This window comes from Leiobunum rupestre, chromosome 1 (genome assembly GCF_980474605.1).
Source record: "Leiobunum rupestre chromosome 1, qqLeiRupe1.1.hap1, whole genome shotgun sequence".
NCBI classification, from domain to species: domain Eukaryota; kingdom Metazoa; phylum Arthropoda; class Arachnida; order Opiliones; family Sclerosomatidae; genus Leiobunum; species Leiobunum rupestre.
In genome coordinates, this window is record NC_143384.1 from 27,464,868 (window position 1) to 27,536,956 (window position 72,089).

Genomic DNA, 72,089 nt, shown 5'->3' on the forward strand with positions numbered 1-72,089 from the left:
TTTCCTTGCAGACAATATGTGAATGCATCTATAGTCTTTAAAATAAATCGCTTGTTGATTTGCAAGCCCTTATAACGTTTCACCATTTGGTTGATTTGCACCCTCCTCGAGCACGTAGAACGTTTCCACATTTGGTTGATTTGCAACCCCCTCTTGGCCATAGAACGTTTCCCCATTTTGTTGATTTGCAACCCCCTCTTGGCCGTAGAATGTTTCCCCATTTTGTTGATTTGCAACCCCCTCTTGGCCGTAGAATGTTTCCCCTTTTTGTTGATTTGCAACCCCCTCTTGGCCGTAGAACGTTTCCCCATTTTGTTGATTTGCAACCCCCTCTTGGCCGTAGAACGTCTCCCCATTTTGTTGATTTGCAACCCCCTCTTGGCCGTAGAACGTCTTCCCATTTTGTTGATTTACAACAGCCTCTTGGCCGTAGAACGTCTCGCCATTTTGTTGATTTGCTCCCCCTTCCCTCGAACCCTTACAACGGTTTACAATTTTGTTGATTTGCTCCCCCTTCCCTCGAACCCTTACAACGGTTTACAATTTTGTTAATTTTTACCCTTTCTCGAGCCCTTAGCTTTCCACCACCTCTTGGTCTAAACCACAAACCTTGGCGCCGGATTAATCTGAAGGTTGCCCAGGTACAATATCAACTTCAGCGCCCTTTCGATTTGCATCCACCCTTGAGGCCCTAAAACATATTGAAAATTTTCTTCTTTCACCCCCTCTCGAGACATAAGTTCTAAAATCTTTCTCCATTTGCACTCTTTCTTGAATATTTCGTCGCCGCCCCTATTTCGATGAAACCCGGAGACCAATGCCCCCTCTGCTCCCCTTAAATAACGTCAGCGATAAAATTGCAGATCCTCCGCACCAGCATCTTACTACCAAAACCCCCTTTCTAAAAGCACCTAAGTGCCAACTCTAAGAGCGGTAAGAATTAAAAATAAATGAGAGTTTGGAATTTTGTAGTTAAAAACCAGTCAAAGGCTATGGTGGAGCAAATAAGCGTTTAAAAATTAATAAAAAAAACAACTATCATGGTAGTACCATGCCATATAAAATACGCCACACCCACAAGCAAGATCCCTATTAATTATAGAAAACAACTTTAAACGAAAATCTTACTTGTAATTTTTAGCACGAAACAAGAACGGCAGAATTTTTATGGTACTTGTACCGTAGACGATCATCGATGGTGAAAGTACCATTATCGATGGTAGTACCAGCATCGGAACATGGGTCCTAAAGCGTTGGGTCAAAACACAAAAACAAGCTAAAAGTGAGCGCCTGAATTCTGTCTTGATCCCAATTGTTTTCAGTAATTACGAATTTGCTTTATTATATTTAATAAATTAGATTCAAATGTACATTATTTCAATAGAAATAGGCTACGTGTTCTAGTGAAATAGATATAAATGAGAAACCGGAATTTTGGAGTAAACAAGATATACGACGGTCAGAATACACACAATCCTTCTAATGTGTTAAGTTTGTTTGAGCTATTCACAGCAACCTGCAACGCCGGTATTACAACTAATATATATCCACGGCCACACATAATTGTATTTACACTTATTTGTTACTTCTAGTCATACTTTGAAAGCATCGAAGATTCTTTCGATCAGTGTCACTCTTATTTTTTATTTCTGATCACACTTATTTGTTACTTCTGGTCAGACGTTGAGTGTCACACTTATTTCTTCTGGTTATATGACAAAGACTAGTTCGATCAGTGTCATAATTAATTGTTACTTCTGATCACACCTAATTGATACTTCTGATCACACCTAATTGTTACTTCTGATCACACCTAATTGTTAGTTATGATCACAGCTAATTGTTACTTCTGATCATATCTAATTGTTACTTCTGATCACACTTATTTGTTACGTTGAGTGTCACACTTTTTCGTTCTGGTGATACGCCGAAGACTAGGTTGACCAGTGTCATACTTCTGGTCGTACGTTGAAAGCGCGGCGCACTCTGAACGGCCTTGAAAAACGCTAGAGGGAAACGGGTGCGTAGACCTCTATAAACACGGGGATTTACAATGTTGGAAATTGCGGGGGTACTTAAACGCTGTCCAAAAAACCTTACTTAGAATTCAAATTAAGCAAAGTAATTGCAATTCTAGGTTATATGGAAATCACAGCTATTCAAAAATGAATGAAAATCGGACTTAAATTAAGGAACGTTATGTCGATTTTCCGGCGGAAATATAAAACCACGAACATTGGCGTCCCTTAAATTATCCCGAAAACCATACCTAACATTAATATTTACTGATATAACCGAAGGGATAGTTCCACTGAATCGCAACCTATCCAATAATATTTTTTTAACGTTACCGGACTTAATTTATAACGAAATATCAACCACACAAAGCCAAACTACCGAAAACGGTAATTTCTTGGGCTTCGATTTCAAAAATTTATGAAAGGCTATCAATGGCGATATACATATGTACACTTGAACGAGATATCATTGACTCTTCTAGACCTAACCGTTGAAGATATATGCGCGACACGGCGGCATCGGCATCGGCAACGGAACATTGTACGTGAAACTTATACACACAAATCCTTAGGATTGTGAAAAAACCAGTCGAAGGCCAAGTTTGCAGACGAATTTCCAATAGTAAAGTTTTCACTTTAAACTCCCTGGGCCAAAATAGACGCAAGTCACGCAACCTAAATTCGTTCCCGCCGTACTTTCTAAGTAAATTTTCGCTAGCTTAGAAACGGGTGCCCTTCCAAGCAGCACTATATGGTAGCCCTCATGCATATATGACAATAAAATATTATATAGTTGCAGTAATATAATACACTAAAATTTTTATTTGAAACTGAACCATTTATTAAATCAAACATATTTTTCAATACATAATTTAAATATTAATTTACTCCTTTTTCTCAAATTTCGGCATGCATTCTTCCTGCAAACGTAAAAAGAAAATGAATTAATATAACACATAATATCCTATCTATATAATGTAGTGGGTTATTTTCTTTTGGTACGCTTTCAATATAATTTCATAGGGTTAATTTTGTAATTAAAAACTTTATTTTTACTCCAACTGCGGCCTTGAATTCTTGAAACATCTGTAATTTAAATTATATTTTTACATTTAAACAAAACTTTATTGACTGAAATTTATTTATGAAATTAAATTATTTCTTACGGCTTTCTTAGAGGTGCAAACCTGGTAAACGAATCGATCAGTAAGATTTCAGTAGTCAAGATAATCATATGTTAGTACTTACTTTGTTCCAGTCCTTGTCAGACTAAATTTAAAATATTATATTTATCAACGATTTAAAAAATTATTAATACGAAATTTGGACATTACACGTTACCTCGTAATCTTTGCAGATCTTTTCACATTTGCCCTTGAATGGTTCTGCTTTCTATTGAGAAGAAACAATTGGGCTCAATTTCTGGAAATAATGATAAAAGGTTTACTCTTTTTACCTTCTTGCAGTCTTCGCTCATTTTTTCTTCCATCTTTGCTTTAAATGCTTTACCTAAAGGAACATAAATGCTATGATTTTTCAATATTTACTCTTTGTTAGAAAGATCAATGAACCTTGATGACCCCTAGGAGCTACAAACGCAGCACCCCACACTAGGAGAAAGCCACCTTAAAAAGTATTGAGTTTCCTTTTGTAAATTTTTCATTGGTTAGACGCTTTAGCACCTGCAGCCGTCAGAAGGCGAAAATTCAGGGGAAATTCGGAAATTGTCTCCCCCCGACCGTAAAACGTTCAGCATAAAGGTTCACCCAATGAAATTTGTACACAACACTGTCTTAGGGTGTTTAAAGGTTAGCTGCGTTCTCGTTGTGGATGTTGCTTCTAGATCAACCAAATTTACCTAACCACCCCGCATTCAATTTGAAAATAATAACCTAACTATATCGTGTCTTTCGAAAGGGAAACACAAAATCAACCCAACCCCAACGCTCCTTTCGATAGAGAAAGACAAAATCAACCCAAACCTAACGCTCCTTTCGATAGATAAACACAAAATCAACCCCACCCCAACGCTCCTTTCGATAGAGAAACACAAAAACCAACCCCACCCCAACGCTCCTTTCTATAGAGAAACACAAAATCAACCCAAATCCAACGCTCCTTTCGATAGAGAAACAAAAAATCAACCCAACCCCAACGCTCCTTTCGATAGAGAAACACAAAATCAACCCAACCCCAACGCTCCTTTCGATAGAGAAACACAAAAACCAACCCCACCCAACGCTCCTTTCTATAGAGAAACACAAAATCAACCCAACTCCAACGCTCCTTTCGATAGAGAAACACAAAATCAACCCAACCCCAACGCTCCTTTCGATAGAGAAACACAAAATCAACCCAACCCCAACGCTCCTTTCGATAGAGAAACACAAAATTAGCCCAACTCCAACGCTCCTTTCGATAGAGAAACACAAAATCAACCCAACCCCAACGCTCCTTTCGATAGAGAAACACAAAATCAACCCCACCCCAACGCTCCTTTCGATAGAGAAACACAAAAACCAACCCCACCCCAACGCTCCTTTCTATAGAGAAACACAAAATCAACCCAAATCCAACGCTCCTTTCGATAGAGAAACACAAAATCAACCCAACCCCAACGCTCCTTTCGATAGAGAAACACAAAATCAACCCAACCCCAACGCTCCTTTCGATAGAGAAACACAAAATTAACCCAACTCCAACGCTCCTTTCGATAGAGAAACACAAAATCAACCCAACCCCAACGCTCCTTTCGATAGAGAAACACAAAATCAACCCCACCCCAACGCTCCTTTCGATAGAGAAACACAAAATTAACCCAACTCCAACGCTCCTTTCGATAGAGAAACACAAAATTAATCCAACTCCAACGCTCCTTTCGATAGAGAAACACAAAATCAACCCAAACCCAACGCTCCTTTCGATAGAGAAACACAAAATCAACCCCACCCAACGCTCCTTTCGATAGAGAAACACAAAATCAACCCCACCCCAACGCTCCTTTCGATAGAGAAACACAAAATTAGCCCAACTCCAACGCTCCTTTCGATAGAGAAACACAAAATCAACCCAACCCCAACGCTCCTTTCGATAGAGAAACACAAAATCAACCCCACCCCAACGCTCCTTTCGATAGAGAAACACAAAATTAGCCCAACTCCAACGCTCCTTTCGATAGAGAAACACAAAAACCAACCCCACCCCAACGCTCCTTTCGATAGAGAAACACAAAAACCAACCCCACCCCAACGCTCCTTTCTATAGAGAAACACAAAATCAACCCAAATCCAACGCTCCTTTCGATAGCTAAACACAAAAACCAACCCCACCCCAACGCTCCTTTCGATAGAGAAACACAAAATCAACCCAACCCCAACGCTCCTTTCGATAGAGAAACACAAAACCAACCCCACCCCGACGCGCCTTTCGATAGAGAAACACAAAATCAACCAACCCCAACGCTCGTTTTGATAGAGAAACACAAAATCCACCGAAACCTAACGCTCCTTTCGATAGAGAAACACAAAATCAACCCAAACCTGACGCTCCTTTCGATAGAGAAACACATAATCAACAAACCCCAACGCTAATTTCGATAGAGAAACACAAAATCAACCCAACCCAACCCCAACGCTCCTTTCGATAGAGAAATAACAAAACCAACCCCACCCCGACGCGCCTTTCGATAGAGAAACACAAAATCAAGCAACCCCAACGCTCCTTTTGATAGAGAAACACAAAATCAACCCAAACCTAACGCTCCTTTCGATAGAGAAACACAAAATCAACCCAAACCTGACGCTCCTTTCGATAGAAAAATTACAAAACCAACCCCACCCCGACGCGCCTTTCGATAGAGAAACACAAAATCAACCAACCCCAACGCTCCTTTTGATAGAGAAACACAAAATCAACCCAAACCTGACGCTCCTTTCGATAGAGAAACACAAAATCAACCCAAACCTGACGCTCCTTTCGATAGAGAAACACAAAATCAACCCAAACCTGACGCTCCTTTCGATAGAGAAACACATAATCAACCAACCCCAACGCTAATTTCGATAGAGAAACACAAAGTCAACCCAAACCTAACGCTCCTTTCGATAGAGAAACAAAAAATCAACCCAAACCTAACGGTCCTTTCGATAGATAAACACAAAATCAACCCAACCTCAACGCTCCTTTCGATTGAGAAACACAAAACCAGCCCCACCCCTTAGAGGTAAAATCAAGTTGCTTATCTCACCCTCTGGGCCACACATTTTCTTCACCTTATCTTCGGAGCATTCCCAGCCAGCGTAAGCTAGTCCCACTAAGGCGGCTAATAACATGCAAGCGACGAAAGCCTTCATTGTCCGTTTGCTAGAGTGTCTTGGCAGATGTGGACCAAATGTGATCATTGTAAGAACAGCATTCTGAATTTATAGAACGTAAAACAGCGGCTTAAGCTCAACTTAACCTAGTTTGTTTTGGGTTATTTCTATTGTTAGTCTATATTGAAAACTTGGGGTTTTCCGAGGTTTAACCAAAACCATTATTAATTATGGGCATCGTTCCTGATCAAATAGTTTTTTCTTTTAATATTTCACAAACTATGTCGCAAGGGCGGATGTACAAAGACGAACTTCGATTTCAGGTAGCTTAAGTTTAATTTACACACTTGAAGTTCGCTCTTTAACCAACGTTACTCAGACAGATGAGTTTGCTTAGCTTTATTTAAAACCTCGCTTATGCCAAACATTTTTGAATCAAGTTGTTATTCAATTTGGAATAGACTAACTGGTAAGTGGGTATTTTTACGGTTTGTTTAATCAAACGAAGCATTTTCGTTATTTTGCAATGATTTCAAAACAGGTTTGATTTACAGTAACATAGACAATGGAAGGAAAAACCTTTATGTTTGTTGTTATGAGTAAATTTGGTTAGCAAATATAATTCGGAAAAAATACTTTAATTAGAAAATATGTGTAAAAAACAATAAAATATTTTCATTTAAAAAACCAAAATTTTCTTGGTTGTGTCAATTTTTGGAGTCTTCATCGTAAACCGCGTCGTGAATATCTTTCAAACATTTCTGTTGCGAGATCAAAAGATAATTAAATAAATTAAATGAGTTCACCATTTAAATATACTTACTAATCCGTATTTGTGTTTGGCCATAACTGGGGACAGTTTCTCGCAGTACTAAATTGTGATAACAATGAATTTAGTTTTTGTAGTTTCATTTATAATAATAGTGTATATACCTCTTTCTTAGTGCCCAAATCTTGCTAGATATTTTAGTAATCAAGATTAATTTAGATATCTATTTAAAATTATGTAGTTTAAATACAGACGTACGTTATCATTAGCCACGTATTCGTCAGCAATGGTGTAAATTTCTTTCATGTTATTGACAGCCTAATTGGGATCAATTATAAATAATTATTTTAACCCAATTTAAAGTGTTTTTTTAATAATAGTGCCTTACATTTCTGCATTCTCGTGACATGAAAAACATAACGATAACTGAAGTTTAAAAATAATTATTTTAGTATTTCCCAATGTTTTTGGAATTACTATTTTTTAACTATAGTGGATTAAGTTATTTAACTTCTGAATTAAGTTATTTAACTTCTGAATTAATTTTTTTTATGAAATTCTGAATTTTTTAAAATACCTTAATGAAAATATTTATCAGGACTATTCTTAATAATTTGAACACTAAACTAGAATTAATTGATTCCTGTTTTTTTTCGTAGAACAGTGTTGCCTTCTGAGACAACGTTGCAGATATAATTTATGACGTAAGGAAAGCTAATCCATTAAATATCAACCCTCCTTTAAAGTCGTGCTTATTCTTTATGAGTTGTCAAATTTCGTTATCTAAGTCGATAATTATATTCCATAGGTATGTCTCTTTGGTAATTATTTTACCGATAACTATTGATAGTGACGTCATCATGGGAATGGAATCGCACATTAGCGAGGTACTGTCAAATGCCTAACCGACAATAGAGTCTCTGCCACGAAAGCACTCAGGAAACGTTTTTCGTGTGAAATATAGTTTTATATAGGTAGGCACCGATATGGGTGGTAATATCGAATGATAATATCGGACGATATATCGGCCGATATTAACTAAGTTATTTATCATAACAGTAGTGTATATGATAAAATCATTATAAAAGACGGTTCAGTAAGCTGTCATACCATTTTATTTTAAGTTTTCATGAAAAAAAGGTTGCAAGAGCATATCCGAATATGTTTCTTTTCATTTTAAGTGATACATATTTTCTATCTCAAATCAATTATCATTGTTTTTTTATTTGATTACACTCGTAACCCCCTGTCTAAAAAAGGTATGATCTAGCTTCTGAAGTCTGACGTACGTGGCGCGGCCAATCAAAAAAAAATATTATCATTAGTTAGTTAATCGATAATTTTCTAATTTTTAAATATTTTCTGAAAATATTTTTGTAAAACCGATATTGGTCGATACCGATATTAGAAAAAATGGCTGATATATCGGTGCATCCCTCGTTTTATACTTATAGATTAATATTATAGATTTGTGGTGTAATGAAGGTCTAAATTCAACTACAAATTTATAAAATCATACCCCTGGTCCTCTTGAAGGTTGGATACCTGTCGATGAACTTAAGACATCTCTCAGCCAAATATTCCTCCTCGTCGGGTTCCGCGCTTGCTTTCGACACTAGCAGAACCAAGCCAATACTTAAGAATACAAATTTTGAAGCTAGTCCCAACATGATTCTTAATTTGCGTCAGAAATTGAACGAGTTGAATGGTGGTTATGCAATACTCGATTGTTTTCCTTGGATATTTATAGTCGATGGATTTTATTGACCTCAAAAATTGAACTAGTTAATTTTCAATCATCCGATATGACTAGTCAAACTGCACTCTAAAAAAAGGCACGGGTTAAGCCTCAATAACGTGAACGGCAGAATTGGTATCGGTTAAGTTTGTTCAAAATAAAGCTAATCCTACTCTCCTATAAGTTCCCCGTTTACGTTTTAGCGAGGGGGCTAAACCTGTCTATTATCGGGCGTTTATTTTTGGTGTTAGCGATATCCGGCCCGTTTGTTTTAATTTGAAAGGCAAAAACCAAGTTATTTATTCATCCTTTTTACGGTCGTCATTTGAATGTTAATTATTGGTTTTTTTATCGGTAGGTGATCATGCGTATTTCAATAACGAGAATAATTAGACACCACAAACTTATAATTATATAATTTTTATTACAATAGCAGTTTTTTTCTGGGTTATTGAATTTAAGTGGCTCCATATTCTTTAGCTAAATCGTACAGGCAGCCCTGTTAAAAATAATATATAAAAATTGATTAAAAGTGTAATTTATTTACCCAATTTTATCAATTATTTTAAAATTATTACCCAAACTCTCTTGTGATCTTTGTAAATCTACAATTAATAAATAATAAAGTTAATAATAATTATCTAATTATAATTTATAATAATTCATAATTATCCATAGTTTATAATTAATAACGATTGACACGTTACCAATTTAATCAGCTAGTTATCGCTAACAACAAGTATAATTTCATTTTTATTTACATTATTACTTATTTCGTGAGTTAAGCGATACATTTTTTTCCGTCCAGTCAGGTAATTTGACAAATAGACCTCAGAGTTTTGGACTATTCGTAGCTATTCGTGACCTAAAACTATCACTACGTCATCTTTCCGAATTTCAGTATTAACATCTGTTGTTCTTAGCAATGTCAAATTTTATTCACACACAAGCATATTCCATAATTAGAACAATACCTTAGCAGACAGGGAAACCCGTGGTCCTAGTCTACCAATTCGTTTGGGAAAGAATGTATTTAGGTTACTGAGAATTTACGAGTGTACCTTTCTAGCTCGTTTCCGCGCCCAGGTATCATAATCAACTAGGCTAATACCCAAGGCCTCTCTACAAGTTATTATAGAAAGGGAACCTGAAGAACTTGGGGAAAACACCTTTGGTCAGCAGGTAGAGAACTTATAAACTCAACCCGGAAGCAGTGGTTCCGAGTTTTCACCCAGTGCCACAATTTGAGATCGAACCCGGTTCCTCTTGCTGCGAGGCGACAGAGCTAAGTAGTTCGCCACCACACATCTTATTTTCGTGAGAAATAACAAAACAGTTGTTAGATTCTTAATAATTGTGTGTAGACAAATATTTTAAAACCAAACGTTTCTGTTTTAATTTGTTTTTCAGCCAGACTTAGTTAGAACCTTTTACTACTATCATCGAATGTACTCATACGTTCTCATAATCTAAATACGTTCTTAGATTCGGTGGCGTATAATATTTTAACATACTTGATGGAAAGCGTCACTTTGGCATTCCTAAAATGAAAATACATTTTATTATAATAATCGTGTCATTTATGTGGATTTTTTTAATACCTTTTTCATAGCTTCGTCATCGGGCTAAAATTCAAAATTTTATATTAACTACAATTTTTAACTTTACGTACAAGAGAAGTATTTTAAAATATACTTTTGCTTCCATAAACTTGTCCAATATGGGGTATGTTGCATTCTTCATTTTTAAATAATCCTATAAAATAATTAACGCTGTTTTAAAATATATGAAAAGCTAGCATAGACGTATATATTTTAGTTACAACCATTGTGACGTCTGTTCTGAATTTTTAAAGGGAGCCAATGAAACAGACTACAGTGGAAGAATTAAAATATTTCAATGCAATATTATACTAGCAGCCCAATTTCGAAAGAAATAAGCGTAACAGGGACTCAGCATGCGACTATGTTTGAAAAACCGCTATCTAACCTAGATCGTCCCTTCTAAATAGTTATAACGATTTGCCTCTAAAGGGAGTTACAACGTTTGTTAATTTATCGTATTATTAATGTTCTTACTAATAACTAATTTTAGTTTCTTGAACCTAAATTTTATCAGTTACATTATTCTGTACTGAAAAAGCTCTAAACAAAAGTACTAAACTCAGCATCAACTTGGTTACCTCTGCATACTAGTGCTACGCTAGCAAGTGGCGCTATCTATCGGTACATAACCAATATTAGTTATTTTCCCCAATACATAACCCACCATCGTATAATTATAATTTGTATATAACACGATTGATACTTAAACTCAGCAGTTGGACAAGGAGTCACGTACGTGAAACCTCAAATTAAAAAAATAACGTTTTTAAATTAAAACATTAAAATAAAATACTTTTATGACCGTGAAGTATAAGTCGTGTTATATACAAATTAATTACCTACCACCAATTAGGCATTAGAGCTCAACACTTAGTCACTCTAGAGTATAATATAATAATTAGTTCTATAAAAGCATAGTTTCAGTGGTATAACAATTTGACTTAATCCGCTAGGGGCGCCACTTAACGGGAAACTTTAAAACTACGTTAATTTACTGATTAATAGGCGTAATTAAACAAAACGGCTTGAGAGTTCATGTTTAAAAAACCGGATGAGCGTATACTGTTTTTTGAACCTAGCTAGTCCTGGCGATAACTTTGCTCTTGCGCAGTCGCTGTAACGCCCTTTTCCCCCGATAGGAGGAAGATGAGTGTTTCACGCTTGTTTAATATCTGAGATCCAAGTCTGCGCGCTCTGGCGGCACTTGTAGAAGCGCGCGCGGTGTCAAACGTTATTATAAGGGTCTGAATTTGTCTCTGAAAATGTTTTTAAAAAATATTATTTAAAAAGTTGACGAAATTGCGGGACAAAAATGTCAAAAATAAAGAAACATTCAAAAGCGTGCGCCTGTTAAAAACTCTCTGTAATCGGAGGATCTTAAAATTCATTTGGCCAGTGAAAAGCTGCAGATACGTTAACATGCTATACCTCAAAATGTAAAGGTTGTGTGGCGCTCAAAAACGTTATATTTAAATTGATCAATTCTCCCGATATATCACCACCAGTCGCTTTTCTAACATTTATTTTCTTTTAGCATTTGATCCTGTAATTTCAACCACTTTTGAAATAAGCTAATTTAAAAAATTACAAGCCAAACCTTTGAGGGTTCCAACCTAGATTTGTTAAGGACATTTTCAACTATAAAAACAGCCACAAAATATTTCAAATAACTTTTATCACTAATATTTTAAGCGATGGAGTTATTCAAAGTCGAAGTTTAGTAAATCCCTACCTTGGAGCACTGCCCGGGAAAAAATTGGGCATTATGGGGCCAAATTTTTTTTTAGAATTGAAGATTGTTCCATATTCAATAATGATATTAACAACCAAAATAATTTACACAAACAATTTCAGAGAATTATTATAAACGTTTGACGTCGTTTCTAACAGTGCACTCCCACTACACTTACGAGGAGTGTACCCGAGGTGAAAATCACCAGTAACATGAATTTTCACCAAGGGAAAAGTTACGCTGGGCTTCCGTTTTGCTATGGCAACCGAAAATGTTTTTGACAACTTTAAAAAGCATGTGATTTTCTCGGTTTCACAGGGGGGCTACTTGATGAATTTCACCCAAAATTGTTAAAATTTAGCATTTTAGTTAAAATTTAAATTTTTTTTGGGTTTTCAAAAATGTTCACAGGGTAGCCCCCCCCTGTGAAACCGAGAAAATCCCATGCTTTTTTAAATGTAGATTTTTTCATTTTAAGTTGTCAAAAACATTTTCGGTTGCCATAGCAAAACGGAAGCCCAGCGTAACTTTTCAATTGGTGAAAATTCATGTTACCCCAAGGTCTACATACCCCCCGAGTTTCATCAAAATTGGTGATTTACACCTCGGGTACACTCCTCGTTAGTTGATCAATTTCCGAGTTATCTTTCTGTAGGGCGCCACCCTACTTGCTGATTAAAATAAAGTTTATTGTTTGTAATTTCAAAACGAAACTTACTTCTTTGCAATCATCAGCAATCAGGACCTTAATAATCGCTAAAAATAAAGAAGTCGAAATACATTAATCATAAATAGCAAAAATACTGAAGTTGATCCTAAGGCTTGGTAGACGCAATATCTTACTATGTTGTTTTTTCAAAGTGTCGTAGTTTTTCAGCAGCTTGATACAACCTTCCAACCATTTTTCGGCGTCGATATCCTTGTCCGCCGATGCGTAAAACAAAGTCAACCCTAAAATCGCCAGAATTACTTGTGGTTTCATTATCATCTAGAGAAAAAAAGTCTGAATTGTGATCGAAGGGGGTGTAGATACTGTTACCGCTTTCATTTATGAGGACGTCATCAAGGTTTAATTGATTCTCTTGTGTGCTGCATGTGGACTAAGTCAACAAAGGTGAACAAATTTGGTCCCTTGTCGTGTTGGAATTTCTAGGATGAGGTCTTAGGTTTCACCTGAAGCCACTACGTAGCTCCGCAAACTACGAGTGAGTGCGTTCGAAACTAAACGTTCTTTCTCATTTTGCGCTGTACAGTTTTAACAATATTTCGTGACACTCAAGATAAGTCAATACCAGGTATTTACCTTGGTTTCCTGTATGCGTTAGTTAATGGCTAATTTATTGTCAATTAATGGAGCTCTAAGCCAACCGTTACCAAGTCAATGAATTGTGTACCATACATGCTATAAGAGCATATTTAAATCTTAAGAATTATACTTTTAAAATGGATTAAAAATACTTAATGCGTGATGATTCAAGTTTTAAGTGCTTCCTTAGTCAACAAAGAAATTTTTCTTTTAAACATTATTTTCCTTATAGTTTGTTGAAACATCCTACAGTTTGATGTAAATAAATTCGAAATTACGAAGTGTCTATTCTTTAATCGAAAGTAAAATATTCTAGCCGAACTTGTTACCTCTTACGCAAGATAATACCAAAATTATATATTTTTTTGGTCCTCAGAGGGAATAACTATGTTGAAAGGAAACGCCGGCATCATGGTAAAATTTTCCATGGCACGAAAACGTTACCGGCGTGAGCTTCAATCGCGTTGGATGACTTATGTTTCCAGAAAGCAATGATATCCCGAGGGGGAAGCTTACTTGATTCGTTTGGAGCACCGGTATATACATTTCTGGCCCAATGTCATAAAACATGAGATAGATTGAGAGCAATGGTTAAAATCGAGGGGCTAATCACTTCAAAAAATTATGTACACTGTATTTCTAATTTCCATATATTTTATTTATATTTCCCAATATTTCTTTTGGTGCCTATTTTACACCCTAAGTATAAATAAAGTTGTGGGTCTAACCGGCCGAAGACCAACCGACCGAAAGGGTCCAACGCATCGAAATCTCTCGGCCCGAAATATATCGTCCAACAGGTCGAAAGTTAAAAACAGTTTTTTTGTAAAGGGAAAAAGGTTCAACGGACCGAAAAGAAATATACCGCTAAAACAATTATAAATGAGTAAAATGTTAATGGTGTCAACGGATCGAATAAGGCGGCATCAATTATTTATTTTTCTTATTAAAACAGGGGTATTTTTCCTAATTTAAAGATATATCCGGGTATTTTAGGGAAAAGGAATTTTTTGTTTTACGCATTTTTGACGTTTTAGCAACGCATTCTTCGGCAATTTGAATGCATTTTCGAGGTCTCCCAACATCCTAACGGGACCAGGGCAAAAAGGGGCTTTGGGTGAGGACCAAATGTATAGCGAATTATCCGTGTATTTTTGAGGAAAATACATTATTTAACGAGAGAATAGTGCGTTTATTGACGATTTCGCTAGGTACTGACCTCTAGGTCGCGATGCTAGACGGCCCATCGTTATCAGCAAGCAAGGGGTTGGGGTGGCGCCACGAGCCCCCAGCGCAAGAGCGTAGCGAACGTAAAAAAGCAATTTCCGGGTACTATTTCCATTTAACTGATAATTATAATTGAGTTATTTAATATATATATATTTTAAAACTTTTCTAAAGTGTAGTCCACGAAACTGCATTTAATAATAATAATAATAATAATAATAATAATAATAATATTTGTATGTAAAGAAAAAGAAATCAAAACTTTTGTGTTTAAAAAAAAGGGGTACTCCAACGTGTATCTCCTCCAATGTTATGAAACCAACCTTTTTGCATTACCTGCAATGTTTTAAAAGTAACATTTTTGTTTTGTATTTCCTTCGATGTTAAAAAAAATTTTATGTACTTCCTCTAATGTTAAAAAAATACTCAACTTGAAATAAAAGATGTCATAAACTGAAAATAATAATAATAATAATAATAATAAATATATAAGCACGTTTTCGAAATTCATTACTTATACAGGGTCTTTGTTTTGCTCGGAAAAGTGTTTTTTTTCAAAACCTATTTATAGTACCGATTTCAAATTTGGAAGGTCAATTCTCTATACCGGGGGACATCAGTTTGAGAAATTTGAGCGTTTTCGGTAATGTTTTTCACCAATTTTGAAAAATTATTTTTCGACCACTAGGTGTGAGATAAAAAATTTCTATTATAAAGTTGTAGGCCGTCATCGAAAACCCTTAAAAATTGTTCACTCGACGAAAAACAACTTATTTATCAGTGAAAATTTGAGCTTGAAAAATTTACAAGTTGGTGAAGCCAAATTACGATTGTTTGAAACGATAATTGAAAAGGGAACAAGTCTAATACAAACGTAGTAGAGTTTTCACACTTGAAAAAATGTACATGTTTGGTTTTTAAATGCAGATATTTTATTCACATAAATTTTTACAAAACATTTTCAACAATATCACCATTGGCTGCAACACAGGTTTGTGCGCGGACAATTAAGTTCTCAAACGCTTTCTCTACCATTTCTGGTGTGACGTCTCGGCAAGCACTGATTATTCGTCTAATGAGTTCCTCCCTAGTTTCAATGGGCGTGGCGTATACCTTTGCTTTAACGAATCCCCAGATAAAATAATCCAGCGGTGTTAGGTCAGGTGACCTTGCTGGCCAATGCACTGGACCATTTCTCCCTATCCACCTTTCAGGAAACTCGTTGAGGTGCTCAGTTACTTGCCGGGGAAAATGCGGAGGGGCGCCATCTTGCTGAAACCACAACTGACGTCTTTCAGCCAATGGAAGGTCGTCGATTGCGTCACTCAGTTCGTTCTGTAGAAAATGTAAATACCTTTGGCCGTTGAGGTTCGTCGGCAGGAAAAAGGGACCAATCAAACGGTTTCCAACAAGTCCAACCCAAACATTGACCCGTTCAAATTGAACCTGGTGATGATATTCAAAACCCCAATGTGGGTTGATGTCAGACCAAAGATGGCTGTTTTGATGATTAAAGGGCCCATCTCTAGAAAATGACGCTTCGTCGGAGAACAAAACATGGCGCAAAAATTGTCTATCTTCTTGGACAGCATTTAGTAACCAGTTGCTAAATTCATAACGTCTTTGATGGTCTCCGTCAATTAGTCCTTGGTGGAGCGTAGCTCTGTATGGATGATAGCGATTCTTACGAAGAATTTTCCACACACGATTTGCAGAACAACCCAAATCAGCAGCGGCGTTAGCGCAACTGTGACGAGGATATGCCACAAAGTACGCGAGTACATGGTTCTCGAAGTCTAAATCCGGTTGACCCAATCCGCGAAACGTAGGTTGCAAGTTACCAAATTGATTGAAATCGTGAATTGCTCGTCTTACTGTATTTACAGATGGTGCTCCATTTGGATGTCTTTCTGCGAAGATTTCAGTCACTCTTCTAAGGTTTTGCGCTGCTTCTCCATAGTAAATGGCAACTATCTCGGTACGCTCAGCTACTGAATAACGAGGCATTGTTCGAAATATTATCAAACACTGATAATAATCTCCCAAAGTTTTCCTTTAAATACCCAATGCATGTTTAGGATTGACCTATAGCCTCGTGTTTTTTAAATCCGGTCGTTTTTTTAACCAAAGTTTCAACTGGATTAGGTAATTCGGTTTCAATTATCGTTTCAAACAATCGTAATTTGGCTTCACCAACTTGTAAATTTTTCAAGCTCGAATTTTCACTGATAAATAAATTGTTTTTCGTCGAGTGAACAATTTTTAAGGGTTTTCGATGACGGCCTACAACTTTATAATAGAATTTTTTTATCTCGCACCTAGTGGTCGAAAAATAATTTTTCAAAATTGGTGAAAAACATTACCGAAAACGCTCAAATTTCTCAAACTGATGTCCCCCGGTATAGAGAATTGACCTTCCAAATTTGAAATCGGTACTATAAATAGTTTTTAAAAAAAAACACTTTTCCGAGCAAAAAAAAAAGACCCTGTATATTTAATCATACAGTCTTTTTAAAACATATATTTTTCGATCCGTTTAAACCCTTTATCTTTTACTATTAAAAAAATATATATTTTTTACTCCGTTGAAACTTTTAACCTTTTTTTTATTAAAAACATATTTTAAACTTTTGATAGGTTGGTGCTTTGCTTCGATTAGACTGGCTTTGATCCGTTGAACCCCTTCGATCGCTTGGTCTTCGGCCCATCAGACCCAGACACCTTTATTCTTATATAAAATCAGATTATCGGATTTTGGAGTACAGCTGCAGATCCACAGCTACTGGAAAACACCTTAAGTGGCATACAGTTGATTTCCGTTTTTAAGTATGCCAGAGGAATCCGCGATAGCTGCAGTTGAACACTTTCATAAGCATTCCCTATTTAAGCTAAAGGAACTAATCACTTTTTCTATTTATACAAACTACTAATGGTGTATGTTTAATTATAAATAGAATGTTCTTGACTAAACGCTTGCTTGTTTGGTTAAAAGTATTTTTATGGATTAAAAATATAGATCTGATAATTTGTTTTGACTGTCATTGAATGATATGTTTTTATTTTGAAGCTAGAGAACCTATAGCTAGACTAGAAATTTCGCGGAAAGAGATAAAGCCATCATCAACCTTTAAATATACAACTATCATGTTTACTAAATTTATATTTTTATTAAATTATACAGAGTGTCACTAAAAACGACACGGAGTTAATAATTAAAAGCTATTTTCCCTGGGAATTAGATATTTTCAGATCGTAAAGCACACGCTGGGGGTCGTTAAATGAAAAAAAAACTCAATGACCTTGAACCAAGTTCACAAGGTCATTCAAAAACCGTAGAGTTTAGAGACTAATCCATTCCAATAAGAAAGTTGTGCGCCATCGAAATTTATGTCCAAGTGGCTCATAAATAAAAATGTCCAAGAGATCAGGCTTAGGTGTTAATAATTTAGAAAGTACTTGTGCTACGGCATCGACAATTTCAGGACCAATTCACTGTGGTAAGATCTTATGCTATTAAAATTCGGATGACCTGAACCATGTCTTCAAGGCCATTCAAAATGTCTCTCAAAAACCGTTAGGTTTGCAAGGTAAGTTTCAATTCAACACTTTTTAGAACAAAATTTTGAATGGCCTTGAGGACATGGTTCCAGGGCATTGAGGTTTGTTGCATCTAATGACACCCTGCGCTGGTTATGCAATCTCAAAATATCAAATTCCTATGAAAAATAGCATTTCAATATAAGCTTTGGATCTTTTTTGAGTGGACACCATGTATAAAGGTCATCTGTTATTTTGTCTCATAACACCAAATACATTTCAATGGTAACAAAATCAACTTAATGCATTTTTAAACGAGCTGGCTGGTTTACAGTTATTTCCATACATAGATATAAAATGTAATCCATTTTTTTTAACCGCGATACCACATCAGAATGTAATCTTTTTCTAAAGCTGAGGTTTCTACGCTAGGTTACGATTCTTAAAAGTTCCTTTAGCCTTAGATAAAAGGATTTCTGTGAATAGTTTTAATATTTACTTATAAGAAAACATAATATGGTTCGAAAATCAGTAACTTAAAAGCAGATCAATTATGAAATTACGAGGAGGTGAACAGATTTAGTCTGGTGAGGTAAGATTTAAGAGAATGTTAGAACGCGTTTTATCTGTATAAAACAAGGACTGAGCTCAGCTGACGTGTCTACGCCGCGCCTTTATCAAGAAATTTTTATAAACTGTGTAAAGTTAGTTTTTTATGCTACGGACATAAACGAGCTTAATATGTAAATAAACTGTTTTTCACACACAATCCCTTATGGATTTGTGTGTGCTAAAGAGATCATGTACCGTGTAGTCCGCCGCCGCTGGCGAGGCCACCACCGAATCTTACATGACTCTTCTAGAAGGGTCAATGATTTGTCAATCGACAGGAAATAGCAGATACTCAATTTTCATTTTGTTAATAGGGAGCCCATTTTAGTGATATTGGTTGATTGTTGACTTTAAATCTACATACTTTTCTAAAATTAAGACCCGGTTGAAAATTATTTTATTAGTTAGTGCCGATTATTTTCGAATTACCATAACGGTTGCATTAAGAAATTAAAATTTAAATTTACGCACTATTGTAAAATTGGAATTTCGTACCAATTGATACAGGCACCATCTAACTCCAAAAACGAGATAACTCTAAAAATTCAATTGGCCTAAAAATTAACGCGTTTGCGTTTCGCTACCTTATTTCCAAAACCAGGTAACCCGAAATAAAAACATTTTTGATAAAATTCTAATTCCTCTTGGGTTTATTAAGTTTATATACAAAGTTATTGAAAATTGGTTAAAATGTAAATGTAAATGTGTACCTAAATGTCCCTGACATCTTGTTATAGTTACTCTGCATTGTCTCTTTCTCTTTATGACATCAACCTTCACCATAAAAAAGCGGCAAAGGTAGAAGTATGTAATAAAATTGAGCCTTGGAGTATAACAATGTAAAATTTCAGAAACATTTACATCATTTTACCTTTACTCCTTTTTTTCACTCGTTTATCGGTCTGAATATCAGCTGTAAAAATATTTTAAGTCAGCGTGGTTATCACTTTCCAATAATAAGTCTATTAAAGAAGCCGTGCTGTCGCCATCTACACCTACTATTGAAAATTAAGACTTTTTATCTTGGTTATTTTCTTAGCTCCTATTTCCTTGGTTAAATTAAATATTGCAAACACGAGTTGATTACATCTTCGTATTTCAATATTAAATAAATTTAATTTAATGCATTTAGTGGCAAATTATGTGTCGCCCAGAGGTGGGCATTTTACGAATATTTTTCTATTCGAATATTTCCTTCGCCCAGTGAAGTTTCCAATTCCGCCATATGAAACCTTCTTATTCTGAAAGAAGAATAGGACTCTACCTTTCGAAACCGCGGAAACCTTCTTAGCGCGAAGGAAACTATCACTCAGTGAACGAAACTTCGTCTTTACTACGCGAAACTGTTATATATTCTTCCAATTAAAATGGTCTTCGTTTGAAGGTCTTTACGGAGTTTTTACTAAAGCGTTTCTTCGCAAGAAGATATACATATGCTGATAGGCTAAAAAAAGATATTATGACGATTACGAGTAAACATTTGAAATAATTTTACTAGAGTGAAGGTTGCTAGGGCGATAAATTGTTGAAGGTTGATATTGATAAGAAAAAGGTGTTTATTTCCTTTTTTAGTACTATTTTTTAAATAAAACGAAAGGTGTTGATAAAATTTCATTATTTGTATCACAGTTTTCTAGTCAACTTTCCATTGAAGTTTTTCACTGGACAATAAAGGTTAAACTTCAACTGCAAAAAGTATCCTCCGTGCTGAGAGAAAATAAATCTTTCAAAAAAGCGGAATTAGAGTCCAAGCAGTCGTAGCTTCGGCCAAGCTCATCATTGTTTATAGCAGTGGCGTAGTCGTATACAAAAAAGTAATTTGTTACGAGAGTATTTAACAAGACGTACGACGGTCAGAATACACACAATCCTACTAATGTGTTAAGTTTGTTTGAGCTATTCACAGCAACCTGCAACGCCGGTATCACAACCAAAATATATCATATAGACAGGGTGTTACGGATAAGAGTACCTAAACTTTCTATATGCATTCTATGGGTCTCTATGAGTAAAAATGTCTAATAAACATGCGTCCTAAAGTGCTTCGTTTCAGAGAAATGTGCTCCCAAAAAAATACCCCAAAAACCGGACACAGCCTTAAATCTGGCAAACATTATTCTTCTTTGAACCAAATTGTTTTCATTAAACTATCAATTGTTTTTTATCCGTGACGCGAGAAACTTTAATAACAAGTGGCAAAAGTTCATTCATGTCCTTTTAGAAGTAAAATGAGTATAATACAAAACCATAAGTTTATAATATAATAATAATAATAATAATAACTTTTATGTAAATATGATACACGCTAAACGTTTACGAGAGATAGTCACAAGATACTTGTTTCTGCACGTTTCCGTGTTTCACGTAGCCTTTAAAGGGAATATAACCTGCAAAGCAATCTTTATGGAAGACCCCTTCAATTTTTTAAATCATCCTGTACAGTGGCGCCAAACATTTTTAAAGCCAAAGGCATGAGTGGCCAGAGCTGCAAACGTTGGTGTTCCACACCAAATACCTGAGGTTATATTCCCTTTAACAGCGCCTCCGTGGTGAGCTGTTTGTAAAATATTCCCAAAAATAAAACTTATTAAAAAATGTTATATAATTATGACCTAACTCTTATTCCGCTAGGCTTGAATTTAAACTTAAATATTGGTTTTAATTTGCGCGAGTCATAATATATTTATCTTTACGCGCGTAAAGCCTTTGCATGTCTCAACTTTAGCTGTGAAACCTTGGATTAATGATAAGACTCCTGGATATAGCACTTCTACCTTCCCACGGCAGTATCGGGTGTCTCTCGAAACGGAAAATAAACTAGCTCGTCGTGGGACAAATTTTCCGCGCATGCGCAATTTGCGACGCTAGCTTTTAAAAAATACGCCACAATCACAACAAAAACAAAACAGTAGCGCCAACTAAAGTTTGTCCCACCTTGACGCGGAGCGCTGGGGAGATTTGAGAGACGCCTAAACGCGCAAGTGCCATATCCTGTAATCCTATTATTAATAAAAGGTGAAACCATAAGTAACATAATACCCCTAAGTATGACACTAGGAAAATGTTCTACTACATCCTTTCTTCACAGTGACGTCAATTTTTTTTCGAAATAGCGCCACTCGGTAGCGGCGGCATAAACTAATCTAACCCAACTTCCGGGAACGTGATTCCCATGGTTTTGAAAAGAGTCATTTTTAGGCTTCAGGCGTATAGCCGCACTAATTTCGTTTTAACCACGGAAACTTTAACAACGGAAGAAATAGTTCTTTTTATAAAATAACCATGGGCATCTTGTTGAAATGTTGCCTCCTTCAGCTGTGGATCCATTTTCTCTCCCACTAAAGAGTTTATGAACTCATTCTTAGGCATTGGCTGAACTATTGCAACTATTTCAACAAGTGGGGCAAGCGTAAAGACATTTTATAAAATCAACTATTAAAGAAATTGTATGTATTTTCCGCAACAATATTAAATCTTTATATCGGGCCAATGGTATTATATTAGAAATTCACCAACAACTCCAAATTTGTGGATCACTAGTGTAGTATATTGCGAAGATCACCAAACACTGTAGACGTTAAAAAACCTTCAGTTTGTTACGTTTTTAATGTAAAAAGGTTTCTCATTTAGCTTACGAATATTTTATTACAATTTCTTCCAGATTTTTACCATTATAATTTGAATATACTTGTATTTTGTACCTGGATGAATGCCTGGTTTTGTCCGATGTGATCAAAATAAAAATGAATTGATGAAATAAAATGTAAGAATTAACATTTTCCAAACTTCTGGAATAACTTTTACAATTGCTAATTACGCAATAAAAATATTTTATTTTCAGTTCAAACTTTGAAAATGACCCTAATAATATTTAGTATTTAGGTATCATTTTCCGATAGATCAGTTAGGCCTAATAAGCCGACTACCATAACGGCAATTTTATTTATTTATTTATTTATTTATTTATTTATTTAGAAAGGAACTTTGCCAACATTTCTTACGTTTCGTACCTCATAATATTTTGTAGCGCTATATGATTGGGTAAATTTACACTGACTTCTTTTCAATGACCAATAAAAAGAAATCAAATCTCAAAGAGTATTAAACTTCCGGTTTACAGAGTTGCTAGTCGTTTTTCTGATTTATCGTTGGTGAAGAAAGGATGTAGTAATAAAAAATGCATGAGCAAGGCTTCAAGTGTCAAACTTAGGGGTATTATGTTACTTATGGTGAAACGTAATGTTTCGCGAGTTAATGGAAATCAAGGCTAAAGGTGGAAAATTAGCTTTATTGTGAATAAACTTTGTATCCTACACGCAGGACCATCTAATTTTACCTACCGGCCTGTTAACCGCGCAACAGCGTTAAAAAAGTTAAAAATGTTAAAGCGTTATCTCTTGGGAGATTGCACAGGTCCCTTCCACCGGGTAAGCGTGATCTCCTGGGAAATTGCCGAGGTTTCTCCCCCTTTCAACTGAAATATAAAATATCCAAGAACACTCTCGCAGTCCCCGGGACAGATGTTTGGCCGTACACTAATATTTTTACTGGATTTTTAGATAAACAGGAGAAAAGCGCAATTTTAATCTATCTATCGATAAAATGGCAATTGGACAGAGGTGGATTGGCCACAAGGGAAAGTAGGCACCCTAGTACATATGTTGGTGAAAATCCACTTGCGCCGTGACGACATTTTTCTTAAAGGAAGTATAAATACAAAGTGCCGTGTTTTTGGTGGATTAACGAATTTAGCCTTTATGCCACCAATTGACAATTTTATAATTTTCGCAAGTTAATTTAAAACCCAGTCATCACGGTTTCGATTCTCTTCATACTCCCTTATGGCATGAGCCAATAAAAGCAGGGACATGACTCTCTTATAACTACGCGGCCAATAATATAAACAAATGAGCTGGTGGTGCCACCCAACGGTAAAACTTTAAAAATAAGGAAAACGTCAGACCTGAAACAAGTCACGTGAGGTCTTTTTGAATGGCGGAGTGGTTAGCACTTTCGCCTCGCAGCAAGAGGAGCCGGGTTCGATCCCAGCTTGTGGCACTGGGTGAAAACTCGGAACAACTCCTTCTGCGTTGAGTTTGCAAGTTCTCTCCTCACTGGTTTAAGGGGTTTTCCCCCGAGCTCTTCAGTTTCCCCTTCCATAAAAACTTGTCAAGGTTAACGGTAATAGTTAGTGTAGGGAGCTGTTGGCTCGATCGTGTGGCATGCAGGGCTTGCCACAACCCTCCTACGCATTGTAACCCGGCCACCTGAATTAATGGCTTCAAAAGTCGCTTGATGACTTAAGCCTAAGGTGGTGCCTTGGGTATTAGCCTAGCTGATTATTATTATTTTAACGTGAGACCAAGGCTTCGTTGTCTTTTGTAAATTATAATTCGCATCTTTTTTATTAAAGAATAATAATTAAAAATTATTATTACAATGTAAATACCTTATTTTATGCGGACACCTAATATTTTGTATTAGTTCAGGTATTTGTTTTAAAATGAAGAATTAAAATCCCCAACCATATTCTCGTCAAACAGAATTAATGTTGTAAGTCGGAAAATTTTCCGCTGAAAATTTTCTGCTCGGAAACATTTCCGGAAAATTTTGCGTATTTTTCTGCAAAAAAATAATTTCCGATTGTCTCTCGAAAATCTGCCTCAACAACCCCTTGTGGCCCCGTCCAAAATGTTCCTCTGTACTCTCGAGCAACGCTTAAGTTTGTGCGAGTAGTCCTTTTTTAAGGTATTTGGCAAATACCAAATACGTCGGTTTTTGGGAACAATCTGTCGTATCGAATTTCGAAAATCACTAAATAATAGGCCGATAAAAATATTTCGCCTAAGTTCTTCTCTTTCCCTAACTACTAGAGGATTTCGGAAAGGGGAAGTAAGTCTGTGACGTATGTTCAATAGCAGCGCCATCTATGTACAGATATCAAAACTATAAAAAACGTTAAAAACAAATTTCGTCTGCTGCAGTATTTTTGTGGGGAACATAAGCCGTAGCAAGAATCGTGGCCTTACACGAACGTTTCTTATGATTAACACGTAAATTATAAGTTAAAAATTTAAAATGAATCGTCTAATTGGAATTGGAGGATCTGTTTGCTTTTTTATTTAGGTGCTATTTAATTTATATTTATCAAAAACATTAACAAACCTTTTCTGTGGAGAATCCATCGCTTCAAACTTGCCGATTCGCGAATTGCGAATTCGTTAGACTGCAAAAAAAATTGTCGAAGTTGGCCGTAAATTCCGACCAATCAGAAAAATCCTCTTTTTCGCGGGTTTACGCGGATTTCCCTTTGTAGTTTCTTACTTTATTATTTCAATACGCGCAAAACACCAAATACTCCCGGATTTATGAATTTTCAATTTTAGAAGACGCTACACACAAGAAGTGGCTAGAAAACCGCAGCGCTACGTAAAACTATTTCGGTCACGAATTTACAAACGTCAAGATAATTTTAAAATTTCAATTTTGTTTGCTTCGTCAGAATCGTCATTCGCCACTCGTGACTCGGGTTTGTGTAGTGTATTGAATTGCGGCTTGGTGGGCCCTGAGGCTTAAATGCCCAGCTGACAAAATGGGTGCCATTCGACGGCTCCTGGTAGTGTCGATAATCGAACATTTAAAACCTAAATCCAAATTAATACATAAATTAACCCAAGGTTATTGCTAGATAATCGATTTATTCCGGGGGCATAGCCAGGAATTGGTTTCGGGAGGGGTACACATTGAAAAAATTAAAACAAAACAAAAAATTGTATATAGAACAATAGGTTTCGGGGGGGGGCACGTGCCCCCTGTGCCTTTCCCTGGCTACGCCACTGAATTTATCCACCATAGAATCTAAGGTCAAATAGAAGAATTAATAAGCAGTAGATCCATCTTTCTGTAATCGAAAGTGCTTATCTATTTGCTTTAGCTAATTCACGAAAATTAGGATGGTTTGTCTCACCAATCACAACATAAATCATTTATGAGGCTTAATACTAAAAACGACTCCTAATTGTTTGTAGTCTTTGAAACTGCCAGTTAACCATGCACGGAACTAATTTTCATTGTATTCCAATTTACATAAACATAGCAGCTGTCAGCACTTTAGTAAGCGTCGGCTCAATGATGTAAGTAACGGTCCCACGGAACAATTAGCGGCCGTTCAATAGATTTAAAGAAATCACAATGGGCCACAAAACCAGTTTCAAGGGTGGGCTAAGGACATTAGTTCCGCAACTGCCTGTGATAATGGATAAACGTATTTGAATTTACAAAAGATCAGTATCGATGTAGAGCAAGTAACGAGAAACATATAGCTATCGTGTGCAATGCATTAAAAATAATAAAGCTGGCGTGACAGTACGGGTTATTCTTAATTAATGTGTACATCACAAACGTCAATGAAACCCGATAACTATCAGAGTTGTAACTTCAGCGGCTCAAAAATGTCACCCATCTAATACGATAAAATCATATGGGGTCAATTGTAAACGAACCATGACATGTCCTATAATGTCTCATTAAAACCTTACCGACGAAAAATATATAGATTTCGTGAATTTATTTCGATTCTATTGAAAATTAAACGTTATAAGACTGAAAAAAATGACCTGGTTGTGCTATTTGAAACTCTGTATTTATTTATATACCACGCCAAATATAATGACGATAAATAACAAATAATATTTATTTATAAAAATATGTCATAGTCTCTTTAAATACGGTTACGTTAAAATAAATTGCCGCATCAGGCAGTGGCGCTTTAATTGACATCCAGGATCTTCGGCTTGAGCTTCAAAAGGGTCCTTAGAAGTAAGACCTTCCTTTCTACAATCCTCTCAGGCCCTCCTCTTTAAGCAAGTTCCCGGATCTCTAGTTTTAAACCTTATAGTTTTTGCGCCTAAAGCCTGTGCAAAGAGTTTAAAAAACTGATTTATGACCTCACGAATTTTAATCACGTTAATACTTGCATACATTTTTCACACTATTGCGATGTCGCTAGAATCAAATAAGAATAATGATAGTACGAATTTTAGTTTGAAGAATGAATGTTGCTATAGAAAGAACTAAAGCTTTATACTTCGAAGCTTTCACATAACTCATTCACTAAAAATTTCTTCGTTCGACGGTTTTCGAAGCACCTTTACGTGATTTTTTAACGATTGAAGATATTTCAGACCATTTCGGCTAAAGTAGTATGAAACATTTTTTACTATACCATCTATAAAACCGAATGGTGTTCAGGAAAATGTTTGATTTCCAACTTCATTTTTTTGACGGATGATATTTTTAACTTTGAAATGTTTGAACGAATAAACTAGATACGTTTTATAGTTTTAAGACTTTCAACTTGTGAAGGCTACTCGACTTTTTTGTAGGAATTCGATTACTTCGCGAAAAAGTCTAGTGAAGGTAAATTCCTTCTTCAAAGGCAGTCCGTGAAGCGAAGATGCCCAACTCTGGTGTCGCCATCTAGCTTTTATAATTAAAGCAATTTCTTTTAAGACTTCGTTACATTTGCATATTTACTATTTAAAAACAATGATCTGTACAATGACCTGACCTGTTTCGATGAGCAGCCCATCAGAGGGCTTAAATATCTTTAACCTATGCCTAGGATCAAAAGTGTGTTACTCGAACCTAATTTTAAAGAATTTTACGAACGAAGAAAAATGGGGGAGTGGAGAGGAGAGTGTACTCGTGGGGAAGGGCACGGTTTATATATTTACACAGTTTAGACTACTTGTACCTTCATACGTGCTAGCGTTTTGAGCCTCTTAAGTTCTTCTGACAGGCAACCCTGATTTCTACTGTGCTACTGGTACGCCCTCTAATGTATATAAACTAATTAATTTATGATAAATTATTTTTTATAAATTTTAATTATAAATACACTAATGAGGTACCGTATTTATAATTTGATAATATTTATTTTAAAAATGTATTAATAATCTACGATACATTTAAATTTAAAATATAGGTGGCGCTCCATTTTTAAATATAAATATTATTTTAACAATAGTTGATTATAGTTCAGAAACTTTGCACAAGCCGGCGCTGTAGGCGCGAGGTAGAATTTTTCAAATTCTCTAAACGCGGGAGTAGCTCATAAGCGTCCATCTCTGAGCCGAAGTAGTCTAACCTGTGTAAATATGTAAACCGTGCCGGAAGCGAAAGAAGTTAAAAAGTAGAAATAATGCCATCTGCTAAGGGCTTCGAGAACTAAGGAAGCACTGGAGAAGGCTAACAAGGGTTTTGCTTTTTGTCACTCGACCGAAACGCTACTGCCATCTATCTACGTTTGAATAGACCTTTAATTTAAGTCAATTATCAACTAGGCCTAAGTCACCATGCGAATTTTAATGCCGGGTTATAATGCGTAGGAGGGTGGTGGCAAGTCCATCATGACACGCGAGCCAACAGCTCCTTATTACATTTAATATCAACAAGTTTTTATGGAAGGGGAAACCGAAGAGCTCGAGGTAAAACTCCTTAAACAAGAGGTGAGAGAACTTGCAAAATTAACGCAGAAAGAGTGGTTCGGAGTTTTCAGTCAGTGCCACAAGTTGGAACCGAACCCAGCTCCTCTTGCTGCTAGGTGAAAGTACTAACCACTCCGCCACGCCATTGTGTTCACTATAATTTGCATATTATATAAAAATTTAAATGTTCTTTTCCATCACCCTGTACTTTATCTTAATAAGTGTGCTTTAGCATTCGTCGATTAATTATTAACAGGAGAATCGTTTCTTCAACGTCCTTGTACATAAACAATCAAATCTCAAACATCCATTACTTGATCTTAATCAACGCAGCAAACATTAACAACCACAAACCAAAATCTAGTACCACGTTAACTTACAAAGGAGACTACCCGAGGTGGTTATCACCGATTTTGTTGACTCTCGGGGGTTAGGTAGACCTTATGGTAGTATAAAATTTCCAAAGGGAAAAATTGCAATGGGCTTTAGTTTTCCCATGGCAACCGAAAATGTTTTTGATCTCTCAAAACTAAAAATCTCCATTTAAAAGATTTTCTCGGTTTCACAGGGTTATACTTACTTAAAAAGTAAATTTGACCTATTTTGGGTAAAATTGATCAAGGATTTTGGGTAAAATTGATAAATTTTGATAAATTGTTTACGAAATTTGGGTAACCCAGAAAATCCCATGCTTTTTTAAATGGAGATGTCAAAAACATTTTCGGTTGCCATAGGAAAAAAAAAGCCCATTGCAACTTTTCCCTTTGGAAATCTTCATACTACCATAAGGTCTACTTAACCCCCGATTTTCAACAAAATCGGTGATAACCACCTCGGGTAGTCTAATTGTTAGTTTCCCTGTCCGTTAGGAACAATATTTCAATCGCCCTGTATATTAACTTAGTCATAGAAATATATCGACTTATGAGTAATTTTGACCGAAAATAGCACTTTCACAAATAACGAGCAATATATCAATCAACCTGGCCCTTATCATAAAAGTAACTTTACTACAAAGAAAACCATTACAGTATCAATCAAGTAATCTATTCATTAGTAAAAATTTAAACAGCCCTGTTCATTAACAAAGAATGGTTTTTAAAAAAGCCATATTTAATACAACGCTATTTCTATCACTCTGATTATCACGAACAATATTTCAATACCCTAAACAATAAATTAATAAGCGTATCGTGTTTAAAAAGAAAATAATTCATACGCTCTGTCCAATAAAAAAGATGAGCACTTATGATTATTCAACTAAGGGTTATTATTAACCACAAAGATTAAATTAAAAATAACAAGAACAAAAATAGAACATTCTATATTATTATACTTAGATGATTATTTACTTTTGTGTATACAGAGGATTTTCATGAACCAGGGTAGCTCATAATTATGTTTTATCTGGAAAACATGTAACACTGGTTGGCTGGTCGATATAAAATATAACTAAATAAATGTAATATGTCTAGCCCGAATAAGGACGCCAAATTCTTAAAACCTAAGAATAATGAGAGTTTCCAGTCCTACAGCCACAGCTTTAAAGTTTTTTTGGGGTTTTGGCCTGTTCAGATCGGATTTTATAGAATATTCTCTTAATATTAAAAACAAAAGATCTGCTACTTCATGGTTTATTTTAATTTAAAATCACTCGGGAGCTTTCGGACCGAGGTCCTTCTTCAGCCACGTCTTACAATTGAAGAAGGACCTCGGTCCGAAAGCTCCCGAGTGATTTTAAATTAAAATAAACCATGAAGTAGCAGATCTTTTGTTTTTAATAATTATTAATTTAGTCAACCATGGTCAAAACAGAAAATATTTATAATTCTCTTAATAGCTTAGCAACTACCGATGGACCGCTTGACAGATAAGTAGGTAACCGAACTATCATGAAAAGCATTTCTTAAGGCCTTTTCACACGAGCCAACTTTTTGATCCAACTAGATGAGTCAACTAGTTGGTTCGTGTGAATAAAAGTTCGATGAGTTGATCCACCAAAAAAGTACGCGAGAAACAAATGGATCACTGATCCATTTTTGCTGACTCAGCATTTTGATTTGAAAAGTTGGCTCGTGTGAAAAGGCCTTTACTCTACAGTATTTAGAAATATAATCTTTTGTTATAGAGTTTGAATTTTCACATTCAGACTTCTTAAAAAAACCTGTAATTTTATTGTGCGTTTGAAGGCCCGGTTATGAAATAAATGGAGATAGGTGGTGCAAATGTTTTAATTTTTAAATGGTGCTATATTCATAAATCACCTTATTTGAAAAATACTTTGCGATGCAACTTTAAATGTAACAAAACAGACGCTATGGTTTAACCAAAAATATATCTTATACCCATAAATTTAAGACGAAATTCGTCATTACCCACTAAAACATAGATATTACCCGATCACCGAAATTAATTAATTATACCTCTCTAAATTGACGTTTCCATTATCATTTGGGCCGTAACAAATTAAGAGTTATGTCCAGTACGGCGGCGACTGTGCGGCTACACTCCATGTGAAAGTAATATATACGAATCTTTAGGGAATTATTTGTTAAAAATAGGGAGAAAATTTTCTTTCTCCCGGGTTTAAAAAATGACTGTCGGTATAATATTAACGACCTAAATACTGTTTTGTTTTGACCTACTGATAATATTCTACAGGTTGAGAGTGGTATCGGCCCTTTCGACCGAATTCCCATTCGACCGAATAACTTCTTTTTTCCAGCCCAATGGGCTGGGAAATTGAAAGGTCTCATTAAATCGAAAAACTGCCTTCCCATTCGACCGAATATTTTCGATCCGGAAGGGGTTAGAAAATTCAAAAGTTGCATTCAATATAGGTTAGGTTAGGTTATATTAGGTTATGGTTAGGTTAGGTTATTTTGGGTTACGTTTGTTAAGGTTCGGTTGGATTAAGTTAGGTTAGGTTAGGTTAGGTAAGGTTAGGTTTAGGGCCTCCGTAGACTGTAGTAAAATGGAATTTAATTTCGGTCAAATGGGACCAAATATATATTTAATTAAAAATCGCACATTTGCGCAATTTTTGGACAAATTGGACACCAAATATACGCATTCGGTCAAATGGAAATTCGATTGAATGGCCCCAAAGCGTTGAGTGTATCTATTCATTTCAATTGTACTTTCTGTAAATAAATAATACAAATTTGCATATACCATATCAATTGCACAATCAAAGTTACATAAAATATATATCAAACAAACTTATTTCAAATATATCAACTAAACATATTTTAAATATATATATCAACCAAACATAGTTGAAATATATGTTACAAATTTATTCGAATTATAATTGTATGAAATATATTTGAAATATATATGAACCAAATATCAGAGGGGACGGTAGTCCCCACAGCAAGGTCCGGGAAAGTGACTAGCTTTTAGAGACCGAGCTAGTATTATCCCGAAGCAACTAAGGGCCGATTTCAGCCCCTTGTATCTCCTCAACCACTCAGAGTAGCGAGACAAGCAATATGCCATTGGAAAGACGAGGCGCATACGACAAACATACAATAAAACTTTAAATCTAGGGCTGTTATGCTAATAATGCGACGTAGTTCAAAGATAGCCAAAATGTCAAAAAAAACTTTAATCTTCTCCTTTCTTCTTCTTGCAGACCGCTCTAGAGCAAAAACTACTTATCCGATTTGCATAGAAATTGGTTAACACCTTCCACTTTCTTTCCTATTGTGGCGTTCCAAAGGAAAAGTATCAGTGCCTAACCGCCGTCGGGTTGATGAGGAAAAACATTATCCCCACACAATATTTTATCAAATTTTTTAATTGCGTTCGAACAGAACCTGTTTGTTTCCGTGGTTTCGTGTCTCCGCTATGCCTACAAATGTATTATCATAACGATTTAGACCTAAACTATAGAACTAATCGTCACGTTTCAATTTAAAATAGTATTTACCATTTATTATTATACACTCTCATATAATAAGTAAAGCTTGTCATAACTACCACTATATTTATTTAGCTGAATAATTTAAAACTTGTTGAGGTTAACGGTAATAGTTAGTGTAGGGAGCTGTTGACTCGTACGCGTGGCATGCAGGGCTTGTCACCACCCTCCTACGCATGGCATGCAGGGCTTGTCAGTTGTCACCACCCTCCTACGCATTGTAACCCGGCCACCTGAAGTCGCTTGATGACTTAGGCCCAAGGTGGTGCCTTGGGTATTAGCCTAGCTGATTATTATTACATATTCAATATTATTTTTATTTCCCGACACAAGTATACTTATAACTTTAGTATAATTTTAACTATACATCTACCGGGCTGGAATAGTGGTTAAGGTGGGGTGGTAGAGTATTTAATAGTTCTGGAACTACAAAAATATATGAAATCTGGCAAAAGCCTTTTTTTTTCATGATTAAAATAGATTTTGCAAATCATGAAAGAAAAAGGCCGCGCAAGGTCTAGCGTATTTGATGTCAAGTAGCGTGATATGCGGGCTTTGCTTTACCAAGAGTTATGAACAGGCCCATATAGAACTAGTCCATATTTCTAATTTAAGACCTTGCCCATGGTTTGATTTCAGAACGTTCATGGGCTGAGACATTAGGGCTTAGTTTTGGGCAGAGAACCTCGCGAATTTTAACCTTAAGGTTTTTGGCCAGATATATAATGTATTTCAAACAAATATATGTAAACTGTAAATGATGATAAGATAAGCGAATAAGTAGATTAGTCCATTATGAAAGGGATAAAAAAGCTAAACCCTAAACAAATTTGAAGAAATTTAAAAACTTACAAATAGCTCGTACCGATAGGTCTTCGAGCAAACAAAAAGACGCGAAACTCGGATCATATTGATCTTCGAGGGAAAAACTAAATTAAATGAAATTAATTAGCCAGAAATTCCGACGGTAGACCGGTTTCGTCCTATTTGGGACTCGTCAGTACCGTGCGGGAAATATGGCTCGCGACTATTAAACCGAAAAGAGAAACTAAGCCTAAACATTAAAAATTTAAACCAAATATATTCCAAATGTTTTTAAACGAAATATATTCCAAATGTATTTCAACCAAATATATTCCAAATGTATTTCAACCAAATATATTCCAAATGTATTTCAACCAAATATATTCCAAATGTATTTCAACCAAATATATTCCAAATGTATTTCAACCAAATATATTCCAAATGTATTTCAACCAAATATATTCCAAATGTATTTCAACCAAATATATTCCAAATGTATTTCAACCAAATATATTCCAAATGTATTTCAACCAAATATATTCCAAATGTATTTCAACCAAATATATTCCAAATGTATTTCAACCAAATATATTCCAAATGTATTTCAACCAAATATATTCCAAATGTATTTCAACCAAATATATTCCAAATGTATTTCAACCAAATATATTCCAAATGTATTTCAACCAAATATATTCCAAATGTATTTCAACCAAATATATTCCAAATGTATTTCAACCAAATATATTCCAAATGTATTTCAACCAAATATATTCCAAATGTATTTCAACCAAATATATTCCAAATGTATTTCAACCAAATATATTCCAAATGTATTTCAACCAAATATATTCCAAATGTATTTCAACCAAATATATTCCAAATGTATTTCAACCAAATATATTCCAAATGTATTTCAACCAAATATATTCCAAATGTATTTCAACCAAATATATTCCAAATGTATTTCAACCAAATATATTCCAAATGTATTTCAACCAAATATATTCCATATTTTTTCAACCTAATATATTCCAAATGTATTTCAAGCAAATATATTCCATACTTTTTTCAACCTAATATATTCCTAATGTATTTCAACCAAATAAATTCCAAGTGTATTTCAACCAAATATATTTAAAATGTATTTCAAAATTTAAAGGAAAAGTCCAGGTTGGGTAAAACTTGGGTCTATTTGAAAGATCATGTTTAAATATACTAAATAATAATAATAATAATAATAATAATAATAATCAGCTAGGCTAATACCCAAGGCACCACCTTAGGCCTAAGTCATCAAGCGACTTTTGAAGCCATTAATTCAGGTGGCCGGGTTACAATGCGTAGGAGGGTGGTGGCAAGCCCTGCATGCCACGAGATCGAGCTAACAGCTCCCTACATTAACTATTACCGTTAACCTCGACAAGTTTTTATGGAAGGGGAAACCGAAGAACTCGGGGGAAAACCCCTTAATATCAGTCGCAAAATTGTATCTTTTTTTATTGACGAGAAATTAATTTTTAAACGAGCGAAATTTACCGTCAAGCGAGCTGCCATTTTCTTTCGCCTTCCCTCCGCAGACCGCACGCGGAGCAAGCGCGCGCTGGGAACAGAGCGCTGTTAAAGCCTGTTATAGCGCGAACAGCGCGTGATTAAAGTCCTAAAACGTCACCCCGAAACAAAAAATGGCAGATCACTTGGCGGTAAATTTCGCTCGTTTAAAAATTAATTTCTCGTCCTTAAAAAAAGATACAATTTTACGACTGATATTTTTGAGTTTATTTAAACATGATCTTTCAAATAGACCCAAGTTTTACCAAACCTGGACTTTTCCTTTAAGTTTACGTTTTTTAAAATATAAATAGCTTCAAATTCCTTATTAACGTTCAGCTCAGTTCACACTATAAAATTATTTTCAGTCGCATATTTGTATCTAATTGTTAAGAATGGATAAGGTAAACTCATTATATTAATCTTTTCTGAATATTGATTTAACCTGTCTAAAATGTAATGAATCGTCTATTGATATTGAGTGTTTAAATATTTAAGTATGATACACGTAATCCATCATTTGAGAAAAACACGACACTAATTTCATGGAAATCCCGTAAACATGTTTTCTCAAACAAAAGGTCAGTTTTAGTTTGACGTCATTGGTAAAACCAATAAAGTTCTATAAATTCAATCTCATGTTGTTGAATCCTATTGTTTGAATTTTTTTGGAAGGAAAGACATTTAAACAATTTGGTGCAATAAAAAATCATAAGTAAAAAATTAAATTTGATACTTAAAATTACATTTATTTATAATTATAATTGCCACTAAATATTGTGACTTGTTTATTTTGAAAACTATAAACTAAATTTTATTAAACAATTTGCCGAATTTCACGTTAATGCAACATATTTTTTTAATTTGTCTAATTACAAAATGGAATTGTCAGTTTTAAAAATCCACTCCAAACTCCTTGGCCATTTTTACGAAACATGCCTTTAAAAAAGTTTGAAATATGTTAAAACTCTTAAATTGGTTTATTTCGTAAATATTATTTATAATAATTATCTTACGAAAACGGATGAATATTTCTCTTTGTACTGTACAAGAAAAAGTAAAAAGGTAAATTATGCCAACGGTTACAATATTTGACTTACAATATTTCACCTTTAAAATTTCATCGCTTCCACACTTCTATGGGAAAATTTTAATTTAATTTTACTTTAAATAAGTTCAGCTAACAACAATAATTTAACGAACCGCAGTTTTGGAGGCTTCACTGGGCTGTAAAAATTTACAACAATTTATTTTATTTTTGAGATTTGTAAGTTGTAAAAACGTTTTCGAGTGGGTAGCTTATTTTTTATTTTATTAGTTCAAATCTCCCAATTGCTATAAATCATTGTGGTAAAATTTGGTATCGGATCAAGAACGTTTTTAAATACTGAGAACGTAGGAGTTTTGCTTCCCACTCCGCTAGCAGATTTTAGGTAGTATCTCATCAACAATCCTCTAATTTCCCAATTTTTAACACCATCTTATATAAGTCGTAAAACCATCTTAGGTATTTCGATAAATCGTGAATATTTTATTTACTAAATAGTCCTTCATAATTTTGTTTCCTTAAATTTAATTTAATATTAATATAATGATTTATTATAATAGTTGATATATTCTCAATTGTTGTCAATTTGAAACCAATTTAATTTTAAATATAAATTTCCGTTACGAATAATCGACCTAACTCGAAACGATAAACGACAAGAAATTTACCTTTGTGGCGAGGAATGCCTCCGCTATGGGAAAGACTTCTTTGCGCAATTCTAAATATTTCTGAAATATCGCATTATTTTGAATAGATTGAAGTTCAATCTACATTTGGTATACTCCATATAGTCGGGAATAGTATACCCATAGTAAGTTCGGAAATCGCGGAACAAATTCCTAGCATACAATATTTTTATCAACAGACTGTGACGCCGTCTATAGTGCATTACATATAATTAAAATGCTACCAATCACGTGAATTAAAATCACCTTGAGATTAGAGTAAAATTAATAAAATAAATAGGTCAGGCAGTCTGTTTTAGTTGTAGCTGGTAATGTTTTCCGAGTTTACAGGACTAGTAGAAAACGTCACCTTCGTTCTATTTTGGAGCAACAAACACAAGGAGAAGGGTTGTGTACAACTTTCATTGGACGAGCCTTTACGCTGAACGTTTTACGGAAAGGGGAAAAGACAATTTCCAAATTTTCCCCTTCCGACGGCAGCGGGTGCTAAAACGTCTAACCAATGAAAATTGTACACAAGAAAATGCATGACTTTTGACGGGTTGCGTTCTCCTTGTGTGAGGTGCTGTGTTTGTTGTTCCTAGGTTCTATAAAGCTTCAGGCTTGTAGAAATTTGTGTAACGCTTCGAGCATATTTCAAGAATACTTATAGTTATGTTTTTAAAACTCCATGAAGTAGCAGTTCTTTTTAAAATATTTACAAATTTTAAATAATTTACCATGGAACAAAAATTAAATATTTATAATTATACTTAAACGAAGAATATATTTCGTTTTTCTTAAGGAAAATGTTTATGTTGAGGTGCTACATTGGAATAATGGTCGAATTCCCCCCCCCCCCCACCCGACACGAGAGGAAGGGGGAAGGAAAAAGGTCACCAGTGTTCGCTTCAATGGCGTCAGAATACGTCAGTCTTAGGTAACGAAGGAGATAGCGAGGTGCTTTAGTTCCTTTTAGGGGGGTGGGGATGCGGAGCTTATTTTTGGAGCATGGGGAGGATTAGAAGCAACGCTGAAATCCGTCTTAACATAGTCATTGTATCAAATATTATATAAAGAATTTGGTTATACTATTCCCAGCTCAATGCTATACTCACATCCAAGCATTCATCGTCTATAAGTGTTTTAATAGTGGCTATTGATAGAAAATGAAAAAAGTTAATATCATCATTATAAATTTGATAACAATATCAAATTACATTCTGTTTGATATTTGTAATACAAAATGCAACTTTTAATTAAAATAATCTCTTTAATTCTTACGGTGTTGGGATTTGATGTAGTCCAAGTTATTCAGAATCTGTACGCAACCACGGATGAAATCGTCCTTCGTAAACACCCTAGCGGTTGTAGTGGCGAGGTTTGATGTAGTAGCGGGCTTACTCGTAGTGGACGCTTCGCCAGACAAGGCATACCCTAACAAACACGTCACTAGACATACTCTTAAATGAAGCATACTTGTTGGCTCTGTACCTAAGCTTTTAACGCGGAAGAATGTTTTTCAGACTCTGGTCGATCCTGACTAAAACAGAAAAGAGCTACTTAATGATATTTCTAACGTTATTTTTCCCCCATAGAACAATATATATATTTTCCCCTTCTTTATTAAGATTTTAATGAGGTTGAATAAATATGGATAGCGTGTATTGCTAGTTTTTTATAGAAATTGTTTGCATTTTCAGTTATTTGTGACCTTGGCTACTTTTAACACGGTGGTTAATATTTTTGGCCACGTTTTTGGTTTCATTTACCTAGTTTAATATTTAATACAGATGAAGAAGTATACAGGTAGATCAATACCAATCATTCGAGGGACTGTAATTATGTGGATCCAATTCCTAATATTAGGAACCGCTTCCAACTGTTTCAATAAAGGCTTTAATCATGCTAAGCTAGATAGAGAACGCGTAAGGTTCAGGTGTAGCAGTGTTGACGTTAATTCCCTACACGATCTCTTTAAGTGTGGACGTGTTCTTTTCTGCACAGTAAAGGCTTAGTAGCCTTTCTATCTACACGCTTTTCCGAATGAACTTAATCTCTCTATTAGATTATGTATTTGTTTAATATTAATTCATTTTCCCTGACAGCTGGTTTGTCTATTCTAACAAATTGCAGTCTCGAGACGTAAAGTTACTCAGCGATACTTTATTGAGATTTACTTAAAATTTTTAAAAAATAGGCGAAAAAATTAAACCAAATAAGTTTTCAAACTAATTTATTTGTTAATTAATGTTTATTACTTTGGGTCGTTGTTTCAGCTTGCATTGTGACGTTTTCGGCAATATCGTAGAACAAGTGAAATACTTCAGAATAACAGGCCTTAAAGATAATTTATTTCATGACTTTTTTGTTCGATATCGGAAATATTTCAGAAATTCAGACACATACCGACGATTTCATCTGTAGGTCTATTTCAAGAGTCCACGTCTGAGAGTTCCGGAAAATTAATCTTTACCATGTGTTCAAATTATTAAAGAATGAAAAACTCACTTTTTTCCAAATATCCTTTTGGCAAAGCTATGAAATTACGAAGAACATGTTTGAAGTACGATGTTATTAGGTTCAGATTTTGTTAAAATTATGCAGTAACGCTAACCTTTGTAATGGCGGAATCGACTTCATCAGTTTTATTTGTCCCATTCGTCTATTGTTATAGCAATAAAGAAGTAAAATATTTTGAAAACACGGGCTTAGTTTTTTTAAATATTTAAATTTTTTTTAATAAATTATCTACATAACCTACAGCTTTTGCAAAATGTTGACACAGTTCAAAATCTAATTTCTTCATTTCTAGGAAGTCCTGTTGAAAAAATGTCTTACTTATTAAAATAATTAATAATAATTTAGGTCCAAGTCAGCTAGCGGCTTGATATTCCTTTTATTCAAGCGGCCAGGTTAGAATGCGTAAGACTGTGGTGGTACTTGACCTAAGAAAGCCCTACTCTTCCTATAGCCGTTAACCTCCACACGTTTTTAAGAAAAGGGAAAACCGAAAAACTTAGGGGAAAATACTTATAGGCATTGGCGAAAGAACACGTAAACTCAAGCCGGAAGGAGGGATTAAAAGTTTTTTTCCAGTACTACAAACTGACACCTCTTGTTGCTATTCTCTCCAACACCTCACCTTTAATTCAAATTAAGAATAACAAAATTAAGAATAATTAGGCTTTTTATATATACATGACATAATTATATTATCCGTTTTTATTGTAATCTTTTTCTCCATCGATTTTAAAATTTTAATCAAGGAATTTATATTAAATTAATTATAAAATAAATAATTCAATACACAGCTGGTGACTTCGTTGATTTTCTAAAACATTCATCGATGAATGTTTATATTTATAAATATATATGAAATTTATATATATAAATTTATGTATTTTCCAATGAAATCGTTCATTTACCGAAGAGTATACTTATTTAGCTATTATTTCATAGATTTGCCTAAGAATTCACGGTGCAAGCGATTAAGACATTAATTTTCCAATAAATTCGTACTTTTACATTTGAATATACTCAGTTACCGATCAATTTACGTATTTACTGAAAATCTCGAGAGGTTTTGGTTTATAAAATAGAGTATAAAATTAATTTACAAAGTAACTGATTCATTCCCTTAATTTTTATTAAAATAAAGTAACTTTATTAAACTTATTTCATTTTAAATACAATAAAGTTAACCTTCATTTGTAATAAAATCAATTATGTAAATTTTTAATGAAATGAAGGGATTTTTTTATAAAGAGAGGAAGTTTCATTAAAATAAAGTAATAAATTTTTAAACATAATAAAGCTAATTGATGTTGTTCTTTCAACCGAATATCAGATAAGAATTCCGTTATCGGACCCAAACTAACAACATACGATAAATCGAATACGATTTTATCTAAATTTAAGCTTAGATCTGATAACTGGATATAGATAAAAATTAAAGCCCAATAGTTGTTACTGTTAACTGATCTGACTATGTTGTAAAAAATATATAAGCGCCTGTTCTTTATTGCATTCTATAAAGGGCTGTTCACTAATTAAGTAATGCAAAAAATAAACTTTTTCGAAACGATAAGTAACAATTGTAAAAACCCTAATTCTCTAAATAACATCACAAATACCCAACTCCATGACTAATAAAAGCATTATCAACCTTAATTTTTCTTAATTTTTCTAATTAATTATTAATCATAATAAATAACTTATTTTTCGATTATAAATGACAAACAAATTTTCTAAACTTAAAATAAGAAAAAATTTAGGATCCGTAATTGAATTATGCTATGTGACGTAACATTTAAGTGAATCCCTACCCCAGCTTCCGTTACATTAAGTAACACTTGTATTTAATTACTTAATCTGTGAACGGACCCTCAATCTCATATTTAAATGAGATTTAAATATTTTACTAAGATACCATTTGAGATCAGATTTCTGGGTGATTTAATATTGTAAAAGTTTAGTTGGATCCAACCAATTGATTATCTTGAGTTATCTCAGAAATAAAACCCAAGAAATCTGATTACTTGTTCGTAAAAATCACTGACATTATTTGAGATTAATAATATATTTATTATTTATATTATATTTATTATTAATGTGAAGTGGGGGAGTGATTAGCGCTTTCGCCTCGCAGCAAGAGGAGCCTGATTCGATCCCAACTTGTGGAACTGGGTGAAAACTTGGAACTACTCCTTCTGCGTTGAGTTTGCAAGTTCACTCCCCACTGGTTAAAGGGGTTGTCCCCCTAATTCTGCAGAATTATCTTTCCAAAAAAATTGTAGAGGTTAACGATAATAGTAAGTGAAAGGAGCTTTTGGCTGACATGGCATGAACGGCTCGACACCACCCTCATATGCATTGTAACCCAGCTATCTGTTTAAAGGCATTAAAAGCCGATAGATGCCGTGGTGGCATAATAATAACAATAATCTTAGCTTATTATTTTTTGTAATACTTTGGGAAAATTACTATCTTAAAATTATAATGGAGGAAGTAAAAAAGTCAGTGGTGTTTGCTTCAATCGTGTCGGAAGACGATCTCCCGGGGTGACTTGATTTTTTAGAGGGGAGAAGGATTATCTTTAATCAAAAGGGGGACTAAAATAATTGCTAAAAATCGTCAACATTGCAAACTTTAAATAATAAATACATAAAAACAATTAAATGGAGTTATGAACCTACATTAAAGCACGGTTTGTCTTCTGGTTTGGCTTTGGAGAATGCATTTAATATAGCTGAAATGGGTTAATGGAGCTGTTACAAAAAAAACTATTTATGCATGCTTATTTCTTTCTGTCGCATTAAGAGCAAAAGTATCGTACCTTCCGTCACGGGTACAGGTACTTGATGATTGCAATGGAATGTCATTTGTTTCAAATTGCACAGGTCTCGGGCACGGTGGTTATGCACCATCTCTTCGCACCAAATGTGCGTCGACTGTGTTTCGTTAAAGACACGTGGAAACTCCTGAAAACATTTTTTTAAATATTATTACTTGAGCTTAATTTTCTTATTTAGCAACTTACATAATCATCTAGTTCCTCAACTTCCTAAAGAAAGGAAAAACATAATTTGAAATTAAATGCAAAATGAGCAAAAAAAACAAGAATTAAAATAATCAATTATTCAACATTTATATTGAAATCTTAAAACCAGTTTAATATTTTGAGTCCAGAGTTCCAAACAGAGAAATGGTTAACCTCTCTTGAGTTTTAACAGGAGACATGACTAGGAGTTGACAGCGGTTGCCGCGGTGAATGGGCCCCGGCGTCGTGAACCGAAATCCCGTTTTTCCCAATAATTACCGATTTCTATCCACCCCTCGAATTTTCTCTCTGGCGTTTTCTTTTTTCTCGGCGTCGCGTGAGATACTATACTATCAACATTGTGCCCTCTGTGAGAAAAAAATACCCTGGTCGCGGGCTCACGCTGAGGCGGCTCTACTGGTTTTTTCTTCAGCGATAGTTCCCACAATCCTCGCTAGAGAGCGTCACTAAAATATTTCATCTCCGAGACTGGAGATACCACGGTTTGGGGGGGTAAAAGTAAGAGAAGGGAACGACGCGTCTTTCGTTGACAGCGCGCGTTGGGAAAAGCGCCCGGCTGTGAACTCCTAGTCATGTCTCCTGGTTTTAATGATGGCATATTTTTATACACTTATTAAAAGCTCATTTTCTTTTGCTGGTGTTAATCAACAGAAGAGGTTCAGATATATATTTACCTTCATATCTACAATTTTGCAAACCTGAAACCACAAACACTCTTATTATTTGAGTTATCACAAGTCTATCCTAAATTATATTTCACTAAAATGTTTGGTCGAGATGGCGCTTATTACGTCACGGAAAAATAAACATTGGTACAATAAACTGTCATACTTTGGCCAGTTCAGCATCACTTTTCTCCGTCTGAAATATACGTTGTGCTTAGATTACTTTTGTGATTTAAGTATAATTTATAATAGGAAATAATTTTGTGACATAAATTAAGGTTTTAATTTTATATTATCGTTAAAAAAATTAATTATTTACGTCATTATGGTCCATCTTTAAATAGGGCTCGGTGATTTTGCAAAATTTCTCGCTAAGCTGTTGGGCTCTCTCCGACATCTGTAAGCCAAAAATAAAGTCTTTTATCAAAAAAAAGGGCCTTTTACAAGTTCCTTACCTTTAAACATCCTGACAAGCTGAAATTTTTATAGTGATTCTGGTTATCCTTCCTTTCTTCTAAAAAACGAAGCGAGTATAAACATAAGAAACATAATACAAAATAATGATTTATGTTATTACAGTCGGTCACAGAACGATTGCTACTATCTTTTTGAACGAAATTAATCCCAGGCAAATTTAATTTTGATAAATAAGTGCAAACACGAGTAAAAAAATCTCAAATTTGAAAATAGCTGCCTTCAAAAACAAAGAGAGTGTTAAAATTCCAATTTTAGCATTCAATTTATCATTATATTAATAAAATTAGTTTATTTTCGCTCATAAAATTTTATCAATTTTGGATGGGTCTTGGTTAATCCGGCGTCAAAAAAGGCAATATCTTGACCATCATTACCTGACCGTTTTTAATCCTTCGCCACGTTGCGATTTAATTGGTCATTAGCGAAATAGACTATTAAAAGAAATGGCTTTGGAAGAATATAAAGTGAAATACGTAAGACTACTTTGTTGCTTATGGCTTAAAGTAATATTACTGATAAGCAGAAAAACCCAAATTTTGGGCTGTTATTTACAGGGTGTTTCTTTTTTTCGGACACGTGACTTTTTACAAAAACTGCTTAAAGTAGAAATTTTAAATTTTTATGGTAAAGTAAATACACGTTTTATGAAAATAGCTTCCCACTTTTTTAGAAAAAATAATTTTTCACCTTTTCACCCTATAGGTGCTAGATCAATTTTGTGAACTAATAATTTCTAGAGCATCATCTAAAACCTACGAATATCTTTAGTTCGGTAGAAACATATCTATTATTCACCGAAAAACGCGACTTGAAAGATTGACAAGTTGGGCAGTCAAAAAACCTTGTTTGATCAAAGAGATACTCATTAACGTATCATGGGAATCGAATGAAATTTCCAATTAAGGAATACCTGTACTAGTTTTAATAAAATGTAAGTGCCACACATGCAGAATAGTTTGCATGTTCAAAAACAGGATTCAGGTTTAATAAATACAATAATTTATTTCAAACACGCTTAACAATGGTTTAATATACCCTCATCGGCTGCAACGCAAGTTTGAGCTCGGAACAGAACTTGGTGATGATGTTCGAATCCCCAGTGAGATTTTCCGTCCTGAAATATGTGATTAGTTTAATGGTTGAATGGTCTAATTCTAGAAAAAGAACGTTCGTCGGTGTAGAGAGCATGACGCGTAAATTGGGGATCGTCGTTAACCGCATTGAACCGACAGTGTCAGAAGGCGTAACGATTTGAAAATTCCTATTGAATCAGTCCTTGGTGAAGAGGAGCTCTGTATGGATGGTACATATACATGTATTTACGTAAAAGTTTCCAAACACGGTTTTTACTGCAACCTAAATCAGCACTCGCGGTCGCGCAACTTTTTCAATAGTATGTGGAAAAAGATGAAAGAACTGGGTTTTCAAAGACCAAAGTAGACTGATCCCATCCACGAAAAATAAAGGTTCTACATTACCAAACTGTTCAAAGTCAGTGACAACTTGATTTACTGTATTTAGGGACGGCCTTCGGTTTGGATGTCACACTTAAAATACTAACACACTCTACTTGGATCTCGGACACCTTCTCCGAAGTACAGCGCAAAAATTTCGGTACGCTCCACTCTTGAATAAGGAACCATAATTCGATTTATGTTAAACAAAAAGTGACTTCCATTTATATATCAAAAATATACTTGAGATTAGATTTTTCAAAACCCTTTTTCCAGTTTTTTAAAGTCTAAAAAATGTTCGCAACAAAAATAATGATTGAAAATTTAAATAACAAAGCTACGCTTTCGTTAAACAGTGCACGACTAAGGCTCTCCCAGATAAAAAAAAAATATTTTGGCTTGCCCAACTTTTTTCAAGTAACGTTTTAGGTTTTTTTTTCATCAAACCAAACGAATTCGTAGGTTTAATACTAATAATAATCAGCTAGGCTAATACCCAAGGCACCACCTTAGGCCTAAGTCATCAAGCGACTTTTGAAGCCCTTAATTCAGGTGGCCGGGTTGCAATGCGTAGGAAGGTGGTGACAAGCCCTGCATGCCACGCGTTCGAGCCAACAGCTCCCTATACTAACTATTACCGTTAACCTCAGATGATGCTCTACAAATTTTCTACCTGAAGTAGTTTTCGTAAAAAAATCACTTGTCCGAACCAATAAAAGCAGTTAGAAGAAACAACCTATGGACTGTGCGAAGGATGATAAAAAACGCGAAAAAGTAGATTAGTCCATAATTAAAAGGGATAAAATAGCTAAACCCTAAACAAATTTAAAGAAATTAAAAAACTTACAAATACCTCGTACCAATAGGTCTTCGAGCAAACCAAAATACGCGAATCTCGGATCAAATAGATCTTCGAGTAATAAACTACATAAAGACTAAATAAAATAGCCAGAAATTCCAACGGTAGCCCGGTTTCGTTCTATTTGGAACTCATCAGTACCGTGCGGTAAATCTGGCTAAGCCTAAACATTAAAAATTTAAAAACGCGTTGCATAGCAACGGAGAGCCAAAAAGGGGGGAATAAAAGCATCCTGTATACAAGTAATTATACGTAAATTAACAGACAATTTTTGTTAATTTGTGACTATATATATTTAAAGAAAAAATAATTTAAATTATTTCTAATTTATAAATTATTGAAGACTTTACTTTGGTTTCAATGAATTGTCACAGGAGTTATTTTAAACAATTTCGTATTGTTTTAAATGAATTATTTTTATTCAAGGGGTTATAACGAATATTTTTCAATACGTTACCCCTCTTTTAGATTTTGTTAGGGAAACAATTATTTTACGTCCCTCGGCATGTAGCAAAAAATCAGGATGGACCCAAAAAGTCACGTGGCCTATACAACAAAACTGGGAGACAAGAAGAAAAGAGAGAGAGAAGAGGAACCGTATCTCCGGACTGAAAGTAAAGGATGATCTTAAGAAAAGGAACATAGTTTTCGCGCCGGTCGCAATCTATGAATGTCTCCAGCCCATTGAGCAGTTATCGCCGGACCATGGTTTTCCTCTGCCCATCACCACCACGACACCTCGTAGACAATAGTAGTAGCCTCATCGTATCTCCAACGTCTCAAGCCTTCAACTCGTCTCTTCAACTCTACGAACCCTTTCCTCGCATCTACCTTATTCATTTATTTTCAAGTCTCGAGACCAACGATAATCAAGAATAGTGATGAGTACTTTTTATATGGCGCAATTCGTGTATATAGTAGACCGCGCATTTTTAGTAGTCTGGCATTGGTCGAGTGCATGCTGCGTGTAGTTATTTTGGGGGTCATGTAAATTGATATAGTAGTATTTTATTTGTTAGCGGTATTGTTTGGTTTTTATTTAGTAGTTCGATTCGATATGTTTGTCTAATAGTAAATTTAGTAGTTGATCATTAAATCAGAATCTGGGTATGGCAAAAACTTGTCCTTATTGAATAATTCATTAGCGTCCTTACGAACCATTTTAATCTAGTAGCATAGTAGTAGTATATGTCAACGCTAGGCACCTATAGGCCTTAGATATTAGTAGTAGAAAAGCGTTACAGGGTTAAAACAATTATAACAGCTACTAAACGTGTTAACTCTTAACAATTAAAAGGCACAGTACTTTTCAAGGGAAACTTACCGATTATGTCAGAGTCGCAATTGTCCATCGCGATTTCGCACAGTCTTAAACGGTGATGTTCCTCGTACTTGACTTCCGATTGAACCGCGCTTAATTTTCAAATCGTAGCATTAAATCTTAGCTTATTAAAGTTTTGTTTAAGACATCTTTACCTGGTCGTGGTTGTGGCTTGGCCATTTGTGGTCTGAATGTTAAAGTTAATTATCGATATTAGAATGACTAAAAACGGCAGCTTTTCTAGACCCATATTTTCCCTGTTTAACGCGACGGCTGAAGTTTAGTTTTGCCGTTCAACTACTCATCCTTTTTGGCTCAGGTGCCTAGTCGCTTATCTACTTTCCCTTTGTGTATTCACCTGGTTGTTCCGTATTGTGTATGCAAGTTTTTTTTATTTTTATAACTAAACTATACAATAATCGATTTATTGTAAAAATACCAAAAACTCGTCATGGAAAATTTCTTATACATTTGTTTTTTAGTTTCATAATAAATGAGAGCGAGTATAAGAATGCTTTTTTAGCAGGATCAAATTTATATTAGCATACATTCAATTAAATCAATTTTGCAATAACATGAATACGCAAATTCAGTGTGACGATCGAATGAACAATATAAAAAACCGGATAATGAAAGATTGTTCTAGATAAAATAGAATTGTTTCTGTCATCGGTTGGGGTTTGATGAATTTGAGTTGAAGTAGATTCGAGTTGGAAGAAATGAAAGAACATTGAAGTTGTTCGAGTTCACTTAGGATATTTTCAGTTGAATATCATTAGTAAACAAGTCAGTTTTGAAAATCGTCGAGACAGCCATCCCAGCGTTAATAGTCTTAGCAGCCAACGGCGCGCGATTTGAACGTCTTTTTCGGCAAGTGATAAAAAATATGCTAAGCCTAAAAATAGGCTAAAATACCAACACCTCAAAACGGAAATAAGGTCCTATCTAGGAAAAAACTGGTCTTATCTCAAAACGGATAGTCACAGTCACTAGCTGAAACGTTCACACTGTTGAAAATTACAAAAATCGCCTCCGCACGACATCTTGAACTACCAAAAAACGGTTCAAAGACAGAGCTTAAACTAAGGTAGTTCCGCGCTGAAAGAACGCGAGAGAGTGAGGCAGTGAGAAGTGGGCCTTCCTTCCTTAGATGTTTTACCCCTCTGGCTTAAAAACCAAAGGTTCGCTTTTTCCCCCGGGAGATCCCGAAGTAAACACATTGCTACCTATATATATTAGTTACATTTATTTAATTCTTAGTAATAATAATAATAAAGTCCTTGAATCTTAGGTAATTAGTACGATTAGTTTGAAATTGAGTAAAAGCTTAAAAGCGATGGTCTAGGAAAGATTAATTTAACCAGTTTTAAGATAGAGAATTGATGATATATTGTAAACCGCGAAAGATTTTTAATAATAATTCCAGAAAAATAAATTAAAGCCTCGAGATTTTGACAGATTGACGTAAATCGTGGGCGGAAATATCATTATTTTCATTTTTCAAGCAAAATTTTTAACTTGCCCAATACAGCTTCTGTTTCAACTTAATATTTAAAATACACAGGGCGGATAGCAGACTTCCTTATATTAGGATCGCTATAACTGAGCAAATAAAAAATTTCATAAAAAACGTTTATTTTATCTTGATAACTCTAGAATGATTGACCTTGTGCTAAATCATGCGCTACACGCGTGCTACAACGAGATTATCTCAGTGTTCGTTTTCTCTTATTTATTTTCTTATCAAAAAGTATGTAAATTTGCGAAGATAACTAGTAGTTTCGAAATCTTTTTATGTGTTTGTGAGTTTTGTCCGTAACTAGTACTAACGATTGATGATTAAGTAATACATTAATTGATTATTTATTTACTTTTATATTATAGGCGTATCTAAAATGTTTTTCATACCAGACATTTTTTATTAAATTTAATAATTAAATTGTAATTTTTCGCCAATTTCAAAGTGTGGTATCTTTGAACTTAGAGATCAAAATTAATATTTTTGCATCGACAATCAAAGTGGTAAGCACATTCGCCTTGCAAGGAGAGGATCCGGGTTCGATCCCAGTTTGTGGCACTGGGTGGAAAATCGGAACTATTCCCTCTCCGAGTCTCCGTAGAGTTTGCAAGTTCTAGCGTTAACGGTAAGACGGGTTTTTCCGACTTCTTTGGTTCCCTTTTCCTAAAAACTTACGAGATTAAGGGTGGAAGAGAATGGTGGAACTATTCTAACCAGTGAGAGGGCGGTAACAACGGTCAACCTCCACTGTAAAGTAGCCTGTACTCTATCGAAGGCTTGCTAGAGAGCAAATTGATGTTGCTCTTATTCAGTAACCTTTGATTGCCAATTGGAAAATCCTTGGTCTTAATAGTGCCAGTAATGTCTATTATGACTATAATTATGTTTTGACTAGAAATTGTGTATTGGTACTCAAGGACATTCATGCCCTTCCGCTCTCAATCTATTATTCTAGGGACATCACCGTGGTTAAATCATCTCCTCTACTACCTACGGGAATGAAGAACTCACGCTGGCATCTGCTTACTTCCCATACACTGATGCTCTAGCCCCACCATCACAGGAGAGGACCAAATTGGTCAAAAACTTTGAGCGGTCGGGAAAGAAACTCATAATCGGTTGTGATGCGAATGCTCATCATGTAATCAGGGGCAGCAGTGACTGCGATGAACGTGGTGATAAACTAATGGAATACGTGGTGAGTACTAAACTTCATATTCTCAATAGGAACAATGAACTAACTTTTGTTACTCGTAACAGAAGTGAGGTCGTTGATCGTACTTGGTGTACAGAAAATGTCACAGCTCTAATTTCTGATTGGCATGTGTCGAGTGAATCGTCATACATACAGATATATATGCTACGCTGGATGATTCCTAACTTCGCAACCCCAGGCGAACTAATTGGTCTGGTTGTAGGGATGATTTAAATCTCCACCGGAAGGATGATAAGCTTAGGCTGACATCGGTGTTGGATTTTGATTCGGCTGTTGATATTAAAGAGTGCGTGGATTATTTAAACAAGTTGAACAAGACATGAAGAATTTAGTCATGTTTTCTTTCTCCCTATCAGCTAGGAGCAACAAACACAGCACCCCACACAAGGAGAACGCAACTCATCAAAAGTCGTGCATTTTCTTGTGTACAATTTTCATTGGTTAGACGCTTAAGCGCCTACTGCCGTCGGAAGGGGAAAATTCGGAAATTGTCTTCCCCCCCTTTCCGTAAAACGTTAAGCGTAAAGGTTCGTCCATTGAAATTGGTACGCAACACTGTTAGCGTGTTTAAAGGCTAGCTGCGTTCTCCTTGTGTTTGTTGCTCCTAGCTAACAGCAACGTAGCCAAGGGGGCACCGGGGCAACAAACGTATTGTTGCATGTAGTACAATTGCTGGCTTCATATTTTTTTCAATTGTTTCCCCCCTCCCCTTCCAACCCGAGTCCTGGCTTCCCTACCGCTCAGTTGCTTTTTCGTTGACACATTCAGTTTATTTGCCGTCGAAGATAAACTTGTTTAGAGCGACCTACGTCTTATAAGAAGTTTACGAGAAAACAGTTCGCCTAAGAAATGAAACATGTTCCTTCGCAGTTTTTAGACAGACTCCAATGCGCACGAATTTCCCATTCAATTTGATGTGCAACACCAAAGTTAAGATTTATACTGAATTAACCGACAGAATTCAGTGATTAACCGATAAAAACAAATATTAAATTCCATAAAGAAGTACAATTAATAATTGAATTATTACTTAAATGGAGTAACTTACTTCGAAATTTAAATATTCAAATTTCATTAGCTCTTCTCATTTAAATAAATTTATATACATTTTATTCATTTTTTAAATTTAGTTATTTATTTTCAAATAAAACCGTAATATTATATTTTGTAAAATGAACTAGTTTAATATTTTACTAATTGGATGAGTTTTACAATTAATTTAGCCTTTTATTAATTGATGGAATTTTATTTAATTTTTAATTACAAGTTTATTGAATTGGAAATGAAAAGTATTAACTAACGTTCATGATAACGATCATTAAAAGGAGAGACTTCGTAAAATTTCCATATTTAATTATAATAACTGATATTAACAATCACTTACACCGATTCTGTTCAAAGTCGAGTATAATGTACACCTCTATGTAACTTGAAAAACCTGCAATGGAAAAGTTGCGACGGGCTTTCGTTTTGCCATGGCAACCGAAAACGTTTTTGACACCATGATTTGGAATTATTTCCATTGAAAATAACATGGGAAGCTGAAGGATTTTAAGGTTCCCCCAATTGACCAAATTGCATTTAAACTTGATTAAATTAAATTTTTAAAATCAATTTATATGTATTTTTAACGTTTTTGAAATATTCAAAATTTTTCATTTTTATAAAGGCTTCAGATTCCCATGTAATTTTCAATGGAAAAAAATCAAAATCATGTTGTCAAAAACGTTTTCGGTTGCCAGGGCAAAACGAAAGCCCGTCGCAACTTTTCCCTTGCAGCTTTTTCAAGTTACATGGAGGTGTACATTATACCCGACTTTGAACAAAATCGGTGATTATCACCTCGGGTCGTCTCCTGTTAATTAGTGTGACCCGTTTCGGGATGCTTGGCATCTTAAAAAGACTTTAACTTTTTCTTTTTTCAATTTGTTTGGTTATTTTTGTTTTTTTTTCTTTGAAAGCTGGGCGCCAATTCTGTTATAATTTATATTTAACAGTAATATATTAACAAGAAAGTATAAACAGAGATATTGAGTGATCTAGATGAAAATTAAGTTAAACGATTTTAGATACTTATGGTTATTTTTAAGTACTTTCTTAGTGTGAACCAAACTTCAACTAATCGTGTTTACTAAAATATTCCCTAACTACTTTGCCCTATTTATTTTAGGCGTTATTCGGGACACATAGGCGACAGAGGAATTCCGTGGCCTTGAAGAAAGAAAACAACGAAAAAATGCAAAACTAGAAAACCCCGTCCAGCGCCCACAGGTTTAAAATATCTTTTCGAAAGAAACAGTTTCCTCCGGAACTCTTGTATAATGTTGAAAGGATTTCCAGAGACCACTCGCGTTATCTTTGAAGAGAGCTACAGGTTTGTGGGCGTCTTAATAAAATATATTATTTTGGAATATAATCGTGGGTTTTATTTATTTGAAACTTGTCTTTTAATTTTTACAGGATGAAAAATTGGTGAATAAGTAGATAAGTCCATAATGAAAAGGGATAATAAAGCTAAACCCTAAACAAATTTGAAGAAATTTAAAAACTTACTAATAGCTCGTACCGATAGGTCTTCGAGCGGATGAAAACGCGAAACTCGGACCAAATAGATCTTCGAGTGAATAATTAAATTAAATAAAATAAAATAAAATAAAATAGCCAGAAAATCCAACGGTAGACCGGTTTCGTCCTATTTGGGACTCGTCAGTACCGTGCGGGAAATCTGGCTTGCGACTATAACACCGAATAGAGAAACTAAGCCTAAATATTAAAAATTTCAAAACGAGTTGCTTTCCGTTGCTATGCAACTCGTTTTGAAATTTTTAATATTTAGGCTTAGTTTCTCTATTCGGTGTTATAGTCGCAAGCCAGATTTCCCGCACGGTACTGACGAGTCCCAAATAGGACGAAACCGGTCTACCGTTGGATTTTCTGGCTATTTTATTTTATTTTATTTTATTTAATTTAATTATTCACTCGAAGATCTATTTGGTCCGAGTTTCGCGTTTTCATCCGCTCGAAGACCTATCGGTACGAGCTATTAGTAAGTTTTTAAATTTCTTCAAATTTGTTTAGGGTTTAGCTTTATTATCCCTTTTCATTATGGACTTATCTACTTATTCAATAATTTTTCATCCTGTACAATGCAGTCCATAGGTGGTTCCTTTTAACTTTTAATTTTTACGACTGGCGATTGGTGGAAACTCCAAACTTTGTACCGACCACGCTGATGAGGCTCGACATTCATCTCGCACCTGCTCTTTTAAGCAACACAAAGATTTATCTACCTAGAGGGTTCACCGTACCTCAGCTTTGATTTTTCCGCCGCACTCTGAACCTAACGTCGAATTCCACGGCTTGGAGCTCGACCTCGCCTAGGCCTTTGTCGATTATAATTTTTATTTTTCTTAATTAAGATTAAGTCTTTGTGTCTTTAATAAAAAACGGAGACGCTCTGTTGAAGTTTACAACACACAAAGCAGAGCGCAACCACAAAAAATTACCAAACCCATGGTTTAAAAGAATACTAGTTTAATTTAACATTAAAGCAGCGGTAGTGATGGCAAAAAATTCGTTTGGGGACCCAGACAATTTTTTGGTATTGGTATATATTATTTACGTAATACTTAAGAATAAATATGAACAGGCTAGTGAAGCTCAAAATCTTAAAAGTTCCATTTTCAAGATTTTTTTTTTTATATCTGATACATCAATGGACTCATTGTTATCGGAATCCAGGTCTGTCTTTAAAAAATATCTGTATGTCACGTGAATCAACAATAAATCATTCGTTCTTTTTTTGGGTACATGCATTTCTAATATTTGTTTGAAGTCTTTTAGGAGCACTATAATTCTGTATTTAAAATTTCAACTCTTTCGAAAACGATGATGATTGTTTTCCAATAGAATATGAAGTCAAATTTTAGGATCGCTTTTCAGGAGCCTAACGCCTTGGTGATTTCAAAAAATTCTAATAAAGTTAAATAATTTGTTGACAGTGTTTTTTAATAGGGGTAAGAGGGCTGAAATTGTTGAAGTTGTTAAAATATATTAATTATATTTGCTTAAGTTCAAACGAATGTAACTAATTGCTTAACAACGATTAAAAAATTCCAGTGTATCTTGTACTACAAAATTCCGGTACGTACAAAACTCGGTTTTCCATTTCAATTACTCTTAATAGAAGGCCAGTGAGGTGTCCACTGACATTGATTACTACGCCGTAGAATTTTCCGCGGCAATTAAAAATGTTCATTTCGAACCTTCTCAGACTATCATTTAATAAGGAATATTATGTTGCAGAGGAAGGGGACGAAGTTTCGTAAAGTCCTAAGAAAATATTCATGAATTTCAAAGTTTTCGTCAATTACTCGAAAACCAAAAGAAACTTTCTTTTACTGAAATATTCTGGTTTCATCAACAATAATATTAAAAAAAAATTAATAATCCGATATTTATTTTTAGTAAAAGATCTTGAAAGCAACGACAACATTTCGTTGACCTCATCGTGGGATAGCCACTTAGTTTTTCGTGTTAACCAGTTTTTTAATTGTGAATCCTTAATTTCTTTTAATTTTGCCGATTATAATAGGGTTAAAACGTTTACTGACTAATTACTTGCCAAAGAAAACATTTTGTAACACGATGAACGGTAATTTTATCGTGAGCTTTAAACGTATCAATGGCTTTTTTCCAATTCGGAAATCCCTCTTCGACGCCCGCTTATGGTATACATTAAAAATGCCTATTTTCAACTATATTTAAAGGCAACCTCCCGTACATATAGTTCTGAAAAACTGAAGCTCCGTTCAACACGATAACTTTAATAAATGCAAATGTTTCATCCAGAAATACAACTATTGAACCCAAAAATATTTAACCACTTTATTTTTAAACTACATAGAGTTTCAGACTTGGGAAAGTTGTTTTTAATGAGGGTTTATTCACATTTGAAAAAAAAATAGCTTGAGCTTTTAAATAAATGGTATAGGGTGCAGGGTATCAAAATTTCAAATTCAAATTTGAAAAAACCACCTAAATGAAAATTTTCCATCCAATACAACACAGATTAACAATGTCTATTTTCAACTATATTTAAAAGCAACTAGAAAACACTGAACCTCTGTTCAACGCGATTACTTAAATTAATGCAAATTTTTCACACATAAATAAATCTATTGAATCCAAAATTATTTAACCACCCTTATTATTGCTCTAATTATAGTTAGTCAGTATTGGGTAAGGTTGTTTGTAAGTGAGGGTGAAAATACTATTAGGTGTGCTATTTTTTTAAACTTTTCCCGTATTTAGTTTGGCCTAGGCCATTTGTTTATATGAAAAATACAATGCATATATTTACACAACTTTAATGACTTCATTATTTACGTAAGTATTACTAGTGAGAGCACATGGTTACAAAATATACCCCAATTGTTCGAAATTGGTATACAGCTTCGAAAATTGATATACATGTGCATTGAACAATACTCTCGACTACCTAAATTTTATTTTTCAAAAAAACCGACTGGAAAAACTTTTATAAGCAAAAAACGCCCTTGTTGCCGAGGACGCGCGTATCTTAGTTTATATTTGTTTTTAAAAAATGGTTCTAAGTTATTCCGCGTCTCCGCAACTTTGGGAATAATAAATGGTAAATCGCATGTAACTCGCGTGGTAAAGGTGGTAAAGTTATGATTTTTTTTATGGTAATACGTGTCACAGTGCTACTTAAAACCTGATATGGAACCACATCGAGGTATTTTTTTTACTTGACGTTTTTTACCATTTTTCATTTTTCTCAATAGGGAAAAATGGTAAATCGCGTGTATCTCGGGTGGTAAAGGTGGAAAAGTTATGACATTTTTTATGGTGATACGTGTCACAGTACTACTTAAAACCTGATATGGAACCACATCGAGATATTTTTTTACTTGACGTTTTTAACGATTTTTCGTTTTTCTCCATAGGGAAAAATGGCATACCACCTTTACCACGTGAGTTACACGCGATTTACAATTTTTTATTCCTAAAGTTGCGGAGATGTGGTGCAACTTAGAACATGATATTTTAAAACTCGAATAAACGAAGAGGCGCGCGTCCTCGACAACAAGGGCGTTTTTTGCTTATAAAAGTTTTTCCAGTCGGTTTTTTTGAAAAATAAAATTTAGGTAGTCGAGAGTATAGTTCAAGGCACGTGTATATTAATTTTCAGAGCTGTATACCAATTTTGAACAATTTATCACCATGCGCTCTCACTATACTTAATTATTATGAAATTCTACTTATTTATTTGTTGTGATTATAATTGTATCTGCATGGCAATTTCTGGCAAAGTCCGATATTACCACGACCTAACCGTTACTCTTTGAAAACCGTGGTCAGCTATCTCAGCAAGAGGGCAAGACATAGGTAATTTGGTATTAATATGTAACATAGGCGCTCCTTAAACGACCCTTTAGATGCAACACAGATGTTCCACGTTCAATGGACATATAGAGTACGGATTAGACCATTTAGAGTACACTTTGAACATCTGTATTGCATTTGTAAATATGTAAACAGCATCTAAGTCATACATAAGAAACATGTGTAAGACATATGTAGGTATTTTATGTGTTCAACTGATGTTTTAGGCGCTCTTTAGATGTCATAAAGATTTGCAGTGTATCATTCTGAAGTACTTTACTTACTACGATATTGCCAAAAAAGTCACAATGGAAGCTGAAACAACGACCCAAAGTAACAAACATTAATTCACAAATAAATTAGTATGAAACATGTTTTGAATAATGTTGAAAAATTTATATTTAAGTTTATATCAATAAAGTATCGATGAGTAAGCTAACGTTACGACAAAGCAATTTGTTAGAATAGACAAACCAGCTATCAGAGAATCTATTAGAGATATTAAGTTCATACGGAAAATCGTGTAGATAGATTTCAAAGCCTTATAACTGTGCGGAGTAGAACACGTCCAAACTTAAAGAGATCGTGTAGGGAATAAACGTGAGCACAGCTACACCTGAAACAGACGCGTTCTCTATCTAGCTTAACATGATTAAAGTTAAGGTCGTTATCACTTTTTATTTCTGGACGGTCATTTGAGCACTCATTCCATAAAAACCCACTTAATTTATTTTAAGCTGAATAACTTATTAACTTTTAAAATAACAAGTGAAAAACGATTAACTTTAAAAATAAGTGGAAAGTAGGATAATCAGGTCGCTAAGATGCATTGAGTATTTACCTATAATTGACGCTTTGTAATTAAAACTTTTAACATCGCTTTTCCTTGAACATCTAAGGCCAATATTTTCCTATTTCTTTCAGAGAATTATCTCTCCGGTTTGATTAATTATCTAGGGAATAGTAAGTTTTCTGTATTTCAACTTACTCAACTGTTCAAACATAACCTAGAGTTTCCTATATTTAAAATGGATAATTTAAGTATTAACGCAGACGATATGAAATTGAGATAAGGTGCGAGTAGAATACAAGAAGGCTTTATTTATATTTATACAGGGTATCTTATGGCGATCGGCCAGAGCATTCTTCTCAAAAATATTTATTGTAGAGCTCCTAAATTTCCAGGGTATATTTATTGGCAAGGGAATTCTTTAATTTGCCAATTTTTCAAAAATTGAAAAGATTTAGTGCTTTTAAAAAAAATTAGACCGATATGCGTCGGAAAAAACGTTTCAAAGAGAAAGATGTAAAGGGTATTCTCGAGCCTACAAAAACTATTTGTTCTATCAATAAAGGTTAATTTTTACTTTGATATTACGTCATGAACAAAAACAAGTTGGTACTACCTAAAGTAGCTCTTACGGAGTCATTACTAAAGTTCATTATAAGCATAACATAAAATTCAGCGTACCCAAGAATACGATTTTTAATCAGTCAAACCATTAAACATTTAAGACTTCCTAGATGCAACAAAACATGTTTCGGTCAAAAGATAATGTGTTTCTTTCATTATTTTCAGTCACGTGACGGATATCGTGATACTACTCGAGTTCACACTTTAAAGTTTATGTTAATGACAATCCGAGGTTCCGAGGGCTGGATTATTATTCCATCAGCACGGAAGATATCATTCTACCCTACTTTGCTGCTTACTCTCGAGCAAGCTACAGGACCACTAGCAACGACATGGGATTGTTAAGTGTTTATGTAAGGAGAGTTCATGACCACCACCCTTTCCATCCTCTATGTGCTACCATGAAGCATGACCAGAATGTGGCACGAAAATTGGACTTTTCCAACTATCTCCTGGGCATGGCCCACTGGTATGCGAATTTTCTACGCTTACTGGTAGCATCTAATGAATGCTCTTTCTCAAGAGATGACCCTTTCAACCACCAGAAACAAAAATGTGGTGTGATGTCAATCCTCACTGCGAATTTCCTCATCACCATCAAGTCGGCGCAGATCTGGTCAAAAATCATCTTATTGGACTGTTTTTCTTCCACTTTAATGCGTAAACTTACTTGGCTTTCTTACAAAACGAAGTTGCGAACAAGCTGGAAGAATTTCCATTGGCCGATCTTAGACGACTTTGGTCCCAGCATGGTGGTGCTCTACCACATCAACAGCGCGATGTTATGGAATATCTCAATGCTGATTGGAAAATGGGTCCTGTTCTTTCACCAAAGAAATCGCCTGCTTTAAGCCAGCTCGACTGCTTCCTGTGGGGTTTCACCTCGCGTAACGTTTACCGAACGCCTGCCACCACTGTTGCTGACTTGCATCGGAAAATCATCAATGCTTGCCATCTCACGTCTCGAGAGATGATTCAGAGCATAATTACTCGGGACGAGATCTGCAACGCAACCGCAGAAGGAATTATGGAACCCTTCCTTTATTTCTTTCATATCTTATTTATAATGTCAATAACACACATTAACGCTATGCTTTATTAATGGACAAGTAGTACGTCCAGATGTATCTAGTAGGTCTTAATTATCTAATTGTTTGATTGAATAATAAAATTATTCTTCAGTAAATTGACTAGAGTCTGCTTCTAACTTAATTTAGAAAAGGCTCCGTAAAGCAATTTAAAGTAAAAAATTTACCTTTTTTGATAGATCTAAATTTATTTAAAGGTTCTCTTTGAAGCGTTTTATTCTGACGCCTATCGGAGTAAGTATAGTTTTTTGAAAACCACGAAACTTTTTACGATTTTTCTTAATTCTACAAATTAAAGAATTCCTTTGCTCATAAATATTTCGGAACTCTAGATGAAATAGTTTTTGAGAAAAATGCACCCTATTTGTTTTCTTTTTGTGCTATATCTCAATTTAATATAGTCTACGCAATTAAATACTGAAAATATTCATTAACCATACTCTGAAAAATACCATACAATTTTTAATAAAGGAAAATCTAGGTTATGTTTGAACAGTTGAGTAACTTGAAATACAGAATGCTTTTTTTTAATATTTGTTTTTCCATCTCCCCTCCCTCTTTTTTTAATTATAATTTTTTTTAACAACACTTAGTTATATTTACACTAACAAAACACTTTTCAGAAGCAGCAAAGAAACTACTTTTTATCTCTAAAGAAGTTGTCCCAGATGGCGTTATAATAGTGGCCTGGAGATTCGATTAACGCGCATTTTTTAACAATGTTTTTTTATCTCAATTATTTCCTTTACCTCTCTTTTTTCCTCATTGGAGGGTTGGGCTATTAGTTTAACATTGTCCCATTCTATTACATGTTTAGAACAATATATATCTTAAGAAATTGCAGAGTTTTCACAATTTGTGCTGGTTTTAGAGTTAAGTTTGTGATCATTAAATTTAATTCTTAAATTCCTTTTTGTTTGACCAATGTAGTTTTTTTACAAGAGCATATAATATTTTATACCCCGATATTTTTCATTTGTTTCTGGGCTGCCACCCTATTTTAGTTTATATTTATATTTTATTATGTGAGCCCAAGTGCGGCTGGCGATTATGATGTCATCTAAATACCAGGCCACCCCCAGATAGAGGCCTGCGCCGATCTGATATGGGTCGGCGGCGGCGTTTGACCCAAAATATACCGGCGGCGGCGGCTTACGCCGGCGTTTAGGCCTACGGCGGCGGCACCTTCGGCGTGGCCAAAATGACCGGCGGCGGCGGCGTACGCCGGCGTTTGTATAAATTTTAGAGCTATTTCTTGTAGCGACAGTTTAAAAAACACGCGACCAGAAGGGCAAAGGCAAATACCAACTCGTACTAGTCCTTCCATGGACTAATTAATGTACTTCGCACAGAGACGCCCCTTTCCCGAATATTTGTTTCGGGCGATTGTTAAATATGCGCTCTAGCGGCGGAGTTAGGAACTAACTAACTAATGATAACCGGGTAAAAAGGAAAATGTAGCTCAGCAGCTGAAAACACGTGGGACTGGCTTAATTTGTAAAACGTTTGTTTTAATGTGTTAATGTGTGAAGTACATTAATTAGTCCATGGTCCTTCCGAGGTAGACCACTGGCCTGACGCCAAACGACCTCCAAAATTATTCGCAGTTATGCCGGGTCGAAATTCGGTTGAAGGCTCGATATTGGCTTTTTATATTTTTGGTCGTGCTCCACGATAACGCTCTGCAGTGGAGTAGACAAGGAGGGTTCAATGTCAACCCCCTGGGCCTACCTTGACTATACTAAATTGACACCCCCTTCTCGACACCCATCTTAATATTAACATTCTTGGACCCCCTTTGACGAAATTCTGGCTACGCCACTGACGCTCTGAGCCTTCCAATCAGAAATAAATCCGAGTTACGAATAATATCATTTTTGCTGCCGAAGGTTATCATCGCACGGTGAACATACATATTGCTATTTTGATATGTTATTTTCCATTTAAATAGAATTTAAGATATTATGATGTGATTTTATAAACGTATTGGACGTCTAAAATGCAGTATACCAAATGCTTCATTTATTGAATTTCAAGTAAAAAATTATTATCAGTCTCGGATTTTCCATAGAGGTAACCTGCCCGATGGCGTGGATCCCATGGACCGTTCACGAAGTGGGGCTCCGTAAACATGGTAGCGTTATAGTTGTTAAAGCTGGGACCCTTAGTCTCCTAGCAACCAAAAAATATTAGACCCAGTCCGCCACTGATTATTATAATGCAATTTTAGAAAACATATCGATAAACCAAGCAACATTTAAATTTAAAGATAATTAAAATGTGGATAAGCCTTGGTTATATTAGTGACTCTCTCTATAGCCAAGATAGCAATGCTGGAATCTATTGACGCGAAGTGAAAATGCTATTACTCTGCGTCGACCGAAATCCGAAAACCAAAATTTGACGTTCGACGTCGTGTTCAAATGTAGTTATTTTCGCGTAAATGAAAACCAAGCTTAATATACCAAAAAAAGTCTATAAAGAAAAAAAAAACGGCGGCGCGCCGTTCTTAGTATCGGCGGCGGCGGCGGCGTGCGCCGATTTCCGAACAATCGGCGGCGGCGCGATCGGCGCGTTCAAAATTATCGGCGGCGGCGGCGTTTAGCGGCGGCGCAGGCCTCTACCCCCAGATACTTGCCATCTTTAAGAACACGGTCCATTAACCGCTGGAAGGTGGACGGGCTCGTTTTTTAACCAAATGGCATACACTTAAAATTTTACTTGCCACTTTCTACTATAAATCCTGTAAATTGTTCGCTGTCCTGGTCCATGGTGACTTCCCAGAATCCAGCTCTTAAGTTCAACTTAGTAATGCACTTTGGCTGCTGGATAGAACCTAATATATCATTAATTCGAGGATAGGGGTAGGGATCGTCTTCGATTTCATCGTTAAGGCGTCTATAAACTACAATAAACCTTCTTCCTCCATCCTTATTTCCAATAACCCTGACTGGACAGGTATATGGAGTGTCAGAGGGCACTATGACTCCGTCCCTTAGCATAGACTGGACCTCATAATAAAACCATAATACTCAGCTAGGTTAATACCCAAGGCACCACCTTAGGCCTAAGTCATCAAGTGTCTTTTATAGCCTTTAATTCAGGTGGCCGGGTTACAATGCGTAGGAGGGTGGTGGCAAGGCCTGCATGCCACGCGATCGAGCCAACAGCTCCCTACACTAACTATTACCATTAACCTCAACCTCCTCTTCTACAACAGCGTTTTCCCGTCGTGTAAATCGCCGTGGCTTACTCTGGACCATCTTGGCCCTAGGCTTGAGTTTAATTTTATGTTTCACCCAATCAGTTTGTCCAATACGATCCGTTACCACTGTGGGAAATTCTTTAATTCATTCAACCAGTTCACCTTGCTGTTTCTTGGTGGTGTTTTCTATACTTATGGCTTGAAACACATCGGCCATAACATGGTCTGGAATGATCTCATCTTTAACCTTTTCTTCACTGTCCATGCGATGTGACTGCGTTGAATGATTGCCCCAGGTAAGCTTGTACTGATTAAAACTGATGACGGCTCCGATCCGTGTCATGGCAATGACCCTACAACATTAAACTGTAAACTACCTGTAGAATGCCCATTGATAGCTGTTGGTAGTTGGACTGTGCCAAATATTGGTATAGTTTCGCCACTTGCTTGAAAATGAATCTCGTTAGATTTTTTAATGATTTGATTAGTCCTTGAGATATTAAAAACTTTTTAGTTAAAAAACTTGCTTCGGCACCCGTATCTACACATGCCAGTTGAGTAGTGTTAATCATAGTTAAATAGATGCCGTAAGCTTGCCGTAAGTTAATATTTAAAACTGCAGGTTTAGTTGCATTCCGAGGCTGAGTCCTTGCCTTGTTTAGTCTCTCCTTTCGTTTTCCTTCTTTGGGGTGGCTTCTTGGGTAGTGGTGTCACGAGTTGTGGTATAGCCAGGCTGGCCCTGACACTGTCCTCCTCGAAATCTTCCCTGATTGAAACTGGTCTGGAGCGCTGGACCTAAACTTGACCGAAAGTTGATTGTTTCGTATCACTGGGGTTTGGTTAGCATTTGGTCCGAACATCTGTTCCATCTCTGTTACCTTATCTCGGAAACTTTCAAGATCGTGGAAATTATATCTACTTAGGTGTGGGGTGTAAATCGGCAGAACATTTTTAATCATATACATCACCAGTTTTTCGTTCGGCAAAGGCTGTAGCAATGACAGGTTCTGTTGTTGTATCCGAGTTATGTAGGCTCCCACAGACTCTTGATCCCCTTGTTTAGACAACTCAATCTCTGCCTTAATCCAATGTTCTCGTTCAGCGGTCAGATGGTGTCGTTCAAATGCCTGCACAAAGCCGGACCAGCTCCAACCCAGTGGTTCTGTTTCTATAGTTCATAACTTTCGTACCAGACTTTGGCTTCACCTCTAAAAACACTACGGGATATAGCAGCAATGCTCTACAGATTTAGTTGATTAGCCTTAGCGTACAATTTTAATTCCCGTAAGAAATTACGCAAGTTCTCCTTAAGACCAGAAAACGTAAAAATGTGCAATTTTACCTTACTCAAATTCGGAAAATGCAAGCTGTTATTATTACTCGGGTCAGGTTCCATACTCGACCCAAAGGATAAGCGATGTGGATCTTTGGTATTATCCAAATCCGGAAAATGTACTGTCCGTTGTGGCAACGGTGTTGGCAGCTCAGTTGAATGCAACCCATTTATCGGTCTCGTTCCATTAGTAGGTGGCAGTTCACCAGATGTAACATGGGTAATTAATTCAGCCATACTTGTTTGAAAAGCAGCCATCTGTTCTCGTAGTTGTGATAGTTCTGCGCTTTCTGGGGATCCATTTCCTTCATCCACAGTAGTAGTCATTGTCTCTGTAGAGCGATGGTCTTGTGCGCTAGTGGTCGGAGGTGGTATTGACTCGGTACCACACATGCCTAGATATCCCGTCCCAGTTTATATCCAAAGTCTTCCGCTTGCTGGCCATACTTTAGAGCTATTCTACTCAAATAAGTTAAAATCCTCCAAACCCCTATTAACACACAGGAGAGGAAAATAGGTTTTACCATCCAAAGAGCTCTTGCTCCTCTTACGATAGAAGAACTGGGCCACTTCCACAGCCATAGCCAAAATAATACATAGACCAAGCCCCAGCAGAGACAAAGGTAAAGGCCAAGGGCCAAATAAAGTCCCCATGCTATACTACGTATAACGATTTCAACCGATTTCGGTCAAAAAATTGTTAAATTACCGTAAATTTTGGTTTAAATATGCACGACAGACAAAAGTCACCCTAATTCTTAGTTTAAAACCCCCGGGTTTGAACTATAGACCGCAAACCTGGCGCCATCTATAGTTCAAACCAGGTAAATTATTCAAGGTCAAGAAAGACCACCAGCGTTTATCACCCCCCCCCCTATTCTCTTTTATTTTTTAAGTCAACACGGGGGCGATATATAAAGCCGTGCCGGTTATATTTTGTTTTTAGAATTTAGATTTAATTTTGGAAGACCGACTCAAGAGAGTTAACGGGCGTGGTTCTGTGCGATGAATCAAGGGCTACGGGGTAAACTTGAGAGTCGGTAGCGTGTTAAAGTGTGGTTAAGGAAGTAAGGTAATTAAGTTTAAACTCAAGTGAAAGAATTAATTCGAATCCGACTAAAGAGAGTCGGTTTTGTTAAAGTGTGTAATCAAACTGTGAAGTTGATAAGTGTTAAGGTGAATGAACAGAAGTAACCCTGAAGAAATGTAAGACTATTTTTGACTTTTTGGAATTAGTGATTTAAATTGTATTATCATGTTGGGTGATGACTGGGTTAAACCCAAGGCACGTATTCTATTTTTGTAAGTCCGATGATTGTTGATACTAAGGTGTGACCAAATAAAGACTTTATTGTATTTATTTGAACTGTATTATTTTCACTCAACTCCTCAATTTATTAGCACGGTTATCCCGAACAATATAAATTTCAATGTAACGGCGAACGAGTGATTCTCGTTAATTTATTTGCGCGGGAGTGGCGAATTTTAAAGAACTGTAGATCCCTCCTACTAAAATCGGCACGATTTCCTAAAATTTTCGCCCAAATCGAAAGCAGTCGTTATATACGGTACAGCCAGCAAATAAATAACCAGCTATCAGTTACATAGTCCTTCAGCTGAACAAATAAGGTATATATAATATGGTTTAACTGCTCAACAGATTCCATGACGTCCCAGAAATATTTTATATCAAAATTTAGTATGATATTCTATAAATAATTAAGGTTAATTTAATTAGTTAAAATTCCCAAGCGAGCTTACGATATCGTTGACCGTTCTCCGAAAAGAGTGAAAGTCGTAGAGGTATATACGGGACTGATTTGCGTCTGAAAAATGGCGGCGCGGCCGCTGTTTTGTACAAAAGAAACAAGAGCTTCTTCCCCAACCTGATGGGCCCAGGAAGGTCACGTGCTCATATTTTGGCGCGGAAAACGGCAGCTTAGAAACAATATGGCGACTTGACTAGAACTCGGTCTACCGTAGTTTTTATTTATAAAACCTCTTAAGGGAGAGTTTTCTACTCCGCAAGTAAAATAGTTTAAACTTAATTTATTTCACAGAGGCATCCCCTCATCCCTAGCAGCACAAAATCACTGGCCCAATTGTTTTGGTAAAAAGTTGGCAAACCGGTGTTTTTCCGCGTCAAAATATCCGACCTGGCCAAATACCGGTAAAGCCGTCGGTAAATGTTTATGGCCTACTGTTGGCCAACTCTAAAACCAACATTGATTTCAGTCGGCAAAATGTTGGGAATGCGTTGGGGATGTTTCTATAAATATTGTATTGTACGCAAAACAGATGGCCAACTTAAGGATATCAGTCGGCAATCCAATGGAATTTGGGGTAGATTTTTCTTATATATTACCCCTTTTCAATATGCTTGAAATTAATTATAATTTAGACAGATTAATAAAAAAGTGCTTTTTATTTATATAACATTACAAAAAAGGTGATCAGTGGCGTTTCATTTTAAACAACAATAATACTTTAGTGGAGATTTATCTTATGAAAGTTAATCCATATGGTGTTTTATTTTATAAAATGTTAATTTTGGGCGTTTTATATAGAAAAAAATCAGAAGTGTTTTCTTAACGACATGAATTTGTAGCGTTTTAATTAAAAAAACGTAAAACAGTCGGGTTTTTTTATAAAACATTTTACTCTGTAAGATAATGAAATAATTTGATGGCCGATTTTTAAAAAATTAGGAATCTGCATTCGATCGACGGCCTCGTTTTTCTCTTCCTCCATATCGATCGGAAGCGTACTTCACCCAGCTTTGAATTATTTCAATTTATTTGTACTATTTGGCTTTCTTTGCTATCCGCAATATTTCTTTGTATTGCTCCTAGAAACGTATAAAATTTTGTAACTATATATTATTCATAAGGGTATAAAATTCATTGTGACTCAACCGTTTAAGTATCGCTAACAAACTATTCAGTTTAACGGAATTAATATTAAGCTCTAAAGACCATGTCCTAAGAGAATCAGATAAATCTGTTACTTCTTCATCTTAAGAGCTGCTGTTTCTCTATCCCAAAGCATAATTACTTTTGCTTTAAATGTCCCTCGGCACTTATTCGCTATTAAGATATCATTAAGTTGCATTATCCGTTTCAGTTAGAAGTACATAGTTTAGTCTTGTTATTTGAATTTTCTGCATCAGTCTCTTGCGTACCCGATACACGAATTAAAACATGATTAATGTAGTTTGGTCAGCTTATCTGTTCTTGTCTCTTACTTAAGCCGTTTACAATGTCTTTGTCATATGAAGATCCAATTTGGTTAGATTGGTTATTAGTAATAATTATTATTACTAGCCCTATCCATTGTTAAAATATCTAGCTAGGACAACCTTTGACAGTAAATTACTAACATATTTTAAATCAGAAATCAATGAAGAATATAAACAAAAGAGTAAAACTTCCAAAACACCTTAAATCATATGCAGTTTAATTAATGAAATAAGAAAACCTTACTTTGTGTTGAAAGTAAAATTTCTTTCATGAGAATCCAATCAACAACCAAGGCCTAAAATAAATGAAAAATTAACATCAAACAATTTCATGATAAATGTTAAATTATAACAATATTTGGGTATTACCTTAAATCTTGCCGTTCCTTTAATTGATCGTCATCAAGATCATTATTTTGAAAAAATGAAATTCTAAACAACGGTGTAACGCTAAGCCTAACTTTTCTCAACAAAGAGATGAAGCACGAGTGCAGCTTTCTTGCTTCCGAAGTTCGGTTACTTCGGGAGAAAACACGGAGAGCTGTCCTATACAATCCTTTAGTGCCATCTATTAAGAAGTATCTACTAAATCTTTAATTAATTAATTTACTTTTTACCTACTAATAAGTTTTAAAACTATTACGTTTTAAAAATGATTGTTTAAATTATATTTTAAAAGGCTTTTTAATTTTTTTTAAAATTTAAATCAAATGACGTCTGTTGAAAATAAAAGTATTTATTTGGCGATATATTCTTTAACTTCTTTAGTGATTAAATATTAAAATGAAAACATTTAATATTTTTATTGCATGATAAATAGAACTTAAGCATCATAATTAGTTATTTGTTATTGGTAAGTGTATGTGTCAATCAATTTGCGCAGCCTAATTATAATTACTTATAACCATTTTTTATGACTTAAAAATATCATTTAGTAAGCCAAATATATTTGCTTATTGTATAAATTAGTTAATCTGAATTTAAATAGTCTGAAAAAATCTAATATGAGGGTTGGCTTTCTTATGGCGTATGGATTAACTTTCCGAACTGTAAATTTCTCCCAACTGAACGACTCAGTGCCAACTCAAAAACGGTGTTGGCAGTTGTTTGGCGCATTTCTCCTTCGCAACTGCGACTCTCCCCAACTGTGCGACTCTATGCCAACTCAAAAACGGACTGATTGTGGTACTAGGGATAGGCTACCATTATGTAATGAACTCTCTTCACGATTGAGATGTTACAAGACTTAACTTAATTAACATTAAGGAGGGACGCTTCGTTTTAGGTTAAGATAAAGCTTTTATTACCAACTCCTTTCACCATTACTCTTTGACGAGATATCTAGCTCTCTCTCCATCTTACGGGGGCTCACCTTATATAGGCGACCGTGACTACACCTTAGCCACCAGGGGTTCTACTCTCCAGTGAGCGCCCTCTATTGAGTCCTTTACAAAGTACAAACACCATTTTAATATATTTTTTATTGCAAACACCAATTTTTCCCTGCCAAAAACACGTACCATATCTATTACACCGTCTAATTTCAACACTTACGAAGCTAAGCAACCCTATATCAGTATGATTTGTATACTTAGACGTAAAGTGAGCGTAGGCTTGAGCATGCTGAAAAGAACGGTGAAAATGAACATAAAGTAAAGCTTTCCGGTAAAACGCGCTTTGCCATAGGACGAGACGAGTCCGGAGTCGTCGAGGAATTATCGGCTCGTGCCGACTGACGTAATCAAGTACGTTTGCCACCGAATTTTAACAAATGGCACACCTTTTGCTATTCCAGGGTACACGAAAAATTAAAATCATCGTTTGAACAATACTAAACTAGGCGTTACGTATGGGTATCAGTTGTACCGCATATCTCTCTTTTTGTATACTCGTACTATTTTTTTGCCTAAGGCCTAGTCGTTCTTCAATTCTAACAAGTCTTTACGCTTTTAAGCAAGTACGCTGCTTGATAAATAATAAATTGGTTTAACTTAATCTTGATTTGCTGAGTTAGAAAGTTAAAACAAGTTGGCTAGTTTGCCAAGATATACCTCTCCTCGGAAGAATTTGCCCTTGGGCGTATTAACTACTGGAAACGGCACTCACAGATATTTAGCCATATTCAAAGGGTCCTCCAGAAACACCCAATCCCCGTTCTATTCCAACCAGTAGAATATTTTTTATTATATATACAAATGGTATTGCCTTAAACAAATTTCCAATACCAAAGGAACAAAAACCAATTTTAGACCCAAAACGTTAATAAATTAACAAAGCAACAAAATGAGAAATAGAAAATACTAAATTTTAAATTATTAGAAACGTAAAATATACTATTTTATAGACAAAAAGCAACCCATGGTTTTATAGGTCTTAAACAATCAAATGTATATGGAAAACAAAAGTTAAAGCAAAACCAAAACTATAAGTGAAAGAAGTAATAAAAACTGCGTGGGCTCATGACGAAAACCCAACGAAGCCGATAATAATCAATGCAAATAAAAAATCGTAGGCGTAAATTATCCCCCACATTATCAACAAACTAGAAAAATAGCCAATAGAAAAATATATAATAATAACCCAACTAAGTAACAAGTTAATTAAAATACTTAAGAATCAAGCAAAAGTCAATCTAAATACCCACAGTAATAAACATTGTATTCACATAAATATGCCATAAAAATATATAATAAAAACCCAATCAAACAACAAGGTAATTCAAATGCTTAGAAATCCAGAAATTGTCAATCCATATACCCACGGTAATGAAAATTGTAATAGTAAAAACCAACAAGTTGGCAAGCCAAAATATACCTCTCCTCGGAAGAATTGTCCCTAGTGGTATTAATTTCTCGAGATAACCCTTAAAGATATATCTCCGCAATTTAGAGTTATTTGTTAAAAATATTAACCCATTTCTATCCCGCCCGGTATAAAATTTTAATTATAATTAAAATAATTGAGACGAAACGACCAATTTTAATTTATTCAGAATATCATAAGTTAAGTAGTTACAACAGTAAGTTAGACGTACTATAACAATGCACAATTGAATTAAACCCTTTTACAGAACAAGTTTATCAGTTAAATATAATACGAAGCAAATTTTAATGAAATATCTACAGAGGCTTTTTGGAATTACTCGCTTACGAAATACTTGCCGCATCTTTAACGCTCATTTTATTTCAACACTCGCCCTTGATGAAGATACCGTAGATATCTGGTAGTGGACGACTCGTTCACTTCCTGTTGACGTTGTGACGCATACCACATGAAAAAGACCAATGCCGTCCAATTTCCAATATCATATAATGACTCGCACACCCAAGAAATCATTGACTGCGTTAGAAATCGTAGATATCCAAATATCCACACCAAATGTATTTACAAGAAGCAAATACCTTACCATCAACAAAGCACAGAGAGCCACTTGACTAACCGCCAGCTTTTAAAGCAATTAACGTTAAATTATCTCCTTTGAATTAACAGAACTATATATAGGTCGTTAAGAAAGTGGAACACCCACAGGGTCTACCCTTTAACCCTCTAATCTCGGCTGACTGCGCTAAAACAAGATTTAACCTTTAAAAAATACCAGATTAGGCCTTCATAAATTCATTAATAAAAAAAGACTTTATTACCTATTATGCTTACGATGCCTGTCTTAATTTCAGTGAATCTAAGCAGCTATCGGTGGTTCTGTGGTAGAGCGCTCGACTGCCAAGCCGAATGGTCTGGGTTCGAAACCTGGGTGGCGCATTTGTTTTTAATCAATAGAGAAACGCTAAATTAGAATTTCTTCGATGCAATAATTTCAATTTCAATTCTATTTCAATTAAACCAAAATTTCGTACTCTATTAAATACGCTTCCGATAAAGCTGAAGGTCTAATTTTCAATAAGGCGTAACAAGTGTCGGTGGTTCTGTGGTAGAACGTCCGCCTGTCAATCAGGAGGTCTCGGATTCAAATCCCGCCCGATGCGATCGCAAATTGATACTAAGACGAATACCGTGTACAACTGGTGGAAACCCTGCCATTGGACGTTGAGAGGTAGCATTACACTCAGCACTCGGTCCGTCCCAAAGTCATTAAGAAGAAGTTGGAGAGAAAACGCCCATATAAACACAACAGACTCAACATGCACATCCATCAGAACACAAACACAACAAATTCAACACTCACAACCTACGCATAAACATTACAAAAACCGTAATACACCAAACCGTCACGACGGTGAGCGAAAAAACACCATCCAAACCAAATCGCAAATGCATCCGTTAACGCTCACCGTCACACGGTGGTTTTGCCAACCCTTTGAGAAACTGCGTACGCAGTGATTACACTTTGCACCGAAAATGCGAACGCGTTCGCAGTCCTGACAGACAGACACACCCACAGACCCACAGACAGACACGGTCGTTGTATAACCCCTCCTAGGGGACTTTGTCCCCTCGGAGAGGTAAAAACACCTTACCGTTAACAATTCCCGGCTTATAACGCACACAATAAAAACCTTAACTGAATAGTGAAGGCTAAACAACAGCGCATATCTCTAAATATAAAACCAACGTAACCACATTAATGAAAATGTATCACACTTTTAAAGCCGATAAGAAAACACGTAAAATAAATTACGAAGTTAGGAGTAAAGTAGGCAAAACGAAAAAAGCGCGTTGTATACCGCTTGAAATTGTATTCATAAATGACCCTTAACGGTTCAAAAGAACCGATAGACAAAAAACTAACTAAGTGGACCACCCACGGGTTCTACGCTAAAACAAGATTTGACCTTAAAAATTTCATACGTAAAAAAATTAAGACTTTAAAACCTATAAATATACTCTTCCGCTTACGCTGAGCTTATAACTTTCTATGAACCGTAACATGGTTCTATGGTAGAACACTCGCCTGTCATGCAGAAGGTCTCGGGTTCGAAACCCGCCTGATACTAGCGCAAATTGTTTGGAAGGCGTTTACCGTAAACATTTGGTGGAAACCCTGCCATATGGACGTTGAGATGTATACCGTAACCCTCAGCACTCGGTCCGTCCCATAAGTCAAAAATTCATCACGTACAATCGCAATTCGCAAAGGAAAATTATACTTAACCCAATAACAAAAAGAGGGCTCTCTTGGAAATACCTTTTCCCTAATTCCAAGAAATTGCGAACGCGGTGATTTCAAGAAACTGCGTACGCAGTGATAACACTTTGCTCCGAAAATGCGAACCCGTTCGTACCCCAGACAGACAGACAGACACGGTGATTGTAAAAATCCTCCTTTATTATTATATTATGACGTGTCACCTAAGCTCGACCGAGATAAGGCGTAGTTTCGATGTATATCACGATACTTTTAACCAAAGTTACTGAATTAGTTGAGAGTTTTCACAAAAAATGTGTCGAGAAGGAATTTCCGGCAATCGAGAAGACTGTGTTGGCTTTTTCTAGCTTTCAAAGTCTCTTCATCTCGAAATCCACATGCATTCTCTTCAGAAAATATTCTACCCATTTTTATACAACTGAATATTTAAAATTATAACAATGAAAATATATTATTAAGTGGGAGCAATCGGATATTTTAAAATCGAAATCTTTTCTTTAAAGTGGCAATTCCTTTTATGTCGAGGTATAAATAACTGAAATGATGTTTGAGCAGCATGGTTGCTTGAGGGTTGGCCTACATTGGAAAGAGTTTCACTATTTAAAGTAACGTTTTAGATTTTCGCTATAAAAAGAGCAAATCAGCGCTGTTTTGGCATCATTTGTGATCAGCAGCAAAGAGCTTCAATTTAAACGAATAACGAATATGAAGGGATTAGTAGTTTCCATTCTGGTGGTCGTCAGCTTGTGCTTGGTCCATGCGCAGATGAAATGCACCGAAGACAAGGTCAAAAAGGCATGCGGTCCTGAGGGTAAGAGAGACCAGACGAGGATGGCTTTTATGATAAGCATTTTCCAAGTTTACGATAAGCTTAGTTTTCACACAAGT

General features: G+C 35.3%; 5 protein-coding genes and 1 long non-coding RNA gene across 7 annotated transcripts in view; 1 reads left to right on the forward strand and 5 right to left on the reverse strand.

The window, feature by feature from the left end:
• Positions 1 to 2,852: 2,852 nt before the first annotated feature.
• Positions 2,853 to 6,390, reverse strand: LOC149962022 (uncharacterized). Its single transcript, XM_090174290.1, has 7 exons — positions 6,265 to 6,390; positions 3,475 to 3,527; positions 3,360 to 3,410; positions 3,267 to 3,287; positions 3,185 to 3,205; positions 3,075 to 3,104; positions 2,853 to 2,938 (listed from the first exon to the last, which is right to left on the reverse strand). Exons 1-7 carry the CDS (start codon positions 6,368 to 6,370, stop codon positions 2,903 to 2,905), a joined length of 318 nt encoding a protein of 105 aa, XP_090030416.1. The 5' UTR covers positions 6,371 to 6,390; the 3' UTR covers positions 2,853 to 2,902.
• A 560-nt stretch (positions 6,391 to 6,950) lies between these two features.
• Positions 6,951 to 8,830, reverse strand: LOC149962023 (uncharacterized). The gene is made up of 6 exons (XM_090174299.1): positions 8,620 to 8,830; positions 7,489 to 7,526; positions 7,359 to 7,418; positions 7,265 to 7,288; positions 7,155 to 7,202; positions 6,951 to 7,092 (listed from the first exon to the last, which is right to left on the reverse strand). Exons 1-6 carry the CDS (start codon positions 8,768 to 8,770, stop codon positions 7,039 to 7,041), a joined length of 375 nt encoding a protein of 124 aa, XP_090030425.1. The 5' UTR covers positions 8,771 to 8,830; the 3' UTR covers positions 6,951 to 7,038.
• A 1,487-nt stretch (positions 8,831 to 10,317) lies between these two features.
• LOC149962024 (uncharacterized) lies at positions 10,318 to 13,156 on the reverse strand. The gene is made up of 5 exons (XR_016478087.1): positions 13,018 to 13,156; positions 12,893 to 12,930; positions 10,534 to 10,593; positions 10,440 to 10,463; positions 10,318 to 10,379 (listed from the first exon to the last, which is right to left on the reverse strand). It is a non-coding gene; the product is annotated as an uncharacterized LOC149962024 (long non-coding RNA).
• Positions 13,157 to 35,478: 22,322 nt separating this feature from the next.
• Positions 35,479 to 37,814, reverse strand: LOC149962025 (uncharacterized). The gene is made up of 7 exons (XM_090174562.1): positions 37,622 to 37,814; positions 37,456 to 37,493; positions 36,341 to 36,400; positions 35,828 to 35,851; positions 35,735 to 35,761; positions 35,641 to 35,667; positions 35,479 to 35,563 (listed from the first exon to the last, which is right to left on the reverse strand). Exons 1-7 carry the CDS (start codon positions 37,812 to 37,814, stop codon positions 35,519 to 35,521), a joined length of 414 nt encoding a protein of 137 aa, XP_090030688.1. The 3' UTR covers positions 35,479 to 35,518.
• On the reverse strand, positions 37,772 to 47,021 carry LOC149962026 (uncharacterized). Of its 2 annotated transcripts, XM_090174367.1 has the most exons (15): positions 46,832 to 47,021; positions 46,680 to 46,768; positions 43,021 to 43,079; positions 42,885 to 42,962; positions 42,732 to 42,761; positions 42,575 to 42,598; positions 41,880 to 41,903; positions 41,676 to 41,820; positions 41,536 to 41,588; positions 39,102 to 39,158; positions 38,955 to 39,002; positions 38,849 to 38,875; positions 38,747 to 38,785; positions 38,599 to 38,677; positions 37,772 to 37,880 (listed from the first exon to the last, which is right to left on the reverse strand). In XM_090174367.1, the coding sequence occupies exons 1-15, from the start codon at positions 46,924 to 46,926 to the stop codon at positions 37,840 to 37,842; spliced, it is 888 nt and encodes a 295-aa protein (XP_090030493.1). In that variant the 5' UTR covers positions 46,927 to 47,021; the 3' UTR covers positions 37,772 to 37,839. The 2 variants fall into 2 exon arrangements, with proteins under 2 accessions (XP_090030493.1, XP_090030575.1); XM_090174449.1 differs by lacking the exons at positions 42,575 to 42,598; positions 42,732 to 42,761.
• Positions 47,022 to 71,903: 24,882 nt separating this feature from the next.
• LOC149962027 (uncharacterized) overlaps positions 71,904 to 72,089 on the forward strand; it is a 1,480-nt gene continuing 1,294 nt past the window's right edge. The window contains exon 1 of the mRNA XM_090164363.1: positions 71,904 to 72,012. Coding sequence (XP_090020489.1) covers positions 71,907 to 72,012 — 106 coding nt within the window. The 5' untranslated portion in view covers positions 71,904 to 71,906. The remainder of the gene's footprint in view (positions 72,013 to 72,089) is intronic.

Coding starts and splice junctions, on each gene's coding strand:
- LOC149962022 (XM_090174290.1), bottom strand. CDS start 6,370: ATGAAGGCTTTCGTCGCTTGCATGTTATTAGCCGCCTTAGTGGGACTA. Junction 3,288..3,359: donor AGATCTGCAAAGATTACGAG/GTAACGTGTAAT, acceptor TTTTAAATTTAG/TCTGACAAGGACTGGAACAA. Junction 2,939..3,074: donor AATTCAAGGCCGCAGTTGGA/GTAAAAATAAAG, acceptor TTACGTTTGCAG/GAAGAATGCATGCCGAAATT.
- LOC149962023 (XM_090174299.1), bottom strand. CDS start 8,770: ATGTTGGGACTAGCTTCAAAATTTGTATTCTTAAGTATTGGCTTGGTT. Junction 7,419..7,488: donor TGTCACGAGAATGCAGAAAT/GTAAGGCACTAT, acceptor GATCCCAATTAG/GCTGTCAATAACATGAAAGA. Junction 7,203..7,264: donor ATTTGGGCACTAAGAAAGAG/GTATATACACTA, acceptor ATCACAATTTAG/TACTGCGAGAAACTGTCCCC.
- LOC149962025 (XM_090174562.1), bottom strand. CDS start 37,814: ATGCTTCATTTAAGAGTATGTCTAGTGACGTGTTTGTTAGGGTATGCC. Junction 37,494..37,621: donor CTACATCAAATCCCAACACC/GTAAGAATTAAA, acceptor TTCTATCAATAG/CCACTATTAAAACACTTATA. Junction 35,564..35,640: donor AGAAATATTCATCCGTTTTC/GTAAGATAATTA, acceptor ACTTTTTTAAAG/GCATGTTTCGTAAAAATGGC.
- LOC149962026 (XM_090174367.1), bottom strand. CDS start 46,926: ATGGGTCTAGAAAAGCTGCCGTTTTTAGTCATTCTAATATCGATAATT. Junction 46,769..46,831: donor CAAGCCACAACCACGACCAG/GTAAAGATGTCT, acceptor TTGAAAATTAAG/CGCGGTTCAATCGGAAGTCA. Junction 42,599..42,731: donor GTGATGCTGAACTGGCCAAA/GTATGACAGTTT, acceptor TTGTGGTTTCAG/GTTTGCAAAATTGTAGATAT.